Below are 72,089 nucleotides of genomic sequence, written 5' to 3'. Positions count from 1 at the left end.
TAGTGCTATTGGTCGATAGTTAGCTGGGTCAGAGCCGTCTCTTCCCGGTTTAGGTATCGGTATAACTGTGGCTTTCCTCCAGCTGTTTGGGAAAGCGCCTGTTTGCCACACACAGTTATAGACCCCTAGCAGGACTGCCAATGAGGGTTCGGGAAGGTGCTTGAGGAACTGGTAATGGATTTCGTCTTCTCCAGGCGCTGTGTCATGTGACTTGTCCAGCGATTCCCTCAGTTCCTCAAGAGAGAACGGTTTGTTGTAGTCTTCATTGTTCTCTGACCTGAAATCAATGGGGTGTCTTTCCTCCCTGGTTTTGACTTTTTGGAACTCTGGCGTGTAGTGTGCAGTGGATGATTTTTCTGCTATTGAGGATGCAAGGCAGTCAGCTATTTCTCTGGGGGACGTGACAGTTCGTCCTTGGTTTTTCAAATGCCCTATTGCATTTGATTATTTCCCTTTGATTCGCCTTACTGCCTTCCAAACCGCTCTAGCAGAGGTTTTGGCATCCAGACTGCCGACAAAACTTCTCCAGGAATTCCTTTTGGCTGACCGTATGGTTTGTCTAGCCTTTGCTCTAGCTATCCTGAATAGCTTTAGGTTTTCCTGGGAAGGATTCTTTATAAATGCAGCCAGTCGTTTTTTCCTATCATCAATAGCACTTTTGCAAGCTCTATCAAACCATGGTTTGCTAGGCCGTTTTGGATTTGCAGAGGTTAGGGGTACAACTTTCCTGGCTATACTTAGTAGCTTGCTAGCAAAGGTATCAGCTGGGTTCTGTTCATGGAGGATATTTTCTGTGATATCCTCGGAGCATTTTTTTTTGAATTGTTCCTAATCGGCCTTATTCAGTTTCCACCGCTGAGGTCGTCCCAATGAAGGGAGGTTGTTAGTAATGATGATTGGGAAGTGATCACTTCCCCGTAGATCATTGCTAACTGACCATTTAAAATCGTCCAGAAGTCCGGGGACGCATACGGTGAGGTCAATGCATGTGAGTGATCCAGTTCCTGGGTGCAAGTAGGTCGGTGATGCATCATTAAGTATGCATAAATCATGTTGGAGGAAGATATCCTCCAGCATACGACCTCTTGTGTCGGTATTGTTGGATCCCCACATGGTGTTATGGGCATTGAAATCCCCAAGGATTAAATAAGGTCCTCAATGTCTGTTCGGTTTAATGGAGCGCCTGGTGGTAGGTACAGGCTGCAGCAAGTGATAACCTTGTGAAGGGTTATCCTAGCTGCTACGGCCTGTAGTGTGGTTTGTAGTTCTACCCTCTCATGGGGGATGCTATCCTTTACAAGGATACAGACTCCACCTGATGCTCTCTCTGCATCCTCAACATTCTTGCTATAAGCACGGTAGCTTCGGAAGCTGATGCAATCTTTCAGAAATGTTTCCTGTAAGCAGACAGCTACAGGAGTCTCAGAGTCCATCAGTAGCTGCATTTCCTCGTAATTGGCCTTGAGGCCTCTACGGTAATAGGCGATATTATGCCGCCCATGCCTGATCCGGTTCTTTCTGTGGTCCTACCGTAGACCATAGGCTCATAAACCGACCCTCCAAAGCTGTACCATCGCAAATTAATATTAAGCCGAAAAAAAAATATTTAGTTTTTACGGTTCCTTATTATTGCTGTAATAGAGGCAACGCCATATTGTTATGATGTTCTGGAGAGGAAGTAAAGAAAAAAATGTCACTGAACTATATATCGTTTGGAGCACTATATTATAGTTTAGGATTAGGTTTAGTAGGATCAAAATAAAAGGTTTACTGCTAGGTTTAGGGTTAGGTTTAGAATAAGAATTAGGTATAGAATTAGGGTTAGGTTTAGAATTAGGTTTAGGGTTAGTATTTAGGTTTAGGTTTAGTACTAGGTTTAGGGAATTAAGTTTAGGGTTAGGTTTAGTATTTAGGTTTAGGGATATGGTTAGTGCTAGGTTTAGGGTTAGGTTTAGTATTTAGGTTTAGGGTTAGTGCTAGGTTTAGGGTTAGGTTTAGTGCTAGGTTTAGGTTTAGATTTAACTAAACCTATTCTAAACCTAACCCTAATCCTAAAACTAACCCTAATTCTAAACCTAACCCCAAACCCCTAAAGCTAGCTGTAAACCTAACCCTAATTCTAAACCTAATCTTAAACCTAGCACTAAACCTAACCCTAAACCTAATTCTAACCCTAACCCTAATTCTATAATCTAACCCTAACCCTAATTCTAAACCTAATAATCCTAAACCTAAACCTAACCCTAATTGTAACCCTAACCCTAATTCTAAACCTAATCCTAACCCTAAACCTAATTCTAACCCTAATTCTAAACCTAATCCTAAACCTAAACCTATTCTAAACCTAACCCTAATCCTAAAACTAACCCTAATTCTAAACCTAACCCCAAACCCCTAAAGCTAGCTGTAAACCTAACCCTAATTCTAAACCTAATCTTAAACCTAGCACTAAACCTAACCCTAAACCTAATTCTAACCCTAACCCTAATTCTATAATCTAACCCTAACCCTAATTCTAAACCTAATAATCCTAATCCTAAACCTAAACCTAACCCTAATTCTAACCCTAACCCTAATTCTAAACCTAATCCTAACCCTAAACCTAATTCTAACCCTAATTCTAAACCTAATCCTAAACCTAACCCTAAACCTAATTCCAACCCTAACCCTAACCCTAACCCTAACCCTAACCCTAACCCTAACCCTAACCCTAACCCTCTAACCCTAACCCTAACCCTAACTCTAAACCTAACCCTAATCCTAAAACTAACCCTAATTCTAAACCTAACCCCAAACCCCTAAAGCTAGCTGTAAACCTAACCCTAATTCTAAACCTAATCTTAAACCTAGCACTAAACCTAACCCTAAACCTAATTCTAACCCTAACCCTAATTCTATAATCTAACCCTAACCCTAATTCTAAACCTAATAATCCTAATCCTAAACCTAAACCTAACCCTAATTCTAACCCTAACCCTAATTCTAAACCTAATCCTAACCCTAAACCTAATTCTAACCCTAATTCTAAACCTAATCCTAAACCTAACCCTAAACCTAATTCCAACCCTAACCCTAAAGCTAGCACTAAATCTAAATTTTGATCATACTAAATTCCATCAAAATAATATATAGTTCAGTGATACTTGCTCTTAGTTTATTGTTTTTTAAACTTCTGGGATGGAGAGTTACATCCTCTTAAGAACGTAGTAAACAAAATGGCGTATTTTTCATTACAACAATGATAAAAGAACTTGAAAACTAAATATTTTTTTTTCGGCTTAATATTAATTTGCGATGGTACAGCTTTGGATGGTAGGTTTAGGAGCTTATTGTCTACAGTAAGACCACAGAAAGAACCGGATCAGGCGTGGGCGGCATAATATCGCCTATTACCGCCTCTACAATTCCACTGTACAATTCTGGAATCCATGGCTTATTCTAGATGACCTACTTGGAGCTATTTGGCCTTGGGAGGCCCCCGGAGGGGTTTCCCTTTATTCCAGTGACCTTGGTATTTTTATTCTTGGGTTTGGATGGAGAGGAGGACAACCCCCTTTTGGGGGGAAGTCTTTCTCTCTGGAGAGGGGAGATCCCTCTGGTTAGAGCGGAGGTCATTTCCTCCTCTCTCGCCTCGGGCATCCTCTCCGCTTTGATTTCTCCCCTTAGGGAGTTGGTCAACCTCTAATTCGGTAGAGGTTGGGGTGTCTGGCTGGGTTCTCTGAGGAAAACCTGTGTCAGACATGATGTCTCCGGGTTCTCCCTGAGTATTGGTTTTGACATGCTGCTCAGTCTCCATGCTCTCATCAGCGAGCACAGAGAACCTGTTCTTTAGCATGACAACAGGGCTTTCTTGTTTCTTCAGAGGTGTGTTCTTTGGCGGTGTTTTCTTCTGAGTTGGAGGAGGAGGAGGGGGTGGTGGGGTTAATGTGTCCGTCTGTGTGGCTATCTTAGCAACAGCCTGGACGTAGGTCTTTGTCAAGCCGAATTGGCCCTTGGGTAGGGCCAGTACAGCCGATTTCGCCTGGCTGAAGGTACATCCATTTCTTGCCTTGTACTCCTGCACGGCAACCTCCTGTTTTCACACAGGGCAGTCCTTGGAGTAGGCTGAGTGGCCAGCTTGACAGTTTGGGCACTTGAACTGGGCTGTGCAGCCCTAGTCCTCATGACCCTCTCCAGCACATCTGGCACACACAGTGTTCCTCTTGCAGACTGCCGCGCCGTGTCCATATCCCTGGCACTTGAAGCACCTCATGGGGTTAGGTATGTAGGGCCTCACTGGAACTCGTAGGTATCCTTCCTTCACATACTCTGGCGGTGTCCTAGTTCCGAATGTGAGGATAATAGTGGCGGTTTTGACCTCCTCACCCTCCATGCGCCTGGTAATGCGCCGGGCATGGGTGACTCCTTCAATGCCCTCCACTATTTCCTTCTCGGAACATTCCAGTAGGTCCCTAGAGCTGATTACACCTCTGCTGGTGTTCAGACTCTTGTGTGGCATTTTTCCACTTGGAGATCACAGAGTCTTCGGCATCTTAAAAGCCCATCAGAGTGTGTCTTGCTGTCTACTTCTACAAGGAGTTCCATTGATTTGTGTAGCTTAGACACACTCTTGGGCTCTCCCACTACTGACTTGAGTCCCTTATAGATAATAAAAGGGCTCAACTTTGTCAGGCTTTTTCCCTCCTCTGTGCACCTAACCACCAGAAATGATGGCCAGGTGGCACAGCTTTTTGGGACCTCCTCTTTTTTATCATCAATTCGACGTTTCTTGCCCAGACATAGGTCTGGGGCAAGTAGTTTTGTGTGTGTTTTTTTGTCCATATATATTTTTGTTAATTCGGCACCTGTGCTCCCCACCCGCCATCGAGTCCAACAAGGGGACGGGCCATTCGGATGTCCAGAATGAGCCCGCCAGGGTTACACAGGTGCTATACTCTGTCAGCTGCTACATCGGACATGTGTCCGATACAGCAGCTCCCTGATTGACCCTCCAGCCACCGCTCTCCAGCATAGGTCAACGACCTATGCTGGTAGCTCGGCATGACCAGCCGGTTGACCCAGAGCGGGCCATCTGGGTCTCAGGTCTAGGGGAACTTGGAGCCAAAGTATTGTGTTGTTGTGGTTTATCCTCAGATAGCCACCACTCAAACACCAGGATCTCTTTATCCCCCTTATCCGTCGCAGTCCACGGCAAACGGACTGGTCTAGGACGTAGTGAGAATTTAAAGTTAAGGAGACAGTGTGATGATCAATGAAGGCAGACTTAGGAAAAGAGGAGGCAGACACAATGATAGAAAAGAAGTAGGGCACTTTTGAGCTCCAAAAGTGCTAAGGAAAGAGGAGCGCAGTTTAACGTCATGTCTCGGGACGCTATCCCATCAGGTTACATAATCAAATGAAAAATATTGACAATGGTAACATGGTCAAATGAAAAAATATTGACAATGGTTACGTGGTCAAATGAAGAAATATTGACAATGTTCTTTAAAATAAATCAATGCAAGTGAAATATATCTATAATAAATATTTATGTTGTTTCAATGGTTTGTGTACGAAAATAATGGCAATGCTTTGACTAAATCATGAAAGTCAAGAAAATATATTCTTTAATGATGATTTATGAGGAACATATTTAAATCATCAAAGTCATAAGCATATTAAAGCGTGAAGGTCGTTATCATGATATTCATTTGGCTCATATGTCTTACTGTGAGCTCAAGTTGCTTTAACATATGTATAAGTTACAATCTTCTCTCAAAAAATTAGTTCACATTACACAATATCAAGTATATTACTTTGAGCCATCAATATTGCTCCAATATTCGTCATGAATCAAGTACAAAGTTCTTTCAAAATCAAGTATATTACTTCGAGCCATTAATAGTGCTCCAATGGTTTTCTCATATGAAATACAATCTCTTCAAAAAATCAGTGTCTTCACACATCATCAAATATATTACTTCACGAGCCATCAATAATGCTCCAATAATTTTCTCATATTAAATACAATCTTCTCCTCAAAAAATCAGTGATGACATCACACTTTATATATATTACTTCATGAGCCATCAATAATGCTCCAATAAATTTCTCATATTAAATACAATCTTCTCCTCAAAAAATTCGGTGTCTACATCACACATCATCAAATATATTACTTCACGAGCCATCAATAATGCTCCAATAATTTTCTCATATTAAATACAATCTTCTCAAAAAATCAGTGTCTACGACACACATCAAATGTATTGCTTCACGAGCCATAAATAATGCTCTAATAGGTCTTACTAATTAAATACAATATTCTTTTTTTTTTTAAATCATTCTTTGCATTACATATCAAGTATATCTTTTCAAGCCATGAATTAAGCTCAAATAGTCTTCAAAACTGATATGTGAAAAATAAATTCATCATTGAAGATCAATGTCACAATCATATCTATTGTGACAAGTCAAAAACTCGCTGTCAGAGTCACTCAAATTTATCACAGCATTAATCATTATTTTTCGTTATTTATTTATTTTATTTTAATTATTTCCCCACCCTACCCCCAAATTCTTCACCCGCGCCACCTTTTCCGCTCCAGGCTAGACTTAGTTGACCACATTGGAGATAGCTAGAACACGTCTTTCGATTTATCTTCCCTTGACCGGGGCAAAGATACACACTGACTCTTTGATCTCATCGGCAGTCACAGTGGACACCACCTTGTGTGGAATGCAAGTCACTCCTCCCCCCCCCTTTCTCCTACGTCTCTCTTTGATCTAGGAGATTACTCGAGTCAAAGCGCCTCTCGACGCTCCCATCTTAAGTCTAATTCACCCACGTGTAAGATAATTCTTAGCCTAGGACATTTCCTGTTTCCGCCCACATTCTCCAGGCCTGTATATAAGGTAAATTAAATCAGACCAGACTCTCTTTCATTTCTCATTCGAGCTGAGCTATCGAGTCTGGACTGTTTCATTTATTCTTTCTCCTAGAGGAATACCTGGTGGTAAGCCGAACTTAATCACAAGTTCTATCTTAATTACTTTTGTGCTATTTCCACTGGATATTATCATGTGTATTTTGCTTAGTTCATTTATATTTAATTAGTGCATTGTGTATTTCTCACTGGCGTAAGTAGAAAACATGAACATGGCTAATGTATATTTTATGTATTGCATTAATCTATTAATGCTACGTTGCTCTATTGATCATTGATGCATCCATGTATATATTTGTACATCTTATTTTATTTCCTTTATCTCGGTTGACAGCCTTGATAATTTTACTATCGCACTAATACTGCGCTTAGAAAGGAAATATGAGTTATCTCCCCTGTATTGAATTATCTCCCCTGTAGCCATTTCACTCTAACGAGAGTTGCGCCGCTTGAACGGACACCCTCTCCATTCAAGCGCGCTCCATTGTTCTCGATCGACGGTCATATGTAAACATACCGTCAGGGTCGCTGACCACCGCCCAATTCAACCCCCCCTTTCTTTCTCTATCCACCTGTGTTGTTTATTTGAGATTATTATTTCCCCTTCTATGTACATTTTTATATTATTATGCCCCCCTTTATGTACATTTCTATATTGCTTTTATCAGCCATCTGTTTTCCAAATCCCATTTGTCATCATCTCCCCATTGTGCTCTAAAGCAGTTTCACCAATCTGACGAATGCACCTCAGTCGAGGGCATCGATAAGATGCATGAGAGACATGTCCTAACTTGTCTTTATTTATCCGCAGCCTCCCTCAGGTGTCTGACTATTTATCGGATTACTTACCTGCCTATTTATGTGCTTAGTGCTATTTAGCACTGCACTTGCCTACTGAGATCTACTCAACTCTACTACTTGGCGCTATCGGCATTGCCCGCCTATTCGACAGCCCACCTGTCAACCTATTAGGTGCGACGTCCCTATAGACTCAGGTCTGTGCGAGACGTCATAGCTACGCCAACCCTCTGCAACTCACTGGATATATCCTGTCAACTACGCTGCCCACGGCAGATCAGCTCTGCCCGCAGTAACCTTGTGCCCACGGTAGCCGGCCACCCGCCCTACTGTGCCCACTACAGATACTAGAGCTTGGGATTGAGACTCCACAAGAACTATATCACCGGCGTCCCTCTATCCGCTAGAGCGCCACCTCCAGCTGCAGAACCTCAAGCCAGGACACAGCCAGCTGCGACATCAACAGGACAACCAGCTAAGTTAGAGAACAAAGTGACATGCTCTCTTATTAGGTGCAAGAGTGATGATCAAATCTAGTATTCACTAGAGATAGATGCAAACCCTCCCCCTTTTTATTATTATCTGTAAATATTTATGTAAATAAATATTATTCATATTAACTTTTGTATCTATCTTTCATTGCTTGTTTCGTTGCGTGCCTGCTCCCGATTCATATGCTGATAGGTTGGTGTGTGATAGCTTTAAAAATAATCATCCCCTAGACATTAAACGCGCCAAACACACATCACATTTCCCCACCTGTCACATCTATACAATTTACAAAGATTATGTACATTTGAAAAAAATGTAAAATATAGTTCAATAAATAGTGTCACTTACTCATGTTCCAATATGACTGAGTTCTGTTCAAATGGACTCATGAAAAAATAATTTACATATTTTCAAAAATTTGGACACATATGACCTTTTAAAGTGTCATGTGTACTAATACAATCAAAGTTATATGTAGAATATGGCATCAACAGATTCAATAAATTACACTTGTATTGGCTAATGAGTCCTTAACGGTGCTAGTGTTATGTGAAATAGTGTGATAATTATAGTTGTTGACTTATGTGAACAATGTCATTGTTTTCTAATGCGTCATTGGCATGAACAGTGTATCTTGACAAATAATCAGCAATTGCATTCTCATGACCTGGTATACTCTCTATATTGAATTTGTAATCTAACAGAGTTAACATCCATCTGTTTATTCGATTGTTTGCTGACCTTTTGGACTTTGTAGCTATCAAAGGTTTGTGGTCAGTTTTGATTGTAAAAAATTTCCCAAGTAAATACCTCTTTAGTTTAACTACTGCCCACACTATGGCCAGGCATTCTTTTTCTATTACCGAGTACCTTATTTCTGTCTCAGTTAGTGATCTGGTGATGGGTTTAAGTAGTGAATTTACTCGTTGAAACAGACAGGCTCCTATCCCTGTATCAGATGCGTCTGTGTATAGAATAAAGTTTTGGCTCATGTCAGGAGTAGTTAACTCTAGCTTCTTAGTGAATATCTCTTTAAGTCTATCTAGTGCTTTCCTACTGTTGTCATCTAGATTAATTTTATTTCCCCTATACTTTTTCTTAGTTAGTTCTACTAAAGGTTGTACAATGCTAGAATACTTTGGTACGAATCTCCTATAGAAATTGCACAGGCCTAAAATTGATTTGACATCCTTTTTTGACTTGGGTTCTTTAATCCTAGCTATCTTGGTGATATTTGCTGATGTTGGTGTGATGGTATTATGTGCTACATTGTACCCTAAAAATTCTATTTTATTCTGGCCTATGTTTAACTTGCTGGGTGCTAGTGTCATGTTATGTGATCTGAGTCTTAGCAATACTGTTTCAAGTGTCTCTAGGTGTTCCGCCCAGCTATTAGTGTAGATACAGATATCATCTACGTACGACAGCACATGTGGGATGCCTTGTAGCAGCTTGCCCATGCATTTCTGGAAAGTGGCTGTGCTATTGACTAGGCCGAAGGGCAGCACGTTCCATATGTACAGTCCTTCTATGCCTGGTAAAGTACACTGGAAAGCTGTGTAATGTTTTGAACAATCGTCCATTTTGATCTGCAGGAATCCCCGGTTCAGATCCATTGTTGTAAAAATGGATGCTTTGCTGAGTGTGGTAAGGATGTTATCTGGATTAGGCAGAGGTTCGGCATCAATAACAGTGCAACTATTCAGCTCCCTGTAGTCGCAACAAACACGCACACCACCTGTCTTCTTCTTGACTATAACCATTGGAGAGGCGTAGGGGCTGTATTCATATCTTTCGATCTTGCCTGTCTCTATTAGATCATTCATCTCTTTTCTCACTTGTTCTTCGTATGCCAGAGGTATCTCGTAGGCTTTGTTCTTTTTTGGCAGGTTTGTGCATAGTTTAATCCTATGTGTGATGATGTCTGTTGTACCCAGCTTGTCAGTGATGACATCCTGAAATTTAGTGGTGAAGTTATCCAAGCTCATTTTATACTGTTTGTCTTCGTCGTATATGGCACAAATTAGGTTATTAACGGGGTTCCCTTGTGTTTCTATGTCATCTTGGGTTACAATTTCTACTAGCATACTGTTTACTTCCACATGATCTCTTTGTTCGAATTTTGTTAGTTTGTCTACACTCAGAAGCTTTTCTTTGTCGTCTTTCTTGACTTTGTATGTTTTCTTTCCAGTCCTCTCAACGACAGTGTATGGACCATCAGATTTCAATTTGCTACCTATACCTTCCACCTTTGCGAAAACCAAGTCTCCTGCCTGGAACTGTTTTAATTTTCTGTTCCTATTTTTGATTTCTCTATGTCTGTCTAGGTTACGTTGCATATTTATTTCTGCTGTTTTTAGAGCGTGTCTAAGGTTCTCCTTTGTTTCAACTATCCACGGGTGTGATGTTTTCCTGTCGCTTAGGTTCAGCATATTTTCAGCCCATAGTTGGAGTGGACCTTTTGGTATTGTTCCGAAGACTAGCTCGTAAGGCGAGAATCCTATAGTTTCATGCCGTGTTGTTCTGTAGGCCGATGTGATATATTCCAGGACTTCATCACAGTTGTCCATACTCTCATTTGGCAGCTTTCTGACCATTTCTTTCATTGTTTTATTCCAGCGCTCTATGCAACCATTAGACTGTGGATTGTAGACCGTGCTGTGTATCAACCTTATGTTGCACATTTCGGCAAAGGCCTTGTTCAATGGAGATGTGAAGTTGGAGGCATTGTCGGATAACAACTTGTTTGGGAACGAAAATCTTAAAAAGAGGTGTCGAAGTGTTGAGCAAATAGTGTCTGCGCTGATGTCTTTCAGGGGGTACACTTCTGCCCATCTGGTGTACATGTCAATGACAGTGAGGATGTATCTGTTTCCCTTGCTGCTAATGTTCAATGGGCCAACTATGTCTATCGCAATCTTGTCCCAGAAATGTCTTGATGCATCTGACTTTTGTAGTGGTGCTTTGGTTGCGGTCCTTTGTTGTGCACATTTCGTGCAACTGTCGATGTGGTGTTGTACATCTTTTTTCATCTTGGGCCAGAAGAATCTATCAATGATCCTGTCATATGTTTTTCTTTTTCCCATGTGACCAGCCAAGGGGTCATCATGTGCCATTGCTAATATTTTTCCTTTCAATACTTGTGGGATGATAATTTGTAGTTTGCTCTGCTTCCTTATGGTGTTATGGCGTTTTCTTTCAGGAAAGTGAAAACGTTGTCTGTAACATGCAATAGTACACTATCAATTAAAAACATGTCAATAATTTCGTCTGGTCTCGTCATATCACAGTTGGAGAGTTCAAGCCACTTTAAGATATTTTGCTTAATTTCAAAAATAATTCTGTTGTAATCTCCGTTCTTTTGCAATCTGATGTCTCGAAAGAGTTTTCTGTAGTGGTCCTCGGATTTGCCAAAGTGTTCGAGGAGTCTGTTTTTCACAGCCTTGTAGTCAGTCTTTTGTTCAGGTGTCAGGGTGGCTATTATGTTCAGCGGTTCACCTGCGAGATTGGCGAGTAGGTGCTTAGCCATATCTCTGGGAGACATGTCATACGTTGAGGCTATGTGCTCGAATTGCACGATGTAGTTTTCAAGAGTTTCATTTTTCTCATTGAACTTATGGAACTTCGAGACGTATGGTTTGGCTTGCTGTGTCAGTGGTTGTAATATGTTCGGATTCACTTTTGCAGCTTCCAGTTAAGCTAACTCAACTTTTCCCTCTATTTCTTTCATTTCTTTCTGATGCGCTCTTTCTGCCGCACGTTCATCTCGTTCCGCTACTTCACGTTCTTTCTTCTTTAATTCATCCAATTCTCTTTCGATAAACTCTCTTTTCTTTTCACCCTTCAATTCCATTTCTCTGGCTAACTCCAAGATTTTATCATAGGTAGACATTGTTGATAGATATGGGCTTAGGCTTCAAGTGTGTATAATGTCAGTAAATATTAAATAATCTTCAACGTGTATAAAGTCAACAAATATATAGGATTCCAATCTGTATGTAGTATTAACTGTGTAGTGAGTGCTTAGTTATTAAAATACCAATAATAATGTCTCACTTTGCATGTATCTTTGTTATTTAAATAATAGATGGCCAATAAATGTGTTAAGTTTGTAATCAATGTGTGCCAGGTACAATGCACTTCATAATCAATAGTGACAAATATTGTGTCAAAAAATGTATCCACAAAATAATCAAGTTCAAGAAATGTATCAAAATAAAGTAGACCTTGTTGTTAATTTGTGCTAGATGTAATGTACAAATTAGTCAATAGTAACAAGTGTTACACAAAAAGTGATCATAGTATGAGAAATGTATCAATACGAAATAAGTACAAGAGCTGAAAAAATAAAGCTCTAATTCAAATAATAGCATATATATACACAATATTTCAAATATGCGATTATAACATGTTATATGTGCAGTGAAAAAAATGAAATGAAAAAAAATTAAATTAATAAGAGAATAAAGAGATAAATTAAAGGATAGGTGACGAACGCAAAAACAATATAGATAACAATTCAGTCTGCTGTAAAAGAAATCAATAAATAGAAGACTTTGACAGGAGAATCACAGATATGTAAATACAAGACTTACACAAACAAACAATATGAATACGAAGAGAAATTACACTACGATTGTACAAACATAACTATATACGACTAAACAAAAAATTTCCAAATGATCTAGAAGTCCCTACCGAACAAGGCTGGTCTACTCGGACCTTATTAGGACTAGGAGAACAAAAAGAAAATCCCTAAAGATCCCTATCAGATGAAGTGAAATGGAACGGAACAAATAAATTGTGCCGCTTCAGTCTCAAAACATAAGACAGACCCACGCCGACCGCCCTTGAAAGTAACAAATATAGAAAATGAAAATCAATTTAATATGGTTCCAAGAGTTATCAATCACTAACTCTATATATAATCAACTTCAATTACTGCTATACCACAGCAAAATCAATGTACTTTATTAATCATATGAATATATTCAATCCTTAATTATAACTTACAGACTTTCTTTTGTAGACTGATATAGATTAATCCTCTCTTGTAGCTTGTCAAATACAAATACAGCTTCAGTAATAATCCATGGGTAAGGTAACTAAGTAATCCGATCGAGAATACACATCAATGTGAGCATCAAAGTAGTAGTAAAATAATCCAGTCATATGCCATAAGATGGCTCAAATGCTCAAGTAATGCCAAAAAATATTTCCGCTTGACCTTTACAATTAACACAAGTCCAACAGGTAATCCAAATAATCCAATAAGATAATCCAAGAGGTAAGTGTAGTAATGCAGGAACGTGTTATTTCTTCGGCGTACAACGATGACCAGGAGAGCGCCAATAGGTACAAGTTAGTCCAAATTCAACGTCAAAGATCAATAATCCAAAAGTACTTGAACATTCGTATAAATAATCCAACAGTACTTAAGTGGAAAACTTCCGCTTAGATAATCCAAATATGTAAAGTCTCTGAAAAATTAGAATGACCATAAGTGAACAGAGGTCTAAATGGAGGACCTTCTGTATAGCAATGTAAGGTGAAACCTGGACAATGCAAGAGTGTGTCAAGAGTTGGTGACGAGCGCTCACGTAGAAACGATGTATCAGCTGTCTTCGAGCGACGCCTTGAGTTTTTCACCCACACAAATGCATCAGCTGTCTTCGAGCGACGCCTTGAGTTTTTCACCCACACAAATGTATCAGCTGTCTTCGGTTTCTGCCGATGGTGATGTCACGCCGTGCTAAATCTCAAGATGTCGACAATAGTGGAGAAATAAGCATTGACCAGGTTTAAAATATACAAGCTATTGATGTTAAGTTCAAATTGGTCAATGATAAAATGGACTCTAGTAAATACGGGTCAGGTCAACTGGTGAAAAAGTGCAGGCTCAGGTTAGTTCAATGATGATCTACTTGAATACTTGTGACTGGTTTCGCTTGAGTGGTGTTTGAGTTTTGAGTCCGTGCGTGTCTAGAACACAACATACTGGCTACCAAAAATGTCAATGAACGTTGAATGGTGTAATACTGAGTTCTTGTTTCCTGAGGTGCTCTTGACACGTGACAAGACAAATAGTACAAACTGACCTAAGTACGTCTCAGCAGACAAACATGAAGTTTATTTTACTACAATAATAATACACTGCACTCCTTGTTAGTGCTACAAGTCAAGAAATAATAAACAATCCTATCCGCATAACAGCGGTATCAAAAGTATCCAATATATGTTAGTTACAAATCACGTCCGCATCTCAGCGGGTAACACTGTGTAGAAATATAGATTAACTAATACATGTCTCAAAAGACCACTGACAACGACTGCCCACAAGTTACTTTCTAACTGAAATTACTACAGACTTTTCTAAGTCGCTACTGTCCATCCCGGACTAAAATATTACTTGACCACTCGGTCCAAAGAATAACACTTGACTTCTCTAACTTGACTTCACTTGTCTGCTTGACTTGACTGACTGACCTCTAAGTCTAACTTTATACATCAGGAATTCCACGTGTCTTTTAAACTCTTAACATGACGTGAACTTTAGATCATGCAATGTCAACTAAGACTGTGACACCCACTGATGCAATGGACCATCAATGCCGTAATATTTTAATTTTTTAAGCAAACTTTGGTGGTTAACTTTGTCAAAAGCCTTGGAAAAATCTAGTAAGATAGCATCTATTTGTTAACTATTATCTAAACCTTTTGAAAAATCATCAATTAGTCCTATTAGTTGTGTTTCACATGATCTATATTTCCTAAAGCCATGATGGTATGGGGTAAGGACATTATGTTTGTCTAACTGGTTTATGATGTTACTACATATTATGTGTTCTAGGATTTTACATGTGATGCTGGTAAGTGATACTTGTCTGTAGTTTCCTGGGTCAGATTTTTCTCCTTTTTTAAATAGGAATGTGACATTAGCTTCTTTCCAGTCCTTTGGTACTCTGCCCTGGTTAAGCGATGCCTGAAAGAGTATTTTGAACACTGGGGCTAGCTCATTGCTTAGTTATTTGCGTAATCTAGCTGGAATACCATCAGGTCCAGACGCTTTATTTTGTTTGGTGTTGGCTAATAGTTTTTGGATTCCATTTTCTTGTACTACTATATCTTCTATGTTGTCTACTTGGTTCAAATTCAGTAATATGTCTTTGTCTCCTGGGGCTGAGAATGCTGATGCAAAGTATTTGTTTAGGACGTTTGCTTTAGTTTCATTATCATTATCTATTATGTTATGTTCATCTTTTAATGGCGCTATGCCTGTTGTTTCTATTTTCTTAGACTTAATGTATGACCATAGGTTTTTGTTGTTATCTTTACATATTACATTGTTTATGTATTCACTCTGCAGCTGTCTGCTTACTTTTTGGGTTAGGTGTTTAATTTTTATATACTTTTTGTAAACTCTTTCTGCCATAGTTTCTTTAAATTTTCTATATAGGTTTTTCTTTCTGTTAACAAAGCTTCTTTAGTCTATTATTAAACCAGCATTTATTTATTTTGTTTCATGCGTATTTAGTTGGTATATGATTTTCTATAATGCTTTTAAGTTGATTTTTAATGAAATTGCAGAGGTCATCGACTGGTTGGTTAATGTCTTTTTCTAATAAGAATGTTTGTTGAAAGTTTAATGCAGCTTGGTGTAGTTGTGTTAGGTTACATTTATTCCAAAATAAGATTTTTCGTATGGGTTTTGTATTGGCTAATGCATTTATCTGACTGTGTATTTTTATGATCTCATGGTCTGATAGACCAGGGATAGTATCATAATCAACTACTAATCCAGGTCTGTTGGTTAAGAAGAGATCTAATGTGTTGTTAAATCTAGTTGGCTTTTTAATGATTTGATCTAAACTTTGGTTGTGTAAAGTTTCTATGAAAAGCTCATTTATGTCCTTAAACTTTTGGTGTTTATCTATGGTTAGTGTTTTCCAATTTATATCAGGTAGGTTGAAATCACCCATAATCCAAAAAAAACTGCATTTTTATTTGTCTCTTTAACTGATTACATAGTTCCTGCATGTATTCTAAACTAGAATTTGGTGGTCTGTAAATACTGCCTATTATTATGGATTAGGAATTACTAAAGACTTTTAAAGAATGCTATATTTAGATACTTTCATTTTAATAAGTAGACTTTTATTTTATTTACCTCTGACTGCTGAACCTGTAGTATTATTCCTCTGTTTAATAACTTATATTCTTATAATCTAGATTATATAATTCAATATTTGATAAGATTATTAGATCTCAAACTTTCCCTTAAAGTATAAAAATGCATAGGTAAAAATGTGAGTGATGCTTAACTCTCTACTACCACTAACTAATAGTCAACTCCATCCCATTAGAACATATCAAAGTTGAGTCTGTTTTAAACGTTCTGTAGAACATTTGGATTCAATACAATTGCATGCGTAAGTGATCCAAAGATATTTGTCTAGGGAATCAAAAAACTCAGTATTATCTAAATACGCTCAGCCTTCTTCTCTGTTATTATGGCAATACAGAACGACAAAATCGCTAAATAGAAACTAGAAGCGGCGATAGGAATATGAGGAGACTATGGCCAATAATCTACATGGAACCTAACCAAAACCATCAAGGTCTTACGATATTGACATGCCTAATTCTTTATTATGAAACTAGCGACCCACGGCGTAGCATACTCCGTTATTTTGCAGTGCCGGCCTTAGGCCAATTTAACCTATGCGACCGCAGTGCGCCCCACACTTTCAAAGGACCCGGGCTAATTCTTGGTGTAAATTATCAAATTAAACCATTTTATAACTTATTACAGCCTCCTGAGTTACCAATAGCTCCTGGAAATCTCCTGAAATTGCAAAATATACGAAAAAGTCATGGAAATATCCGGAAATTATTGAAATCTTTTTAAAACTCAAAAAAAAATTAAAAATCCTGAAATATATAGACAAAAAATTGTCATTTTGTTGTGCCATTCAAAATGGTAAACACCAATCCTACACACGATGAAAAAAAAACGGCATTATGCAATACCCTTAATTGTGGAATCTGGCGGAAGTAGCTTCTCGCGCCGCAAACTAATGAAGAATTAGTTGATGTCAACAATTCTCGAAGATAGATTGAAACATTTAGTAATTCTTGCTATTGAGCGTGATCTATGTAGGAAATAGAATTTTAACGATGTACTGTATGACTTCGCTACACGAAAGGGTCGTAAAGTAATTCTGTACGTAGTAAAGAATGAATATAAATGCAAAGACGAATGTATTTTCTAATATATATATATATAAATAAACTCTTAATTTTCACTTAATCCGTATCCCTACCCAAACTGGGCCCCTATGCGTATTCCGTTTCAAAGTCTGCTATTTTGTGACGGGTGAATACTACTTGTTCTCCTCCACCCTCTCTTTTTTTTTTCGTAATTTCCGTCCGACTTACAGAAATAAAAGAGTGATTCTTCCTTTACTTTTCTTCTTCTCGTCCAAACTCTTGAGCCATGAAGAGAATTATATATAGATAGATAGATACTGACTTTCTTTACGGAGACTAGTTTTGATTCCAAAACACTAACTTCATTTTCGGAAACTTTGAGTCTATCCCTGTACGGAAGGCAATAGTTTGTAAAGTATTTCTCAGCATTTTCCAATGGTCTAGGTTGCTGCAGGAAAAAATAATATATATTGCTGTAACTCTGCCTACAGCGAGCCCAAAGAACCTCAACGAAAGTGATAGATAAAAACAGCAATTTAATAATAGACTAATAGTCGGATAACAATTACACATTCGAATAATAACAACACTTGTTTACATCAGCCATCTTTTGACTCCCACACTTATTTCCTGTCTCTGTCCCGTGTCTCATGTTGCGCAGTCTCACACCTAATGACAACGTGCAATGTAGAGTCATAACACTGCCCCCTCGTTAAAACTGTTCGTCTCGAACAAAGTTTGCCCCGCCATGATAAAGATGAAGCCGATCCACGTGAACAACCTTGAAGCTAGACTGTGGAGTCTTCTGAATTCGGTAGACCACATCGTTGATCCTTTTAACGACACGATATGGACCTTCCCAGTCTCTTTGGAGTTTTGGGGATCTACCTTTTCTTCTCTGGGGGTTATATAGCCATACCAGATCGCCTTCCTGAAACCCCGAGGCATTTGCACGTCTATCGTATCGAGTCTTCATTAGATCGCAGTTATTCTTCATTGTCCCACGAGCCAGAGAATGTGTTTCCTCCAGACGCCGTCTAAGATCGTTGACATACTCAGAAGCAGTGACTGGTGTGTCTCTCGGAAGTCCAAATAGCAGATCACTTGGCAACCGAAGTTCCCGGCCGAACAACATCTTTGCAGGGGTATATGAAGTAGAGCAATGGATGGAACTCCTGTAGGACATCAGGAACACTGGAATGTATGCATCCCAGTTGTCTTGTCGATCATCGGTGACCTTCGACAAGTATTGTTCTAAGGTACGATTGAACCGCTCTACCATTCCGTCTGACTGCGGGTGTAGTGGTGTAGTGCGAGTTTTATTGATGCCAAGCACCCGGCACATTTCCTGAAATACTCTAGATTCAAAGTTCCTGCCTTGATCGGAGCGTAGCTCCATAGGGACACCAAATCGACTAATCCAGTTCTCTACAAGCGTTTCTGCTACCGTTGTTGCTTCTTGGTTCGGTATCGCATACGCCTCCGGCCATTTAGTGAAGTAATCAATAGCTACCAATATGTACTTATTTCCTCGTCTAGTTTCAGGAAATGGCCCTGCCACATCGATTGCAATCCTTTCAAACGGAACTTCGACTATGTATTGTTGCATTCGTCCCCTTGTTTTGCGTGAAGGGCCCTTTGCGGCTGTACAGATGTCGCAGCCCTGGCACCATTCCTCTACATCCTCCCTATATCTGAACCAGTAGAATCTTTGGCGAACCTTATCGAGGGTCTTATTAACGCCCAGATGAGATCCACTGGTAACGTTGTGAATTTCCTGCAGCACCTCAGACACTCTGCTTTTTGGTAATATAAGCTGAAAACGCCTCGATGTGCCGTCAACGGATTCCCAGACCCTTCTTAGGACACCATTAAGGATGGTTATTGAGTCCCATTGAGCCCAGTACACTTTCGTGGCAGCCCCTATTTCAGAGATGTGCTGCCACTCGGGCCGTTGTCCATTCTCCTTCCATAGCAGAAAGGAGCCAGATCATTATCTTCCAACTGGTCCTCTCTAATTTTTTCATCTGACCAGGACCCGGTAACATCTACTCCTAGACGACGACACTCCGTTTCTTTTTCTTCTGCCTTCACGCAGTGCCTGCACTGCATTTCGCATGGTCTTCGAGACAATGCATCGGCATTCTGGTGAATCAGTCCCTTCCTGTGTTCAGTCTCAAATTCATAATTCTGCAACCGTTCAACCCATCTCGCCACCTGTCCCTCTGGATTCTTGAAAGATAGTAGCCATTTCAAGGCTGCGTGGTCAGTTCTCAGTTTAAACCTTTGTCCATAGAGATATTTATGAAAATGTTTAATTGAATCAACTACAGCCAACAATTCACGTCTCGTAACACAATAATTCCTTTCAGACTTTGACAACCTTCTACTAAAGTAAGCTACGACCTTTTCGTTCCCATCAATGCTCTGCGATAGCACAGCACCGATCCCCGTACCGCTTGCGTCCGTATCCAGAATGAATGGTGTACCCGCTAGTGGGTATGCTAACATCGGCGACGAAAGGAGAGCCTCTTATAACTTTTCAAACGCCTCCTGGCATTCTATTGTCCATATAAACCGTTTTTTCTGTTCTGTCAGTTGGTGAAGGACTCCTGCAATCCTAGAGAAGCCTGAAACAAAGCGTCGGTAATAAGTACAAAGACCCAGAAAACTTTTCAGTTCTTGTACACTTCCAGGGACAGGCCCTTGCCTAACCTCTTCACTTTTGTCCGGATCCGTGCTTATACCCTCGCTTGATACAACATGGCCCAAATATTTTACTTTCCTCTTGAATAGGTCACACTTCTTGGGATGGAGCTTCATACCCGCACTTCGAATCCTCTGAAACACTTCTCTCAAATTGTTCAGATGTTCATCAAATGTTCTTCCGAGCACGATAATGTCATCAAGATATACTAGGCAAGTATTCCAGTTAAGACCTTTTAAAACTTGATCCATCAATCTCTCAAAAGTAGCTGGTGCATTGCATAGGCCAAATGGCATCACCTTAAATTGCCACAAGCCACTTCCAGCTGAAAAGGCCGTTTTCTCTTTATCAATGGGATGCATCCCTATCTGCCAATATCCGCTCTTGAGGTCTAGAGTAGAGAATATTCGTGATCCGGCGAGCGTGTCCAATGTGTCATCAATGCGGGGAAGAGGATAACTATCTTTCTGCGTGACATTATTTAATGCCCGGTAATCAACACAAAACCGCAAAGTCCCATCTTTCTTTTTAACCAATACAACCGGTGAACACCACGGGCTGTTGGATGGCTCGATGACCCCTTGTTGTTTCATGCGTTCGAGCATATCGAGGGCCTCTTGCTGTTTAGCCAACGGTAGACGACGCGGTGGTTGTCGAATGGGTCTGGCACTTCCCGTATCAATACGGTGTTGTACAAGGTTTGTCCTCCCGCAATCATCCTCGTCACAGGGCATAATGTCCATAAATTCAAAAATTAATTGCTCAGCTTTGTTATATTCTTCCATCGAAAGATTTTCTTCCATTTTGGTAAGAATTTTGTGTATCTGTGCGCTCTCCTTCGCTACCGTGTTTGTCGATCCCTCTGCGTCCCGACATTGTGTGATCAGATCCACGGAGTAACAGTCCGCTATGACACTGCCCGCTCGTAACTTATTTTCCTGCGAGTAAAGATTCATGACTCTCACAGGGACCTTTCTATCACCAACACTGACCACCAACGTCTTTCCTACAGCCAGACTATTTTCTGTTCCTGTCGCTGTTTCTACGAGTTTTGTACTAATGGTTTTGCAATGTCCTTCAACCTTTCCCCATAATATACATTCCGATTGTGCTGGTATGGTCGTATCTTCTACCAACAAAATTCTTCTCGCTTGACCGTATCCCTTATCCTCCTCAAGTAGTGGAATCTCCGCGTTAGCATATTGTACAGTGCCATTAGCCATGTTTAAAGACAGCCCGAATGCTTGCATAAAATCCAAGCCGAGGATACACTAGTCAGTCACGTTTGCGATCAGGAACTCATGACAAAATGGTTGGGTTTGAATTTCAAAGTTAAGTTTGACCTGCCCCAACACTGGTATTAGTTCGCCACTGGCTGTTTTCAGTGTATAACTGTCTGCTTCCGTTATTTCCTGATCTCCAATGTAATCGGGTCTAATTATCGACCGAGATGCTCCGGTGTCCAAAAGAAAAGCGCAACACCCGCGGCCGATCTTTCCTTGTACCTTTAAACTTCTGTTTCTTCCCAACACAGTGACAGAAATAACCATTTTTGGAGCCTCTTTATACCGCGCTGCCTGTCTCCGCTCCGTAAAACCGGCAGACATTAGTTTTTCCCGGTTGCCGTTCTGTCTTTCTTGTGATTGGCGTCCACGACCCCGAAACCCTCTGGTACAATCCCTTTGCATATGACCAGGGGTGTTGCAGTTCCAGCAGCGAAGAAGTGTTCTATTTTGTCTGAAATAGGGTCGCCGTTCGTCTCTAGTCTCGTCCACCACCCTTCTGACCAGTGCAAGATCCTCCTCCTGGGGTCGTCTTTCGTCTATAGCCTCCCCTACCAGTCTTCGTACCAGCTGTATAGGATCCTCCTCCCGAGCATCTATCGTCCGGCTGTGCTGTGTGGCCCTCGCTGAATCTCTTGCCGCCTCATAGGACAGAGCATAGATAAGGGCTTCGCTTACTTTCCGTTTTCCGCTGATTCGGATGGCTTTTTTAAGTTCTGCATCTCGCACTCCATCTATGAAGGCATCTGTAACAATAACATCCAAAAATTCTGGTGTTGCCAATGGGTAAGCCAGACGGGCAAGACGCTCAATGTCTGCCGCTAATTCCTGTAGTGTCTCTCCACATTTCTGCAGTCGGCTTTTTAATTGTATTCTAAACACTTCCTGTAAGTGCTCGTCGCCGTATCGCAGTTCCATTGTATTGACCATTGCATCGAAGTCCGTCTCGTCCTTCATTGTCTGTAACAATTCGGCTGCCTTGCCTCTGAGTGCCAACACCAGACCAGTTGCTTTCTCTGCCTTAGTGTTCCATCTATTGACTTTGGCCGCCGCTTCAAACTGCAATCGGTACACTGACCAAGAAACAGAGCCGTCAAACACCGGCGGTTTAGTCTTCCCCGTCATTTCAGTCACCGTGGCTCCCGCATCTTGTTTTTTCTCTAGCTCCGCCTTCATTTCATTTCGTAATACTTGAATTTGCGAATCGACATCCTCTACCATCCGCGACCGGAGCTCAGTTACCTCATCTCTTAATTGTTGTTTGTAATCGTCCATATCCTTTTTCAATCCAAACACAACGGATTCTATAGAGCTAAGTTTATTACCTAATTCATTTTTAAGTTCATCCTTCACCAATTTCAGGTCTTCCTTTATTTGCTCTTTCATCGATTTCCATATCTCCGCCGTATCGGGTTCTATTTCAAATAAATAGGTGTCAGGATCCTGTTCATCATCTATGATGCTTTGCTTCAGACGCTCCATGAGCGCCTCTTTGTTGCCGCTTACCTTCAGCTCTCTGCATCTGAGTTCTCGTCTAAGTTCTATCAATGAAAGCTGACCAAGTGTTTTTGTTGACGCCATCCCGTATCTTTCTCACGTTGGCCTACCAAAACTTACGTTGGGTTATCCGAGAAAAAAATGTTGTAACAGTCGTGTATAAAGACCTTGTTCCCACTTTCGTTGAGAATCCCACTTCTGACACCAATTGCTGTAACTCTGCCTACAGCGAGCCCAAAGAACCTCAACGAAAGTGATAGATAAAAACAGCAATTTAATAATAGACTAATAGTCGGATAACAATTACACATTCGAATAATAGCAACACTTGTTTACATCAGCCATCTTTTGACTCCCACACTTATTTCCTGTCTCTGTCCCGTGTCTCATGGTGCGCAGTCTCACACCTAATGACAACGTGCAATGTAGAGTCATAACAATATGTTAGACATTAATAGCCTAAAGTTTTAGTAAAAGAAGTTAGAAAAGTTATATTTCTATGAAAGAGGTTACGAAAGCTATATCTAATATATAAAGCAGAAAGTAAGGCGTATGTATGTATATATGTCTCGCATAGAGATCAAAACCATTTGATTCATCTTGATAAGACTTGGCATCATGGGCGTAGCCAGGATTTTTTTCGGGGGTGGGGAGGTTTGGGGGGATTTTTCCGCCCCCTCCCCCGCGAAATTTTTTTTATATGTATGTATGTGTGTGTGTACATAATTTTTATTACATTCTAACCCTTCATCCTTTCGGAAGATGTATATTGTGCGCTATAATAGGTTCTTCGTGGAGTTAGTGGAAAAATTGTAGACTCCCCGTCATTGCCAGCAGAACAATGTATTGAATAAAAGGGGTACAGTCTTCGTCGTCTATCTCAGTCGTCCTTCCTACTTGTCCGTTGATTCTATATTTCTGTTCTTACTTTTTAATGATTCGTCACGTCCCTGCGGAAAAACCCAATTAAACCCAAACTTCTACGCATCTTTCTATTGTGTCATTACACCACTCAAATAGTTAGGGTGGGGAGGGTAGTAGTTTCAATCACACCCCACCAATCCGAATCGGCTAATTATCAGAAGCGTGCCACACAATATTTAAAAAAAATGATTTAAATATTAATAAGTAGCTTTTATTATATAAATATTTAACTAATTTTGTTAACAAACATGATTTCTGCACAAAAATTGGACGTCCCCTCCCAACTCGAAATGTTAAGGTTTGGGGGGGGGGGAAATGTACTATTGCCCCCCCCCCCCAATCAATGATCTATGTACTAGAAGGGGAGCGACGTAACATTAAAATTGATTAAAATATGACAACCACAAAGCACAATGGGAAGCACTAGAACTAGCAGCTAGCACATCTTCTAAGTACCCCGCACAGTCAGATTTTCTTTCTAAACGATGCGAAAAGTTCTCCAAAGCTTGGAAAACTCTGATTCCTCTATATGAAACTACTCAAGACAGAACTTATAAAGCACTAAAAACACTACAACAGCTAAAAAAAAACTGTTATTCAGAGTTGATATATGCTTTGTAAAAACTGGTTAACTTATAAATAATTAGCATATACTATTACGATAAGTAAATAATTTGTATACACTAAGTGTGATTTCTCTACTCAAGTTCACCAATCCTCCCCTCCCCCAAACGGATCGGACGAGTGGAGGGGATGATCGCCCTTCCAGCTCCGTGCCCTAAATCCGCCAGTGCCAGTCCCCTAAATCCGCCAGAATGGCTGCCTGGTCGTGCGGTTTGCGCGCTGGACTGTCAGTCAGATTTATTGATGGTCCAGGGTTCAAACCCTGCCCGCTCCCATCCCCCATCGTCCTGTGGGAGGTTTGAACTAGGAAGTAATTATCTTCAACTCTGAAGGAACATCCGAAACATGTAAAAAATTTTACAAACAAGTGCCTGAATAGAGGAAAAAAAGAAAACACCATTTACCCCCAGCAGGTGACTCAAAAAAAAAAAAAAAAGTTACTAAGACTGTTTGTGTGGAAACACAAACTCAAAATAGGCCCCCGAAGTGGTCCACCCAGGCAGGTAAAAGGGCAGGTTTCAATATTTTCAATAACTTTTCTAGCTTATAAGATCTAAACGTGGCGAACGGACGGACGGACAGACCACACAAAACTAATAGCGTCTATTTCCCTTTCAGGGGCCGCTAAAAATATTTGCATAGCTTGAAATTATAGCAATGCCATAATTTGTCCTCAATATGTATCTAGATTTGTCCAGTTCTCGTGGAAACATTATTGAACGAAGAGAGAGCGATCTGTCGAGGTTCATTGGTTCACCTATTTATGTTTACTTAACAAATCTGTTGATATGATTTCAGTTTTGTGAATCGATCGGATATGAAAATAACTTTTATTAATTGAAGTATTCGAAGTCTCTATTCTGGGCTTTGTTCTGGGCTTTATTCATTTCATTGTCTTGTTGTTTCAATGGGAAAACTAAGGATCTGACTGCTGAAGATAACTCAATCTAGTGAAACAAAAATTGACTAAATGGAAAGAGTATCGTAAAGATTTTAACGTTCGCACATTGCCCACCACTATAATAGGCATACAATATTTATTTCTACTGTGTATTTAAATGTATAGTCGAGCATGTGAGATGGAAATCTGAACTGACCAATCATCCCTTTCGATCTGACATGTTTATGTTCCCATTGTCAGACTCGATTGTCAATCTACAGTAAGATAGAGGTCAGGGGAGTGAAGCGAGAGGTTTGGCAAGGGCACATAATATAGTTAAAAGGTTCAATGTTCAACGTTTTGACGAGAAAGAGAATTGGTCTTCGATTACTTAGAGTATTATGTCCAGGCGTAGTAAGCAAGAAATGTATAGGACTATAATGTAAAACAATAGTCTCCAGCAGTGTTACAGTTTCTTTCGTCAGCACAGGATGTTTTGTACAACAGTCTCGACTCTTCTAGATACGTAGATAGATAGCTAGATAGACAGATAGAAGGAAAGAAAGAAAAGAATGGAAAGGAAAAGGGAAAAGTCGCTATTGGTTTTATGTGGTCTGTATGTAAGTCTATCCGTATAAATCGAAAAAAAAAAGGGGGAAAGATTTTGAAAATCCTTATCATATTTTTGATCTTCTGAGAGTGAACACTTGTTTTTACAATACCTCTATTCAAGTCAAAATTGTATGGAACCTTGAACCAGGAACCTGGATCTCAAAAACGGCTTTAACGATTTTCCTAGAAATTTAACAGTTGATGTATAGCTCTGAGAAAAGAATTACTAGCTCGTTATCACATGGAGAAAAACTAAAGTTTGACCATTATAATTTTTTCGAAGTAAAAATAAAGAAATATAAATTTAGCTTGAGAACTACACTTAGAACTACACTTAGATCTAGAGCCAACATGGGTTTTGAAATGACTATCGCGTTCTTGAAAGGACTATCAAGTTCGGGAATTTCCGAATGTGAGACATTATTGATTCAAGATTTTAATAAATTAATGTTCAGGACAATTTTCCAAATTGTCTTCTAAGTCTAGATTTAAAGTCCTTACTCCTATCATTGGAATTATTCAAAAAAAATAGTTCTCTCTCTCTCTTTCCTTCTCTCTCTCTCTCTCTCTCTCTCTCTCTCACAATTAGTTTTTATTAATTGTTTTCGTTTACATAAGAAAAAGAATATACACCAATATTTTAATCTTATTGGGATACGTTTTTTTCTCCACGACTCCAGTAGTTCTTCTATTGTAAAAAATAGTTCATTTCAAAGTAACATTTTATTGTTGCCTATTCAAAGTTGTGCAACATTTATAGCTCTATATATATATTGAAGCTCATATACTCTTCAAGTCATAATCGTTTTAACATGTGGCCAAAATCATTAACAACTCTGCCAGAACTACGCAAGAAAGCAAAAACACTCCAAATACCTCGACATGAACAAGAAACATGGGCTGAACAACGATTCCACTCAGAAATAGAAAAAGAAAGGAGAAAGCTACGAAAGATGAAAGAAGAACTAGGTGGTTACGAATATCAAATAAATGCAATTAAACGCAACATAGAAGATTATGACGAAAGAATTAGACTATGGGATATTATGGAAGATTTTCACAACGCAAGAATGATGAGAATTGAATCAGAAGAAGATTTATATGACTTTTGAAATGAGACAGAAGAAATAGAAAAGAAAAATGAAGACACAAAGTCACAATACACGAAAGATGACGAAAGTTTCCCCGGGACAGACATTGTGTGAAGGCGCGAATTGAAAGACCAGGAAATTGATCCTCTCGCGTCCCTTTGTCTTCTTGCCCAGGTGGTCAGCGAATGTGAAGGGGAGATGACCAGAGCTTGACCAGAGCAAGGGAGATAACATCTTGACACTGGCTAGCGCTAGTCGACCAGTGAAATGTGGCTCGAGGCGTTTGAGCTGAATGAGCTCTTTGAACTGACCAGCCGCTCCAAGGGGGTGGGGTCGGCAGGGGAGAGAGTTACCTGATGTGGGGGAGGGGAGGTCCAGTCCACCTTCGTCCACGTTAGTCCAGTGAATAGAAGGGGGTGGGGGGCAACAGATGTCCGCCAAGATAGACAAAGGGAGTGTACTCTTGTCAAGAATTTAATGTGGCACGTGTTAAAATAGGGAAGATAAAATGCGACATCGATGCCAAATGGGTGGTGGCTGTGTTTTTTAGCGCTTGATGGGCTAAATTAGTAAAATTGATTATTAAAGTGTTTAAATAAATTAATTAAATGCTTTGACCTGAGTGATATCTTGAGTGAGCCAAAACGGGTCGTCACAATCCTCCCGACGAAAGATAAGTCTTTGCTAAAAGACCTATAAAGTGCTCACGTGGGTATCACTCAAGTTATGTCAACTGTCGGTCGTAGCATTTAAGAAAAAATTTTCCCAGGAGTTAAGAGATTGCCAAGGTCCAGAGGAGAGTCCGTCCTAAAGAGCCCGCTTTTCGCCTAAGTTCTGTCCGCAGGTGGATTGTCACGTGGGAGGGACAATTTTGAGGATCTGAGGAAATAGGCCGGGTGATAGTACTGGGTACATCTCCCTCTTGTGGCAGATTGGTAAGTGAGATGGGTGTTATGGCGAAGTGCCCAATGCGTGTACGTTCCGTAGTGAGTCGCTTCTTCTTAAGTGCAATTACTCGGCTTACCTCTAGTTTTCCTGACACGGTCAATGTCAGGGAAGAGTGGCCTTATTGTGGGTGTGGAGCCGTAATGAGGCTGATTTTCACAAGAGCAGGCGTCTGCTTTTCTTTCTGACTTCCGGGCAGGGTCAATGCCAGGGAAGTGGTTTGATACCCGCGGAGAAGTGGTTAATTGAACCCTCACGAGTGTATGTATTTTGCTTAACTCGTGACCTCCTAGCACCTAGCTGCCACCTTTCTGTTTTGTCATTTTACCGACAGGCAGAGAAAGATATGGTTTGTAGACAACTCCTAAAGGTACGTACCTGGAGCCTAGAATGAAATCATACACTGGCGAGTCCATGACAACTGCATCAATGGTGCCATGCACACACTTACATTCTACGTGGACACTAGCGATAAGATAAATCTTCGGAGGAATGCCACGGTCATGAGATTGGACCGTCGCCGTTCCACCGGTGAGATCCGTGGGTCGACTAGTGCATGGCTGATGACAGAGCTCACCGCACATCCGGAATCAAATAATACCTGGACAGGAGATCCGTTAACCAGAAAGGTCTCTACTCCAGAGGGAGATGAGATGGGGTGAGGTGATTCCGGTTGGACTCAGCGCAGATATGACGTAGTATTCCTCCTCTTCATCATCGAGCTGCGAGGGCTGACTAGGTGCAGAGGGTTTGAGGAGCTCAGTCATGGCTGACAAAGTACGTGGGGCCTGCTGCTATTCATTAGGTCTGTTGTCACGCGTGCGTTCCAGTCACGGTGATGGTTATTGGTCTGGCTGTTGTGCAAAACTGGTCATTGGATTGGTGCTTTGTGGTGTTGAGGTTTAGCGGGAGAAGTGGGTTGGCTGGTAGGAGTGGGTTGCCAAGAAGAAGTGGGTTTGTCAGTGAGCTTGTCCTCTGGTTTGTCTGAGGCTTTACCTTTGATGTCTTTGCTGGCAGTCAAGTATCTGTCTGCAGCTGATGCTATGTCGGCGGGTGCAGAGGCTTGCTGTTCCCTAACAAAGACTTTAACATCATTCGGCATGCACTCTAGTAGCTGTTCAGAGAGTATGAGGCTCACTAGGCCGTCAAAGGTCTCTGGCAGTTCACTGAGAGTGTGTCATCTTCTTAGGTATTTGTCCAACCTGTCGCAGAGATTTCCATAAGTCTCTCTGCGCTCGAGGCGGGATGCCCTAAACTTTCTGTGGTACGACTCAGCGGTCAGTGGAGTTTGTTGTAGGCCTCACATGCTTTGCCTCTGAGACATTGGGACAGCCGGAAGCATCACTTATCCTCTGGCAAACCATAGTAGCGTGCGACCTCTTCGAAGCAAACAAGATAAACTTCTATGCTTTCGCTTTTGTCGTCAAAGTGCTCCATCGGCATGTGGGGTAGGCCGTTTGAGGAGCCTTGAATGAAGACAGGGCTAGCCGGGCAAGACTCGGAGGAAGCCTGAGGGGCGGCCTTGTTCTCTTTTTCCGCGGCTATCCTTTCTCTCTCAGTTATCTATTTCTCTTTTTCCCGCTCAGTGATTTCTTTTTCTTTTGCTATAGCTATCTCTATTTCCCATCTCTCCCTTTCCATAGCTATTTCATGCTCCCTGGCTAGTCTCCTTTCTTCCTTTTCCTCTCTATCTCTTTCCTTAGCTTCTCTTTCAAGGGCATCAAGTCGTGCCCTCACATACTCTCTCTGCTCTGCCTCATCCTTATATAGGGCGGCCGCGATGTCTCTGAATTCAGCTATTTTCTGTTTTATGTCAGAACCCGCTTTGGAGCGTGTGCCACTGGCCATGGTGACGAAGGGTGGGTGAGGAAGAAGACGAAGTTGAAATTCGGGTGAGAGATGGGATAGAGAAAGGAGCTGCTGAAAGCAAATGTTTAAGCGTTATAGGAAAGGTGGTATCAGCCTGGTTTGGTGCTTAAGAACCTGTAAATTAAGTACAATTACTCAAATGCAAAATAAGAAAAAAACAAATTTTAGCTCTAAATAACACTCTTGATGACTTGTGCTCCAACAATGATGATAGTTAAAATAATGGGGAGTTGCCTGCTGTGCCTGCAGTATTACAAGGGTTGTTTACATCCCGGACGGGCCCTCCATTTTGTGACAAGGTGGATTAAGAGTTGGCCATTTAGGGTGTCTAGGGTGTTTTATAGTTTGAGGACCCACACTTGCACAAATTATACACAGGCTTAGCGTTAAAAATGCAGGCAACAAATGGTATATATGTATAAATATGTACAGGTTTATTGTACAAAGGCAAAATAAGGAATGAATAATTAATAGACTGGGATGGGATCTAGTGTATTTACATATATAGGTATATCATCATTAGATGCTAGGAACCAAGTGGTCTGAGGGTTAGGGTTAGGGAGAAGGGGAGATGACCAGAGCTTGACCAGAGCAAGGGAGATAACATCTTGACACTGGCTAGCGCTAGTCAACCAGTGAAATGTGGTTCGAGGCGTTTGAGCTGAATGGACTCTTTGAAGTGACCAGCCGCTCCAAGGGGGTAAGGTCTGAAGGGGAGAGCGTTACTTGATGTTGGGGAGGGGAGGTCCAGTCCACCAGGGGCGGACTGGATGTCCAAATCGGCCCAGGAATTTCTAAACAGTACGGCCCATAAATTGTATATTATATGACTCCAATTATAGGCCTATCTGTTCTCAAAATCATTATGTTATTTTTTTTATAATGCATCAATAACAGTATGCATGCTCTATATCTTTAAAAGAAATATAGCTCTTATGTGAGCAGGTCAGGCAGGCGCGAGTGGGAGAGACCTATTCTCTGCTCAACATTAAAATTTACCAACAGTAGGCAGATGTTTGCGCTACTGGGTGGGCTCAATCTGTGCACCTCGGTATGGTGACCAAGGGGCTAGAGTAGCCTAAGTAACCAGACAACTAACTATACTAACTTAACTAAATGAAAACAAGATAACAAACTTTAGTTTACGATAAATAAAACAAAAAGAAACTTTATTTACATACAAAAATAAATCAATAATAAAATATAATATATACACTAACTTGACTAACCACTACTAATGAACCCATCAACTAACTAAAACCCTCTCTAAATCTACACCACTACTAACACTAACAAACTAACCAAACCAACTATCTAACTAAATCACTACAACTACTATACTAGACCTAGATCTACACAAACACACTACAATAAACTAGTCTAGATCTACAATATCCTACTACTACAACCAATCCATAACTAAAACAAGAACATAATATATAACTTATAACTAAGTTTACTAGATAAGCCACTAAGGCTACACTACAAAAACAAAATAACACTAGCTTCCCTAGAATTAGATTTTAAATCTAGAATAGATCTACAGAAACAATAACAAAACTATCAATAGCAGAAACAAAATAACACTAGATTCCCTAGAATTAGAATAGATCTACAACAGCAGTTATAAGCAGCAGTATTTCAGCAGAGTAATTGCAGCAGCTAAAAGCAGCAGTAGTAATAGCCTGCAAAACATAAATGCAAAACTATAGTATATTCTATTAGGACTGATGGACGCCGCCATCTTTAATACAGCATGTTGCCAACTATTATGACAAATAGTCCAAGTAGAAAATAAAATAACTACCTTACACATAGTGTGACATAGATCTAGTAAAAAAATATATAATATTTCTACACTTACAGGCCGTCCCAGGTACAGAATAAAAATATAATTAGACGACAGACCACAAAGATCTTCAGCTGTCACACAGACAGATATGGTACTGACCACTGGTCAAATGTACACTCAACTGTTTTTAGACAGCATGTAGTACGTCCCTTTTATACTATCCCGCACTAACCTATATAAATATGCGGAAGTACAATTATAAAAATAGCTCTAACCTATACAACAAAAATACATTTAAAAAATAGCTAAAATGGCATATAAAACTACCTCTGGGAGCGCAAGCTCACACTTATGTTGCTTTTTAATCGCTATGTTTGTAGGCCCTAAAAAGTTGAAGCCTACTAAAAGCACTGTCTACGGATGTAGGCTATTACTTTTTTTTTTAATGTCTTAGATTCATTTAGTATTACACTGTAGTCTGTAAAAGATGTTATTAACATGAAACTCATATAGCCCCTTATAGGGCCTATATGAGAATATTAAAAAACCTACCGGTCAATTTGAGTACCGCCCCCCCGGGCATTTGCCCAAATGCCCATATAGTCAGTCCGCCCCTGCAGTCTACCTTCGTCCACGTTGGTCTAGTGAATAGAAGGGGGGGGGATAACGGATGTCCGCCAAGAAAAACTAAGGCAGTGTACTCTTGTCAAGAGAATAATTTGGCACGTGTCAAGATAGGGAAGGTAAAATGCGACATCGATGCCAAAGGGGGTGGGGTTGGATTGGAGGGGTGGTGGCTGTGTTTTTAGCGCTTGATGGGCTAAATTAGTAAAATTGATGATTAAAGTGTTTAAATAAATTAATTAAATGTTTTGACATGAGTGATACCTTGAGTGAGCCAAAACGGGTCGTCACAAGGCTAATGGAGAATGAATTTTGGATTTAAGTTTTGTTATTTAATTATTATGTTACTTAATAAATTCACATCATAATGTCGTGCGTCCATCAACCAATGTGACTGATCCTTTTAATCATCTATAAAATGAAGGCTTGTGTTTTTGTGTATTTGTCATTATTTACTTTATTTAGCTGACATTTGTGTGTACTTGTCAATACTTGTCATTATTTACTTTATTTAGCTGACATTTGTGTGTACTTGTCAATACTTGTCATTATTTACTTTATTTAGCTGACCTATGTGTGTACTTGTCAATACTTGTCATTATTTACTTTATTTAGCTGACATTTGTGTGTACTTGTCAATACTTGTCATTATTTACTTTATTTAGCTGACCTATGTGTGTACTTGTCAATACTTGTCATTATTTACTTTATTTAGCTGACATTTGTGTGTACTTGTCAATACTTGTCATTATTTACTTTATTTAGTTGACATTTTTTGCGTGTGCATGTGTAGGCCATGTGTATTTTGCGGAATATTATTCTTTTCAATAATATTATGCTTTCATACACATTAGTGAGTGCATGACCAAAAAACAGAAAGCGTCATTCTACAAAGCCAAAAAGAATACGCTAACAATGTAGTCAGAGACACTGTTAACCATGTCATAGAAAGCATTGACAAGCTGATTAAGACTGCTATTGGCAGAGAAGTGAGTGAGGCGGGAAAGGTTTTAATTGCAGATTGACCCCCCTCCCCCAAGATAATAACATGCAAAGAACAAAGCTCTTTTGTGGTTGCATATGTTCATAATGTTATGATGACTTAAAACTGCTGGCTATTGGCTTAGTTTACAATAATGTATCAACTAATGTAAGATTGAAAGAACTTTATGGAAGTTCTTATAAAATGCAATTTGGTGTTCAAAAAAAATATAAGTCGAGGTTCAACGCTTCTTTGCACATATTTTGAACCACGTGTTAGGCCTAACAGACACAACAAGCATCACAATTCCTTGCTCATTACTCTTCGGATTACTTAATTACTTTGCCGTTGTCATGAGATTCCAGGCTATTTGTGGGTCGAACATATATTAATATTGTTACGAATCTCACTATCCAGGCTCTCTGCAAACTGCACCATACACCACCAACTTAAAGAACTTGACAAGTCAGGGCTCCAAAATAACGTAAAGGTTTAATGTCCATAAATAACAGCCAATACTGTACAATTGGCAGCACGTAGAACAGTACAAATAGCTCTGCGATAACAAATATCTCTCCGATAGCACCGTTCCGCCGTATCAAGTCTTGCACTGGCCTCTCCGTCTCGTTCCGGGCTTGCACTGGGTTCAACAGTTCAGGACTGACTTCACACACTAGGCTCGTTGTGTCGGACTCGATCACAGACCAAGATCAAGACGCCGTTCGTCTCAACTGTACTTGACAGTACTCCGCACTGAACCGTCGTAATGCTCCGTACAGAACCACACCGTTGAACTGTGCTGTAGTCGACCGTGTTCTGAACTCCTGTCGTGAACCCGCTTTCTGAACCTTCCTGTATTGAGCCCCTTTTCTCGACCGTCTTGACTGCGACACCTCCGCTCTTATATAGGGTCCCTACTGGCCTTCTCGAACCGGGCAGAACGCCCCTCGACGTTTCTAGGTGGTCAGATGACTACAACTCTCGTGACGCTAATGAGCTCTGTTCACGACGCCGATCCTACTCGAACCTTCATGTTGTTAACTCGTCTCGGCCGATCGTCGTAACTCGTCACGGTTGACCGCTCGTCTAGCGCTGGCCTGGGGCGATTTGCGTCGGCTGACTACACTCACACCACTACCCCTCTCTGTGCCACCACCAGGTTTATAACACTGCCCCCTCCTTAGATCTGTCCGTCCCGGGCAGATCCAGCTTCACCATAGTACGGGTGGAGTCGATTGATGTGGACGACCTTCCGCTGGGAGCTGTGGCTTCCTTGTATCCGGCAAACGTCATCTGTGATCCTTTTAACTACATGGTAAGGGCCTTCCCAATCTCTTTGATGCTTATAGGACCTTCCGTTTCTTCTCCGGGGGTTGTATAGCCAGACCAAGTCGTTCTTACGGAACCTCGAGGCATTGACCCTATCGTCGTTCCTTGTCTTCATTTGGTCACTGCTGCTGTTGATGTTTTTGAGGGCTAAATTATGAGCTTCCTTCATTCGGAAAATGGGGGCTACATTTTCATCTTTTCGCTGAGCATCTTGGCTTTTCTCGTCTGACCGCGGCTCGGGAGCTTGCACCTCAAGACGACGACAATCGATGATCACCCCCGATTCTTCAGCCTTCCTGCAGGGTTTGTATACTTTCTCAGATCTGTGTTGGTTCACTTCTTGTCGAGAAGACCGTTTTGCACAGTTTCGTTGTAGGTGGCCTAACCCTCCACAGTTCCAGCATCGTTTTCTCACTCCACGTTGACCTTGGGGTATCTGGATGGTTCTACGTTTCTCTAGGGCCTCGTTCGTTTTTCTCAGTTCCTTGCGACCTTTATCTTTAACCTCCAGCCTCTGGTCCTGGGAAATGTTCTCGAACTCGTCTTTAGCAGCTTGGTATAAGAGAGCGTACACAAGGGCTTCACTGGCTTTGTGCTTGCCACTAACTCTGATGGCCTTCTTCAGTTCGTGGTCTCGAAGTGCATCGGCAAACGCATCAGTAATGATTATTTCCAGGAGGTCTTGCGTGGCTGTTGGGTAACCCAAATGGGCGAGGCGTGCAATGTCTGCCTCCAACTCCCGTAGGGTTTCATTTGATTGCTGTCGGCGGGTCTTCAATTTGACTCGATACAATTCTGGCAGATACTCGTCGCCGTAACGGAGCTCCATCGTCTTGACGAGAGCAGCGTAGTCTTGTGGGTTTGGAATGGACTGCAGCAGTTCGGAGGCCTTTCCTCTTAGGGCCAATATAAGGGCTGTTGCTTTCTCCTCATCGCTGTTCCATTGGTTGACTTTGGCCGCGGCGTCAAATTGTAGCTTGTAGACGGACCAGGACACGGATCCATCAAACACAGGAGGCTTTACCTTCATGAAAGCTTCGGGTACGATCGACATCACATTTGCTTTCTGCATCTTGGTAAAATCCCTGTAAACTTGCGTCTTTATTTCTTCGATCTTTTTCTCAACAGCGTAGACCCTCTGGTTCATCTGTTCTTCTATGGTTGTGATTCTCTCCTCCACAGCATGTATGCGTTGGTTCATTGCCAATAACTCAGTTTTGATTCCCGAGTCCATGGCGTCTATCTTGCAATTGGTGTTTTCCAGCCCCGAGTTCATAGCTGCCATCTGCTCCTGTTTGCTACTGGCGATTTGTCCCTGCATAGCTGCCATCTGTTCCTGTATGGTACTGGTGATCTGTTGCTGCATTCTACTGGTGAGCTGTTCCAGCAAATCCGGTTCGACTTCAAAAAGGTATGTGTCCGGATCTTCTTCTTCTTCCAACATGTCTTCTCGGAGGCGTGCTTGTAAAGTTTCCTTGTTACCATATACCTTCAGCCTTCGTCCACGGAGTTCTTCCTTCAGTTCTCTAAATTCAAGTTCGTACAGCAGTTTCAGACGAGCCATAGTAGATCCGATCCAATCCGATTCCGATCCGATCCGATCCGATCCCACTTCTGACACCAGTTGTTACGAATCTCACTATCCAGGCTCTCTGCAAACTGCACCATACACCACCAACTTAAAGAACTTGACAAGTCAGGGCTCCAAAATAACGTAAAGGTTTAATGTCCATAAATAACAGCCAATACTGTACAATTGGCAGCACGTAGAACAGTACAAATAGCTCTGCGATAACAAATATCTCTCCGATAGCACCGTTCCGCCGTATCAAGTCTTGCACTGGCCTCTCCGTCTCGTTCCGGGCTTGCACTGGGTTCAACAGTTCAGGACTGACTTCACACACTAGGCTCGTTGTGTCGGACTCGATCACAGACCAAGATCAAGACGCCGTTCGTCTCAACTGTACTTGACAGTACTCCGCACTGAACCGTCGTAATGCTCCGTACAGAACCACACCGTTGAACTGTGCTGTAGTCGACCGTGTTCTGAACTCCTGTCGTGAACCCGCTTTCTGAACCTTCCTGTATTGAGCCCCTTTTCTCGACCGTCTTGACTGCGACACCTCCGCTCTTATATAGGGTCCCTACTGGCCTTCTCGAACCGGGCAGAACGCCCCTCGACGTTTCTAGGTGGTCAGATGACTACAACTCTCGTGACGCTAATGAGCTCTGTTCACGACGCCGATCCTACTCGAACCTTCATGTTGTTAACTCGTCTCGGCCGATCGTCGTAACTCGTCACGGTTGACCGCTCGTCTAGCGCTGGCCTGGGGCGATTTGCGTCGGCTGACTACACTCACACCACTACCCCTCTCTGTGCCACCACCAGGTTTATAACAATATGTTAATGACAGAGACGATTTTGACACCCAGTCCGCCCCGCCGTCGCCGGCCTAACAATACAATCATATCGGCAATGCTTTTGTCCTGTACTCGTCTATTTCGTATGACGGGATGTAACATTGTGGTTCTAGTTTCTGCTGTTCGTGCTGAATATATTGAGACCTTTCTTTTTACTTGCTTGGATAGACCATTTCGGGGGCGCTACTTGGTAATCTTGTTGATTACTTGTTTTTCTGCCATATTTGGCCAGTTTGTCAGCTTTCTCATTTCTCTCTATTTGTATGTGTGCTGGGATTCATCTATGGAACAGTTTTCTTGCTTTTATTGTTGGGGTTTTATATGGCGCCCGGGTGGAAACGATCGTAGGAGGAAACGGTTTGGCCAAAAGGTAGCAAAACAAGACTCCCGTGGGGGTGCGAGAGCATCCTTATTGCGCTGTGTGGGGTTTCAAAAAAAAACTCCCATAACCTTTTCACAATCCATGCGCCGTTCCATAAGGGGATGTTACATAAATGGTTGTCCCGCACGGTTAGCCTGGTATAGAAAAGGAAAATGGCGGGGGTCCCGGTGTACGCAGCCTCTGGCCGCGAGTCTGACCCCGCCAGACAGAACGTGTACACTGTTCTCTTTCAGGCCGGTGAGAGGGAGCTCTTGTTCGCTTTTGCTGGCCTAGAGTTCCAAGATCCGATGGCTCAACTCTACCTGATAGTTTCAAGAAGAAGAATATGGGCCCAAGATATTTTAAAGATATGGTTGTTATGGTAATGGATTTGTAACAAACAGTAGGCCTATTCACCGTTTCCTTGAGCTCTCTTTGATTGTGGTCAATCAATCTAACTATGTCTTTAATATAATCTCTGATAGAAGGAAAAGATCTTACGTCTACTTCTTCATTTGGCTTTGTGACATCTCATATTATTCATATGGCCTTGCCTCATAGGCGTAGCTAGCCATGTGCGGGTGGTGCGGGCCTCATCGACATCTTGGCTACAACATATGACATGCTATTTGTGGGCCGATTTTTATGGTAATGCCCTGGCCGGTTTCGATACCCAGTCCGCCCCTGTAGTCTACTACGCAAGACGACGAGATGGCAGCGGGCAGGGCATGGAACTCGGGAGTCCGGGACCCAGAAGACGACCAAATGACAGTCCAATGCGCATGCCGCACGACCAGGCAGCCACCAATCTTATTACATCGTAAATATAGTTTTCTTGACATATAAAGTTAAATTATTTGAAGCACACCTAAACATTGATGGGCCCTCTCGACGTAGGTCTACGTTTTCGGTAGGCCTAATCCGTAGATTATCAAGAGTCAATGAAGGATCTTTATCATTCGTCAGTGCTGAGAAGTGAAAAAAAAATCTAGATCACGATCTAGAGTTTTAGATTCCATAAGCCTATAGTTTCATAAAATACTTTGCGTATCAATGTCAGTGCTGAGAAGTGAAAAAAAAATCTAGATCAAGATCTAGAGTTTTAGATTCCATAAGCCTATAGTTTCATAAAATACTTTGCGTATCAATGTCAGTGCTGAGAAGTGAAAAAAAAATCTAGATCAAGATCTAGAGTTTTAGATTCCATAAGCCTATAGTTTCATAAAATACTTTGCGTATCAATGTCAGTGCTGAGAAGTGAAAAAAAAATCTAGATCAAGATCTAGAGTTTTAGATTCCATAAGCCTATAGTTTCATAAAATACTTTGCGTATCAATGTCAGTGCCGAGAAGTGAAAAAAAAATCTAGATCAAGATCTAGAGTTTTAGATTCCATAAGCCTATAGTTTCATAAAATACTTTGCGTATCAATGTCAGTGCTGAGAAGTGAAAAAAAAATCTAGATCAAGATCTAGAGTTTTAGATTCCATAAGCCTATAGTTTCATCATGGAACTATACTAATGGAACACCAGCTTCGAGATTTTATGATCAGAGTGCCGTCGCGCATCTTTTTCGCGCACCATACCATTTTGAAAAATCGATGAGCATGCCAAAGAAGAAATTTACTCCGAGAGCCACTTGGATTGACCTTCATTGAGAGTAAAACTTCCCCACACTATATTTTATTAGATCTGTAAAAACTTTATCCATTTTCTGACTATCTGATAAAATAGATACAATTTCCCTGAATAATGGATCGTCACAAAAGATTTTTTTTTAAGGCCACTTCGTTAAAATAGGTGTTTCCAGTACTTTCTCATTTGGGTATTTTACACAAAATCTGGAATTTTTTTTTATGTACATGTCATTATTATCATCTGTCCCGCGCAACCAAACCATGCACTTTTCCCGGTCACCAATGTTCTTAACAAGATATCAAGAGAGAGAGGCTGGTCCATTATTTGCATAGTCCAGCCAGCTTTTTTTTTTTGACAACCTTTTTTCGTTCTCTCTCATGAAGGATATGTTTTGAAAATTAGTCTTACAAAATACAATTCCAAACCAACTCATGCAGTTATCGTCTTTTCACAGTATTGAGGAGTCATCCTTTTTGCTAGCCAGAGTGTTAATTGGCAAAAGTGAAAAATTCATTTGTTTAATTTTTTAAAGTAAATATTCATAACTATATCTTTTATATAATAATATATTTTTAAAATAATAATCTTTTATATCGACATGCTTTAATAGATCTAATAAATGATTAACTCGGACCTACCAATATGGGTATATAAATACTTAAATCTGGGTATTTAAAATTTCGAATGCGAATTTTTTAAAAACCGAACTTATATATAGATCTAGATCTCTTGTATAATATCTATAATAATATAGATCTACAACACCTAGACTAAAGTTAAAGACTAAGGTTAGATTTATTTAACGTTTAAAAAAAAATCAATAGATCTAATATAGACAGTCATGAGATCCACTCTATTTTATCTAGATCTAGATCATACATGAGATCAATATTAATATTTATAGATCTAGTCAAGAGTCTAGATCTATCGATCATCTGATCTGGTCTGTCTATACTATAGGCACTATAGTTATAGCTATACTTATACACTTTTACAGTATATGAGTATACTGTATACTCATACGAGTCATACTGGCTATACTATAGTATAGACACTATAGTTAATACTTTTTAATAGTAGATCTATCTATAATCTATCAATTCTATCTAAATCTAGAGACTTCACATCACATTCACACGATTATTGATACAGACAGTGAATGAAACGAATGCAGTGGTTTTACTGATTATACTTATAGTGACGATACTACTTATAGATATAGTGGAACGTAAACTCAAAGGTTTAATACAATACGGTATGAGTCTATGAGTTAGTATATGGATCTAATTATTTTGTTACTTTGTATGTGACAGTATGTCAATGTCTCAATTAAAATAATTAATATCATCAGCCATATATATCACTTTAAATATTTAAAAAGTAGACATAGATTTTTATTATATTATAAATAGATAGATTAGATCTACATATAATTTTACAAACTTTAGAAATGATTGATTTTATTTTTAATTGATAAGCCTTCTAGACTAGATCTAGCATCTCTAGCTAGACTCTAACATGTAGATTGTAGATCTTTGAATTGGATCGATATTCACCTTCCTAAATTGTCTCTAAAGTCTGTAGCTGATTTGAGAGGCCCAACGAGGCAAGACGAGTCTATTAGTACTCTGTCTCTTGATCTATCTAGTAGGCCTACTAAGCTAGTGCATTAGCCATAGTGTAGTCAAATCTTGACAACTAGTCTTCTAGATCTAAGCTTCTAGAATAATTAGATCTAGATCCAGTTTAGATTTAGAATATAAAAGTTTTTACTACCTAAAATACTAAATCTACTGATCTAAATTCTAGATATATAGATCCAGTTCAGATTAGGAATATAAAAATATTCACTAGCTAAAATTCTAAATCTACTGATCTATACTTAATATGTTAGATATTATATGACATCTACAAAAATTATTATTAAGATATAATTATAGATTCTAGACTAGTTATATATGTACATAAAATATATAAATAAAAGATAAAATTTATGCAGGCCTAGGTCCCATAAATTTATAATTGATCCAGATCTATCAGTAAAAGTTACCTTCGATTGGCAGTTTTACCCAATCTAATCTATACAAGACAATTTATAATCCATGCCTTGCCTACACCCCATATATATTAAATAATAATAGTTTCCATTCCATGCCATGCCCAGACCCATGAGTTCATGAAATAATAAATGATGTGGTGTCAAGTTGGATCTATCCCCTGAAATTCAGTACTTTAATATAAAACTCACATATCTAGTTAATTATTTGCTATGACACTCTGATAAACTTGGACTTGTGTGATACATATATGTTTCTTATCAGATTTAATTAATGAAGTTTTGGTGCATTTTAACCAGTAATAAGGTGTATTTTTCCTGGCAACATTTCTATTCTAGTCTGTGATAAATTATAAATAAAAAAAAATGTTTGTAATGTTTCAGTTATTAACAAGTAGAACCATGCCAACCAGTTCTGATGATGTACCAGAATGCCTCAAGGATCATACTTATACTATTTCTACTCTCTGGGCAGACATTGATAATATTGGCATCCATTCAATATTTAATGTAAGTACTACTATACAATTTTTATTTTAGTTATCTAATAGATGTGTTATGAATTGTGTGATTTTCATGGTCAAGCAACATCCAAATATCTGGGATGGAATTTAACATTTTTCTCTAGTTTTTTTTTTTTATTTATAACACTCTTAAGCACATTCATCTTTCATGAATGCCTAATATACCTTGGCTGTTGTGCAGGCCATTCCTTTACAATAAACTGTTAGATGAAATTAGGCAAAATTGTCTGATAATTTGTATGTTTGATACAACGTTTTCAATTTAATAATATTATTATTTAATGTTAATGTTTTCAAAAGAAATTAACCAATATGCCTAATTGTATAATTACAGTTATGTTTGGAAATGCAAGAAAAAGGCATGCATTCCTGAGGAGTCAATGATTGGTTGCACCTCTTAAAGGTAAGGTACTGCAATTTTTCCCTATGTACTTTTCTCATAAGCTGAAGTACTTGTATTTTTGAAAAACTAGTTTTCCATGAAAATGTAAATCATAATATATGTTATAGTTGCTTTTAGATTAGTTCAATGTGCATCAAATTAACTGAACATCTGCCTTCACCTATAGTAATAATTCATAACTATTAAGGTCTACACATTAACGCAGTAGCTCCTTTTAGGTACAGACTATTTTTAGAATGGTAAAATTATATAACTATACTTAATAACATATATACGTTAAGCATGGTCAACACGTCTCACATATTTTTTTATTTTTTTTTTAAATCCTTTTATTTATTTTTATAACTAGATAACTTTCTGTTATGAGAAAAGATGAGATTCTTGGACTCCTGCATAGCACCACCAGAAAGGAAAATCCCATCATCAATGTTGCAAAATAAAAGTCTTGGACCAATTTTAAGATATATATATTATACTGTAAGCTGTATACATATTTATGTATATCCTGTCATTCAGCCAACAGGTTTGGATTTAGTATTTCTTTAAATCTGTTTGATATTGTACTTGAAAACTATTAATCTGAGCCCCATTAAAACAAGAGGGAGTGCAGTGGATGAGTGGTAAGGGAAATTTTACTTTTTTAAAATTAAAGTAAGAATCTAACAAAAGTAAACATATAAAATATGGTGCATTCTCCTTAAAACTAAAACCTGGTGCAAAGGTTTAAAATGTTGGCAAAAAAAAAGCAACATCAATTAAATATTCTTAATTCCCTTTGCAAAACTTACTGAGAAGAACATGCATGTTGTTCCCTCATAAGTTTCTTGACAAAGGAAATCTTGTTTATATTAGATTTGAATTATGCAAATTAAGAAAAAAATTATAATCATTATTTCAAATGGTTGTATCTAAACCTTATGAATTATTTTTCAGTTATAAGTATATTGAAATGAATGGATAATCATGAAATTGTTAAATAATTGCTGCTATCATTCCATTGACTAAAGAACCATAATTTTTTTTTAAAATTAATTTCAAAATGATTTTTTTCAAGCAGAGTTCACATAGGTCTTGAGTGAAATTTTTCTTATTTTTTTACTAATGCTTCAATTTTATTGTATCATTAGTTTTTTTATTTTTATTACCCAGAATATTTTTAAAATGAGTACACTATTTTCATGTAATAATGTAACTTGGTATTCACACATCAAAATACGCTATAATCTTTAGGCCATATAGATTTGTATAAATATAAATTAACTTGCTTAAATACATTGTAAATGTATATTGTTTGGATAAGAATAAAGTTTTTCTGTAGACAATTATTGTTCAAGATTTGTTGATGCTCCTGCTTAATAAATTATATATACAGGTCATTAGTTTTAACACACTACTGACACAAGAAAAACTGGTCGCCCTCACTTCCATTACATAGATGTAATAAAACGTGACCTCAAATCAGTAAACATCAATACTGACAATTGGGAAGACATAGCTTTAGACCGCAACAGATGGAGAGAGACAGTGACCAAGAAAGCTATGGACAGTGAAAGTACATGGGTCTCAGCTCAGGAAGAAAAACGTACAATCCGAAAAACGGCCAGGTCCTCTACCACCGAAGCAAAAGCCACCTTAACCTGTGCTATCTGTGGACGGGAGTGTCTCTCCAAAATAGGGCTCCACAGCCACATGAGGAAGTGTGCTCTGAGATGAAACCTTAGTCTTTCTACGACTGAAGGAGGCCAATAATGATGATGATGATACAGGTCATTAGTTTTAACACGTCTGATAATAAATGACAGTACAAGTTATTGAATGAAAATGTGTCATTATTTCAGCTGCTTTAGGCCTACATCAATGTGAGGTACCAGTACTTTGATTGTGTCATATAACAATTTAAAGCAACATTTTGAAATGAATAGTGTGTAGAATTGACAGTAAATACATTTAAGTGATGGGCTGTGATCTGCATGAATTGAGAGCTGATCATGTATTGAATTTGTGTTTTTGATCTTTACTTCAAGTAAATGTTAATGAACAATTAATTTTTAATGAATAAATAATTTAAAAATAAATACAAAGAAACCATAAACATCTACTTTATTTTAATAATTTTTTTTCATCAGAACAGAATTTCCAACTTTGCATTCTTAAAATAAAATATAATTTATTTAGAGTAGAGTCAGAACACAAAATCATAGTTTTGAAATTAAGTAAATTAAGCTAAGTTGTGATCTCTTATAAACACAATTTAATTTTTATTTTTCATCAAATTGCAGGAACTAGTACATGTACTTAGGCATATTTGACAATAAAAAAACCTTAGTCAATGAAACAGTAATACTAGTAAATGAGATAAAAGTAAACTAAATATTATCAATGCTATTGAAGCCACACTTGTTTCTTTTTATCTTGTTTGGTGGACTGCAATTAAAGTTGCTATTAATTTTACTGATCGTCTTAGCTGAAATGCCAGTGTCGTCTCTTTGAATCCTAAGCTTATTTTCTTGGTTACTGGAAGTCCAGATGTTTGGAGTTTCATTTTAAACACCTATACTTTCCGAAATGGCCTTCCGATAGGCAAAACCTATTTGCCTAACATGTCATATGCACATAAAGAGGTACCACAGAAATGCTTTAATAAAGACAAGCTTAGACGCCAACTTGCTTTAACTGACATAGAATAAGAGAGCACCTGGTTGCATACAGCTTCAGAACGAGACAGCTGGAGGTCACTTACAAAGGTGTGGTATACACCAATGAAAATTAATTGCCGAGGGTAGACGGCAAAAAGAAAAAAACAACTGATTCTACCACAGGTGGACAATGGTTATGCCTGTGCTCAGTGTGGCATAATATGTAGGTCACAGCTGGGGCTGAGTAGCCACTGGAAACATAGCATTCCTCATAAGTCTTCGGAATCAAAGACAAGCCTATCATTTTTGTAGAATAGTTTGTAGCTTCTGTAAATGCATGAAATGCCGTCACAAGTCTGTTCCACTAGGTACTTGCGTTTATCTAAATATCATTGATATATCGTAACAAAACTAGAATCTCTGCAACTGGTTTACAAGTCAGAAGTCATCTATAACACTTGCCATTTAAAAAAAAAAACAATTTAGATTACTGATTAGTCAAATTAGTGACTGATTATTCGATTCATTTAGGCCTATAATTTTTTTTATGTGAATATATATAATATAATGATCCTTTACACTTTGTGACTTTACTAGTAGATCTATACTTTGGAGTAGACTTGTTTGTTGAGCTAAAGTCGGAAGTACACATTGAATTTTACTAGTAATCATCTAGTCAAATGTACATCTAGTGATCTACTAGATCTAGTCAATCTAGAGTAGATGTAGAGTTTACTAGAGTCTAGTAGTAGAGAGAGTAGGCCTATCTGTCATATCGTGATCAGTAGGTGGCTGAAGTTTTATAAATCTATTCCATGACAAAAACCCTGGCTAGAATTAGATCTACTGGTCTAGACATCTAGATCTAACTAGAATTAAACTAGAAAACTGAATTAGAGAAGTAGCTTTCTGGATCTAGAACTAGAATCTATATATTACTAATATTAGATCTAGTTGCGTCAAACGCTTAATTTTTGGTTGTTGTTTTTAATAAATGCACATAAAATACATTGTATTTTGGCAATAAAAATACCCAGTTGGTAGTCAAGTAATTCTAATAATTATATATAATTAATGAATGACTCTATCAGTATTTGTTTTAGATCTATCAGATTCATATGACTTATTATTTATACTTATTTTATATCATTCGTCCAAGAAAATCTAGCTATAGATCTGTTTCATTTTAGATTAGGCTATAGTTTTTTTTTTGTTTTTTTGTCATTTTATTTAGGCTGCAATATTATCAAGATTAACTTTTTCTTTGTTTCCTATGCCTATAGCCTAGTCCTTTCGATAATAAAAAAAAAAACGATTAGAAATGCGTAGCTTGGAGTGTCAAAACTGTATTAGGCCTCCTATTTTTATTTCGTGCAATTTAGTATATCGTAACAAATACGCATTTAGCGGAACGGTAGACAGGTCTTCATCCAGATTTAGTGTAAATAAACCAAACACAGAAACACTGAAAGATTGTATTTTCGGAATTTAGATTCTATTTTTTGGAAAATAAGTGGCATTTTATAGGGTGATCGAAAAAAATAACTTTTGTGACGATCTCTTATTCAGGGAAATTGTACCTATTTTATCGGATAGTCAGAAAATGGATAAAGTTTTTACAGATCTAATAAAATATAGTGTGGGGAAGTTTTACTCTCAATGAAGGTCAATCCAAGTGGCTCTCGGAGTAAATTTCTTCTTTGGCATCCTCATCGATTTTTCAAAATGGTATGGTGCGCGAAAAAAGATGCGCGACGGCACTTCGACTCTCTTTGTCTTTGTAAAAAACTCGAAGCTGGTGTTCCATTAGTATAGTTCCATGGTTTCATAAAATACTTTGCGTATCAATGTCAGTGCTGAGAAGTGAAAAAAAAATCTAGATCAAGATCTAGAGTTTTAGATTCCATAAGCCTATAGTTTCATAAAATACTTTGCCTATCAATAGGATGTATTCTGTACACCGGATACACTAAAAGCCTCCCCTCCCCCCTTTCACTGTTGTTTTTTTTACTGCTGGCACTTAGAATATAGATCTATATGTAATTTAGCATAGTTTTGGAACTCTCTATAGACTTTCTAGGCTAAAATTGACTATCTACTAGACTCTAGTACTAGTCTAGATCAAGCTGTTAACCAAATATGACAACAAGTGCTTCCGAGATTTTAAGTCATTTTCAAGAATACTTAAATGCGGAACATGATCTTAGAGAGGTTATCACTTTTGAATATAATAATTAGAATCTAGACTCTAGATTATAGAATCATAGATCTAGAAGAGCCTAACTTATTAGCCTAAGTAAGAGGACTTAGTTAGACTAGATTCTCAGTGTACTCAGTCTCAGTAGATTCTAAAATTCTAGATCTACTACTAGAATAGATCTAGTACTAGAATTCTAAGAATAAATAGACTAGAGTCAGAGTAGAGTCTCGTTTATGCTATTCGGACGCCTAGATCTATTGGCATTGGCTATATTACTATATATTATATATAGGCCAAAATTTCAAAGTTTTTACTTGACAGCCCATTAAATAAACCGGGCATTATTTGATAATGGTTTGACAAAAATATGATTCATGTATGTAATGGACTATAGTATAGAAATATCTAGATTATATTATAGTCATTATAGAATAGTAAGGCCCTACTAGATAAGGGATAGATCTAGAGTCTTAATCTAGAGTAGTAGCCTACTATGATAAGTAAGTAACTATACTATAAGTCAAACTATAGTCTATAGATATTAACAAATTTTAATAATGAATAACATGCAAAAAAAACAACAACATCTGACCCGTCCAACACCTATCTACTTTAAATGCCTTTCTGTTAAAAAAAATAGGGCACTGTAGTCATAGGAATAGGAGGAAATAGATGAGATGAGCCATTGTCAAATTACCATTGGAGGGAGGCAACCAACAATCTAAATTTTGCATGCACTGTAGTACAAAAGTGACAATCCAATCAAATACACCCCTAGCTAAACTGTGACCAAACGTTAAATGAGATTTGTGGGAAATATCCTATGTCAACTTGATGGAAGTTTGCTGAAGACAACAATATTAATATTTAGGCAGAAATAAGTAATTGAAGTAAGGCTATTTTTGTATAACATGGTGCTGGATCTTCTTGGAAGATATAAAAATCATGTACATGATGTCACTGATGGCCAATGTCAGTGGAAACAGGTTGCTGCCCTTGGTGCATAACATTGCTGATGGTCTAAGTAAGTAGAACACAAGTACAAATGTATTCAGCTAAAAACTAAACTAATGAGCTGATTGAAGTACATTGACAAAACATCAGGTTATATTTTACAGAGAAGAAACTGAACTGGCTAAAGTAAAGTGTCTAAACTGACTGAACAAAACCACTAGATCATAAGTTTTTTCTTTTGCAACATATAAATTGAAATGTATCTATTCATCATATTTACTACATGTTTACTATTACATATTTACTACATTTGTGAATTGTGTATCAGAACATTATAACAATAGTTAACAAAATATACAGAGTTTCACTGAAGTTTTACATTATCTGTGAAGGTAAAATGTTTTTAAAAAAATCATGACTTTAAAAGTACTAAATGTTTATTTTCAAAGTCCCTTCCAAGGATGTTGTCTAACAAATCTTCAAATTATTCTTTTGAAAAGGCTTTTCTATAAAATATTTGATTGTCAGAGCTCTAATGTGTAACTGACTATTATGGGTAAATTTATATTGTAATTGCTAAAAGAAAATTGATGGATCTCAGGAAAAGAAGACTAATGAGCATTTTTACTCTAAAATAATGATCAGATCAAGGAGCAGCAGCATTTGTAAACTTTGTTAAGATCCAAAAAGGACTATTTGATCTAAGATTATTAATTCAAAAAAATGTACCACAATGGTGATGTCTCAGCCCCTTCCATAAAAATACACGTACCCTTTATACAACTATTCACTGTTAATAGTAAAGAAATAGTGGAGCCTATATTACTAAGGGAGGGGAATTATTATTAATTTTTTGATTTTCAAAACATTTATGCAAATGTCTTTTTTTCTAAAATAATGTTTTTAAAATATTTGTATATAAATTAAGTGTTTTCTGTCATACAAGCTACTTATATTTTAGATTAAATGTTACTTAAAGAAAGAATGCATTTAGTGTATATATAAGTCAAATAAAATTTAAAACATCAATTACTAGCAGTGTTTTATGTTATAAAGGTAGAGTGCAATGTACCACACACATGTAGACATATAGCCATAGCAAAAATTTTCTTCCTTGAGGGCCTTGAATGAGAGATTGGCCCTTTACAAAACTATGAATTATATAATCATTTAATAACTTCAGTTAGGCCAATTTTACATTTAATCATATCTTGAGATTATCATTTAATTGAATACATGTGTATGTTAATAATGTAATTATAATAGCTAATAAATCTCTGTACCCTGTGGTATAGTGTCATCAGTTGGCTTAACGTTACTCAACTCTAATAGGTACCAGACTTTAGTTGGGGAAAGTAAAGGCGGTTGGTCATTGTGCTTGCCACATGACACCCTGCTCGTTAACTGTTGTCCAAAGAAACTGATGATCTTAACATCATCTGCCCTTTAGATTGCAAGGTCTGAAAGGGAAACTTTATTATACTTTTCTAGTATCTGCAACCCTTTTGATGTGTACACTTCTCTTCTTTTTGTATTGGCAGAGACTTTGAGTTTGTATTTCCACACAAACTATCTTTGTAATCTTGTTTTGAATAAGAATATATTTGCATTGTATTAAAAGCTGATGAAAAATGATCGTGCATATGTGTTAAGTGTGTGTAGGTGTTTATAGACAGAATTTAATATCTATATCTTCACCTTTTCCCCTGATGGTGATGTTTTTGTATGGTGAAATTTACTATTATCTAGGAAGGGTAGTAACTCTTCAATTGTGAAGGAACACTGAAATGGTAAGAAGGAAGAAATCAGTACATCATATTCTTTGTATTTTTTAAACTTTATAGAACTGAACATTTTATTTTGAAACCAGTATCAACATTTGTGAAGTCTGTAGAGAAGACTTAGCCTGTTAGTAGACCACATACTACTGTGTCTTTCTCAAGCTGGTGTCTTTTTAATAGCATATCACTCTTAGGATAATAAAAAAAAAAATTTCCCCTTTCAGCGATTTTATTATAAAACAGTAACACATGGACCAGTGTTCAATTGTGATAACAAAATTATATTTATTTATTTTATTTTAAGTAGTATTGATTCATACTTTCTATATCATAAAATTAGCTAGGCATATTTGTTTGGAATGATCCTACCTCACACTATAAGTTGAATCTATTAGTATTTTTCTTGTTTAAGGGGTGACTGAGAGTCATCTTTTTAAACATGAGCTTATCAATTTTAAATAATTTTTAGTTGACGTAAACAGTTTTTTAAAACTAAACAAAAAAAGACAGAAAATTAAAGAAAATATTTTAACCTTGTATAGATATCTAGAGATGAAAATGAAAATCAGACTTCAACAGAAATACAAAATTTACTTCTTTTAACAATATTTTAATTTTTAATAAAATTTTTATTTTATTTTGAACATGACCTATTTGAGTAAGGCATGATGTATCCTTGTCCGCATATAAATGACATACTTGCTAAAATTTCAAAATCAAATTCTTATTTATGCTTCATGTATAGGCCTATGTGTTATTTGATTATTTTTCAAACGCTTGGCTTATAGTTATAATACTGGCTTTCTAAAGAAGTTCAACTGTCTTATGTGTAAAGAGAAAGAGATAAGCACCATATTGTATCATGTCAGATTAGCAGCTTAAGGAAACCTTTCAAATATTTTTTTCTATTTTTTTTTTAGGAGATAAGAATAGTTGTGAGAGATTTGGAACAAACAGTTCGAGAAATACAAACCTCACTTCAACCAATACACCAACCTGCTCAAACTGCCAATTGTAAGTTGTATGTAAACATTGGATACAATGAGCTTAATCTTGATGCTTTGTTTTGTTGTGCATTATAGTTCATTTTCTTAAATACAGTAATGTAACTGAGTTGATTTTCTGCATGCGTCCAGTGTGTGTGTTTCATGTCCAGTGTGTGTATGTGTATAGTACTTCATCAGTGTTATGTGAGACGTGCTGAATTCATTCACTGTTTACTGTAGTCTAATTTTGTCGAATAAAGCCATGTTATTGGTATACTAGTATTTGTTGTTTCATTACAATTTATTCGACAAAATTATGTATCTGGATTACGTGTTGGATTTCTTAATCTACAATGGATAAATTACTCAGACCGAAAGAGTTGGACATTGATCCAAATGTTCCTCTGGCCTCAGAAAAATGGACTCACTGGTTTGACACATTTCAGAATTTTCTTTCGTCCATCAAGGATATTAACAAAGACTTTAAACTAATGTTGTTGAAAAATCACTATCAGCTACAGTTTATATGTTCATCAGTGATGTATCGTCCTATTCGATGGCCATAGTCACATTCAAGACTACTTATATTAAGGTAAAGAATGACATTTTTGCTAGATATTAGGTTGCTACATGTAAACAGCAGCCAGGCCAAACGGTAGAGTCCTTTATGCTAAAGTTGCGAAGCCTGGCCCGCGACTGTGACTTTGAAGAAGTAACTGCAGAACAGCACAGAGACTTTTGCATTAGAGACATCTTTATAACTAGTCTGCTATCCAGCATTATTAGACAGCGGTTACTGGAAAAGACGTCTCTTGTTCTACAAAGCGTTTATGACGAAGTTAGAGTGTTAGAAACAGCCACCAATGCATGTGCAGGCTTACAATTCAACAAACGAAATCTCTTGTGGAGCAATGAAAATGCCAACTCGCTCCCATCTAGAAACATCCATTTCTAATGAAGACCAGGAATTGAATGCCATTAAGTCGCTATGCTACTTCTGTGGTAGGAGGAGACACTCTAGGACTGAATGCCCTGCTCGAAATGCATTATGTCATCAGTGCGGTAAAAAGGGACACTTCCAAACTTTTTGTAAATCAAGTAAAACAACAGCCACCATAGCTGCCAGCAAAATATCACTGACCAGTGTGATAACTCCAAGTACCTTGTCATCAACGCATTTCTTTGGGCTTATACAGTTTACGGCCCAAGTGAATGTCAACAGATTGTTGCTGCAAGCTCTCATAGACACTGGCAGCTGTGAAAACTACAATCAGAAGCCATCATCAAGAGAAAAAAATTGCCAGTACACCCTTCTACAAACAGAATATTCATGGCCACTACACATCTTTCTGAAAAGACACTAGGACATACATTTGCCTATGTACAGTACAAGGGAAAAGGTCAAACTTTCTATACTTGCAAGATTATGTTCAGATGTAATACTTGGCATAGACTTTATAAGTCTTTATCAGGAATTGACCATACTGTATGGGGGAAAACGCAATCCCTTACAAATCTGTAGTCTTAAAGCAGTACGAGTTGAAACACCTAGCCTATTCAGTAATCTAACTTCTGACTGCAGACCGGTGGCTACTAAGTCCCGAAAGCACTCAATAGGTGATAACAAATTTATTGAGTCTGAAGTTAGAAAACTCCTCTCGGACTAAATCATTGAACCCTCAAAGTCTTCCTGAGAGCACAGGTGCTAGTGACAACAAACGAGAGACATAAAAGAAGATGGTCATTGATTACAGTCAAACAATAAATCGCTTCGCCCTGAGTCGATGAACTGGTAGAACGGATATCCAACTATTCCGTTTTTAGTACTCTAGACCTCAAATGTGCCAACCATCAAATACCAATCACGACTGAGGGGCTGTTTACTGCATTTGAGACATGTGGCAAACTCTGTCAGTTCTGTCGCATCCCTTTCGGTGTTACCAACGGAGTTGCATGCTTTCAGAGAACAATAAATCAAATTATTGAGAATGAAAAGTTGCAGGACACTTTTGCATATGTGGACAATGTAACAGTATGTGGTCATGATAAAGAGTCGCACGATGAGAATCTGCTAAGATTTTAGATGCTTCTAGAAAGTATGGGATCATATTTAATGAAGACAAAAGTATAACCACTGACAAAGTTTGCCTATTGGAATATGAAATTTCTAAAGGCCTACTCAAATCAGACCCTGACAGATTGCAGGCTTTAAGAAACCTTCCCCCTCCTTATGATATGCCCTCACAAAAACGAATCGTGGGCATGTTGGCATACTACTCACAGTGGATCCCAAATTTTTCTAACAAAATGAATGTTTTGGCAAATAACACATTGTTCCCTCTTTCAGAAACAGTAAAGACAGCCCTTAAAGAATTAAAGCAGGAGCTGGAGAAAGCTACCATCTTCACCACTATACTCGACCTCTGATGGTTGAAACTGACGTTTCGGATGTGGCTATAGCTGTCACCCTCAACCAGGATGGCCGCCCTGTGACGTTCTTTTCAAGATTCCCGTTTGCATAGGCCCTGTTCTGATATGTCGGCTTCAACAGTAATTAGATGTCTAGATAATTTATTTGGACTATTCGGAATGCCTGACTCTGATAGAGGTACCTCATTCATGTCAAGAGAGGTTCAGGAATTTTTACACGAGAGAGGGGTGGCCACAAGTAGGACGACCCCTTATAATCCCAGAGGAAGCTCTCAAGTAGAACGGCTAAACGGCTCATAATGGAAAGCTAAATCCTGGCATTAAAAACTCAAGGACTCCCGGTTTCCAAATGGGAGCAGGTGTTAAACCAAGCCCTGCACTCTCTTCGTTCTCTGCTCTGTACCGCTACAAACGAGACACCGCACGAGAGAAAATTCAAGTTCTATCACAGATCCACCTTCGGCAAATCACTCCTGACATGGTTAACACAACCAGGAAAAGTGTTGTTAAAAAAGGGAGTCTGTGCATCAAAATATGACGATGGTACAATAGCTGTGGACTTAATCATATGCAACCCACAGCATGCCATTGTAAGACTTCCTGATGGAATAGAAGAAACAGTATCAATGCGACATTTGGCCCCTGCTCCAAGAGAGGGAGAATAAGAGGTGTATCAACATATGGAATAAGAAGACCTTGAGCCGGAGACAAACCCTATCACACAGATGCAGGTGCCTACTGACCATGTGACTATGGAACCAATGACTGCTCCTAACACATATTTACAACAAGGGGAAAATGGACATCAAGAAGAAGTAAATGCAGGGTCTGAGTCTCCAGTTAGAGAGCCGCTGATGTCACCAATTCAAAGCGACGGCAGTATTGGTCCTTGTATATATAACCTAAGACCAAGAACAAGCAGACTTAATTATAAGGTCTAACATTTATTTATTTATTTTTCCATATCACAAGTTCTAACTCAGTATTTATATGCATAATATAACACTTAGGGACTGATAATTTTATAGTGTATAACGTGTTTGTTTATAGTTATACAATGCTTTTCAATAGAGTAACTCTGTAAGTATTTTGTAGGGATACTTGGCCTCATATATCGTTGTCCATTCACTATTATTTACATGTTTATGTTCCTATAACTTTTAGGGGGGGTTGATTGTAGTGTAACTCAGTTGATTTTCTGCGTGCGTCCAGTGTGTCAGAAGGTCATGTCCAGTGTGTGTGTTTCATGTCCAGTGTGTGTGTTTCATGTCCAGTGTGTGTGTATGAATAGTACTTCATCAGTGTTATGTGGACTTGCTGAATTCATTCACTGTTTACTGTAGTCTAATTTATACTAGTATTTGTTTTTTCATTACAAATACCATTATGTGTGTTTTAATATAATTAAGATCATTTTTAAACATTTGCAGATTAAACTTGAAAATTGTTTTTCAGACTTAAGCTTTTGTGAAAATGCTTTATCCATGTTTCACAAAATTCAAGAACATTACAAACAACTCTCCAGCAAAATTCCACTAAACCAGTATTATAGGTATTTAACTTTTAAAAGTTGATATGTTTAAAGGATTTTTAAAAAAAGAGAAATGCTTTAGCTTAAACTGGATTGGGTGTGAAAATGTAAAAATATTGCATATCCAATTCTTAGTTGCCTATCTGCTATATCTAATTACTATCCTGGGTTAACAATTAACTCTCATTTGTAATTCTGTTTTTAAGCCTAAGTCCATGTGAAGCCAACATTACTCTTTGGCCATAATCACTGTGTTTATAGTTTCTTTTTCTACCCATGTCATCTACTTAGTTAGGTATTAAAAGATGAGCACATCTTTTTAGCTGCGAAGAAATTGGACCATGTCAGTTGTGCAAAATGTAGAAAGGCAGAAACAAGCAGCACACTGTATTTAAGCTTACTGCTACAGCTTTTTTAGGGGCATGATGGCTGAGTGGTTAACCTCTTGGGTTCCCAACCTTGGGGTCCTGGGTTTGAATCTCAGTGAAGACAGGCATTTTGAATTTCAAGATTTTTAGGACGCCCCTGAGTCCATCCAACTCTAATGGGTACCTGACTTTAGTTGGGGTGGCCACATGAAATCCTGCTCCTTAACTGTGGGCCTAAGAAACAGATGACCTTAACATCATCTGCTGTACAGATCGCAAGGTCTGAAAGGGGATCTTTACTTTATAAAAGGAGGCACAGTGGCTGAGCGGTAAAGTGCTTCTGAACCAGGGGTCCTGGGCTCGAATCCTGATGAAGACTGGGATTTTAATTTTGGGACTTAGGTGCCTCTGAGTCCATCCAGCTTTAATGGGTACCTGACATTAGTTGGGGAAAAGTTAAGGCGGTTGGTCATTTTGCTGGCCACATGACACCCTTGTTAACCTTAGGCCACAGAAACAGATGATCATCTGCCCTTTACATCACTAGGTCTCCTTAGGGGAACTTTACTTTTACTACAGCTTTTACTGAAGAGTTGTTGTAAGAAGACAAAGCTGACAGTTCATTGCTTGGCCTGATTAAAATTTTCCTCCATTATTTACCTATTTCTTTAGCTTATTTTTATACAAGTGTCAATTTGTAACACATTTTGCTTTTAGCCTTGTAAATATTTTAAAACATTTTATCTGATCCACTGGAGAGAAATTCCTTTATTGTAGAGCTACTGTTTTAATTTGTGTAGGTTTAATGATCATTGGAGGTTTGTCACTCAACGTGTGGTCTACATGTGCGCACTCATTATTTATTTAAAAGAAGAAAGATTAGTTTCAAGAGAAGAAGTTGCAGACATGATTGGAGGTAATTATTGTCAAGTATTTCTAACATTGTCCTATGCTCACGTTTTTAGGTAGCCAATTGCAGGAGAAACTTAAAGATATACATCTAAATAGTTTTTTTGGTAAAAGTTTTAATTAATTTTTTTATAGACTTTATTTATTTTTTAACTTTTATATAGAAATATTTGATTGAATTTTATTCTTCTTATTTTTTTACATTTTCAATAATTTAAACAACATTGTTTTCAGTGGGTATTTTTGTGTTTCATTTTTTAAAGCTAAAACAGTTTTAAAAATTTAAATCTGTTATTCATTATTCAGTTCAAGTAAATCGAGAAGATGGCTTTCACATTGATTTAGATGATTACCTCATGGGAATTCTCAATCTTACTAATGAACTGGTAAGTAGAAATATCAAATCTAGATGGTCTCATTATGTCAAACCTGTTAGTGCACAATTGTTGATGCTTGTCATTTTTCAACAATGGTTGGTAAAATTAAAATAACAGATAACTAATGGTAAAAATTGGTAAAATTAAAACAACAAATAACTAATGTTGTTTTTTATTGATTCATAAAGCATCAGTGGCATAGCTAGGGTGGGAGGAGGAGGGGGGAGAATTTGAAGATCCCCCCGGGGCCCCTAAATGAGTGCCAGAAATTTGTTTTAAATAAATTAAATATTACGTCACTGTCATGTAATATTGCTTTTCACGTTGTAGTATAATTTAGTGACCCTGTTCTATGTACTCCACACAGATTATTAACACTTTCCGTGTGGGGTTACTCTCAATTTCAAGGAGTAGCTTCTATAGCGCAGACTAGTGCAGTGTTACTCTCAGGAAGTAACTTGGTATTTAGGGTAGTTTATTTCATCATTCTTATCATTTAAAAAGAAACCTGATAAGAGCACTGAAAACAAAGGAGACTGAACTTTTTGAAGAAAAGTATCACTATTCAGATGATTCATACAAACTACAGCAGTCGAAGAAGTGAAAATGTCTCTTGCTGAAGAGACTCCAGGGGAATACCTTTTACCACAGTCAGAGAAAGCATCTGAAGTAAGTGATGATGTCAAGTGATGGTCTTCCAAAATCACATTCTCCAGAAGTGGAAGAAGCTGTAATTAAGTACAAAGACTTCGGATATATCAATCCTGGAATGTTATCTGAGGAACTGCGAGCAAAAATTGTGCTAAAGTGTCGCTTATTTTTCCAAAACAAAGATGAACGATATTTGTTTCCAGTAGAGTTAAACCCAAAATAAATCACAAAGTTTGCCATCATAGTTCACTAGAAAGCTTCCAACAGAAGAAATTTACTCTTTCTTTTGTTTTGCATGGGTACTGTTTTCTGGGGCATCAGAAAAGACATCTAGTGCATTGAGCAAACCTGGAGTTGGTCTCACCAAATGGAAGAAACCTGAGAGACTGAAAGAACTTGAAGAAGGAGTCCATTACATAAGCTTTTTTGAAGAGGAAGTTAGAAGAAGAAAAGCTTAAGGCAGAACTAGATGAACTGTCACATATGTTTAATGCGCAAATTTTGAAAAATCAGCAGTATTAAAGAGAAATTGTGAAGCGTGTAGCAGCAGCTACTAAGTGCTTAGCAAAAACAAACTTAAGCTTACGTGGTCACAAAGAAAAACTGAATTCACCCAATCCTAGCATCTTTGAAATTTCTTGCAGAATTTGATGCAGTTAACTCTTTCTCTCCAAATTGACCATGCCATCTGTGTTATATAAAGGAGCATGCAATCCCTTTTAATTTTATACCAAATAAAATCAAATCTGAAAACTAGGAAGTGAACTACAAATGAGCAAAATGTATAATTCCGTCTGGTCATGGAAATAATTACAGGAGAGAAGGAGTTAAGAAACACCACTTACATAGAAGAAACACCACTTACATAGGATTCAAAATGAGTTCATAAACTTTATGGGCAATAATTTCAATTGTTGGGAAAGTCAAGCAAGTTTGTTACTGTTCTCTGATGCTTGATTCCACCCCAGATGTTTCTCATCAAGAACAGGTATCTCTAATAGTTCGTTACTTGGATGTTGATAATTTCGAAATAAAAGAGTCATTCATTGATTACTTTGAAAGTTTGAAACCTGATGGGCGACATTATGAAGAACTTGTTCTGAAAACTCTTAAAGACATTGGATTGGACTTTGATCTGTGCTAAGGTGAAACCTATGATAACGCAGCCACATTGAGTGGCTGTCTATCAGGCCTGCAGAAACTTCTCTTAGACATAAATCGAAAGGCAACATTACTGAACTGTGATAATCACTCTCTGAACCTGGCAGCTCTTCACTCTGTTGAGATAGATCCAGCATTTGTCACCTTTTTTTGGAACTGTACAAGAATCGTTCAATTTTTTTTCCAATTCACCCCAGAGATGGGCAAAACTGAAATAAGCTGGAGCTGGGAGTCTAAAAAAGGAGAGTAATACAAGGTGGTCCACAAGAGAAGAAGCTATGTCGGCAGTTTCCTTGCATCTCGACGAAATCATCAAGCTCTTGAAGAAACTTCCTGAATCAACAACTTTGAGAATGGACACTAGAAGCAGTGCACAGAATCTTCTTCATGCAATGGAAAATTAAGAATTTTTTGCTTATCTGGAATTCTGGTCTAATCTCTTGGGCCCAATTAATATAGTTAAGAAGAAACTACAAAAAAGTCTAGACTGCACATTCAGGAAGCTGCTGAAGAAATTAAAACCCTTTCAAGCTTTCTGCAAAATGATGGGAAACGGACGAAATTGATCATCCAATCCATCGAGAATGCAAAAGAAGGTAGTGAATGCTAAGGATTTCCTGATATCAAAACAACCAGAAGAAAGAAAAGACTTGATGGGGAGTTGAGTTCTGATTTAGGACTGTCAATAGAACTGCAATTCAAATGTGTTGTGACAGAAGTGCTGGACAGACTTCATATGGAGATGAAGGACAGAAACCAAAGGCTGGAAAACCATGTGGACACCTTTGGGTTTCCCCTTGAACCAAAACACCTCTTGGAGTCTTTGGATGATGACACGCTGATGAAAAACTGTGTTACTTTTTCCTGTCTGATGAAATACAAGCAAATTGCTTGTTAAATGATGTCATTGATGCACGAACACTTTTCATTAACAAACCAGAATCACCAATTGACATATTGTGGAAGCTGGCTTCATGTTGTAATGATGTGTGCTCAAACCTTGCACCAAACCGAATACTGCTAACTCATGCAGCTTCCATTGCACCATGTGAGAGATCATTCTCAAAGCTCAAGTTAATAAAAAACTGTCTCAGAAGCACAATGACGAAAGAAAGGCTTAGCATCGCTTTAATGTCAGTGGAATCACAAATACTGACAGTATTGATGTAGGTGTCTTTGCTGCACAGAAAGCACAACATGAAGTGATATGAATTGAGATTTGTCACTTGTTCATTATTTCGCCAATAAACAACAGTATTATTCATTAAAAGATGCTTAATGATTATTTCTTGTTAATTTTACTGATATACTGTAACAATTTGAATGTAGGCTTATATATTTATTAAGTACATTATCTCTTGTCATGATGTCGAATGTCAAAATGCAAGGGGCCCCCAAAGAGGTCAATCCCCCCGGGCCCCCAAATCCCTAGCTACGCCCCTGTATAAATTTACCATATTCATTTGTGGAATGTTTTAAGTTTCTGGTACATTGTTTGTTAAACATTACTTAAGTGGTTGGTTTCTATTTAAGTCTTCTTATGCCAATCAGTAATAGTGTATATTCTAAAAAGTATATGGTTATAAGTATTGTAAAGTAATATTAGCCTATCACAACCAAAGGAGTGCCAACAGTAGGGCTATCCTGGGCCATCATGTTCCAAAAGTAACCAAACTTGAAGACTTACACCTCTATTTAACTCTTTCTCTCCGTAATTTTTTTTCTCATTCCGATAGTATTATTCATTTTGCTCATTTGTATTTCACTATCCTTTTATGATTAAACTTCAATAACTTATTTGTTTGTTATCAGAAAATGTTACTTTTGATATCGAATTATAGGAGAATGCATGCTCTTTTTACACAAATTAAAGTTAATAAATCCAAAAACCAATTTAGTTTAATGGGAGTCAAATCAACGTTGGCATCGTCAATTAGGAGAGAAAGAGTTAATATTGCTTGTGGGTTTTCCTGTTTCCTAGAAGGATGTTCAGCTTAACAGCTTTTCACCACTTTGCTTCATGATTTTAACGATGATGGACGAAGAATTTCTAGGGTGGGGTATCTAACCTCCCTGACCAGCCCTCTTCCTTCTTTACCCTAACTTTGGATGTCAGAGTGCTTTTTGTTGTCCTATGGTGGAGTTTTAAAATATTATTAGGATGCCAGACATTTTTTTACATTTCCTTTTTTTTTTTGTATGTATGTCTTTGTCAAAACCATTAAATGCCTTATTACATAGTGATTCATTTGTATTCTACATTATTATATTTATAGGTAATTTAAAACTTCTAGTCATGTGTGGACTGCTTCAGTCACACTTAAGAAGAGTCTAAAAATATGTTGACAATTGGCTTTTGTTAAACTTAGAATGATTTCTCTTGTGTAATCATAGATATTTTTTCTAAATGGCTGAAATTTATTTTAAAATGTCAACTTTTCTAAGCTGTATCATAAAATTTCAAGTTGTAGAAATTTGTGTTAGTCTATGTTTAAGCTATTTTAAACTATAATAAGCGTTTTCTTTCAGAATTCCTGTGGAGTCAAAGCAATAAGAATGTTTTTTCACCTTCTGCTACACCATACATTGGTGAAGAAACAAGTAAAATATTTGAAACATACTGTTTTACAAAGACTATTCCTACTTTATGAAGCTGATGACTTTTTGAAAGAATATTTACTTTGCTCTTATTAACTACCAGTACATCGCAGGTCAGATCTGGCTTGTAGGGCAAATTTAAGGGCGTCCTTGTAATCTATCTCTTCTAGATATGAATACTATCGGCTCTTTAGTATAATTTTGTTTTCAGTCTCGTCTAGCTATGAATGCAGTCACTGCTGGAGACTACTCTCGACCACTGAGAATTTCACAGTTTATTGGAGAGCTGGATGCAGGTTTCAGGTTAGTGGCTTTGTTTTACTTTATTACATTAAGCATAGTTGACAATATTTACTCACTGACTGGAACCTTAAATCCATTCTGGGATTGACAGGACATTGCATGCAACTTAAGCTCTCCTCTATTTCTTAATATGAGGTACTACTAGCATGCTCTTTCAGTTTTCCAGCCAGCTTGTTCCTGCTTGTAGTCACCCTACTTATAGTCTTCCTTGAAAATAATCTTGATCAAGGGCTCAGTATCCTTAATGCTATTTTGTGACAAGCATGTTTATATGTCTAGTGGTTGAATAGCTCATGTGTTAGTGTGTGTTTAGGTGGCATAGAGACTAGAGGTGAATATAGAGCCAGACATTTTAGTTGGGGAGAGTTTGTTTTTTTTGTTGGAGATTATAACTACTATTATTATTTGCTTTTCTATAACACATCTTTCATTCTTATAGCATGCTCAGTGTGCTATGGTCCAATCTCTTTTGTGGAACAGTGGGGAAAGGGTATTCTGGGAGAAGGTTTCATTGCTCCCTTTAGGCACTTAGCAAAGAACTCTGCTCCAGTCTGGATTTGAACTCAAGCCCCCTTCTTAGGTGGCCAATTTTGTGAATAAAGTGATCTATTCCAAAAAGACTTTTATTAGTTGTTAAGCTGCTTATTTGTGGTGATCTGTACCATTTAAAGCCCTCACATGTAGCAATAAAAAATATGTTCTTTTCTCTGTGTGACATGTTATGGGATGTCAAACTTTTGAGTTCTACTGGTTGTCTCTCTTTATTAACCCAAAGAATTGTATGTCATATAACATTAATGCTCTATCTATTAAGAACTCTTTGAGCTTACTGTATGATTTTTCTAGCCCAGTAGCGTCAAACCATTTATCAAATTTCGTCAGTTTGTTTAAAAAAACTTAAAATTCTGTATTTCTTTAGCCTGTCTTTGTTTATGATTCATAAGGTTGTATCAGCACCTGTATCCATCTTCCATGAAGTCAAAAAATTCCAGTAGTTTTGTTTTTTTTCACCATTATTTTGTTATCCTTCATGTCTGATTCCATCAGGTTCTAACATACATCTAGTCCCTTATTGATGATGTGCCCTAAGAAATGAATTAGCTCTTCTTGACCTCTGTCTTACTTGATCTGGTTGTCAACCCATACAGTCTAAATGATAGCGGTAGAGATATAAGTCCCTCAACATGCCAACTGTTGTGAAATAAACAGATGTCATCTAAATATGCTCTGACATCATGACATCCTGGAAGTACTCAGCCAGTCTGTTTTTTAAAGGTATTAAGTTGCATTCATGTGGCCACAATTCATATAATAAAATTGGTAACGTCATGCAGTGTGTTTCTGTGATTACAAAGAGAATTAGATGAATTATAGAAATGGAAATCAAATTGGAGCATGTCTTTCCAGTCCACCCAGAAAAATGTCAGTTATTAAGAGTAACAAAAAAGCTAAAACAAATTAATTCCACTTCTCTTATTCATGGTAAACCAGTAACACAAACTAAAAACGCAAAATACCTAAGTGTTTTAATAAATGAAAAACTGTCATGGAATCCCCATATTGATGAAACTATCAAAAAATCAAATAAAGCATTAGGGTTTATTAAAAGAAATTTCTATAAATCAAATAAGAACATAAAACTAAAATGTTATTGATGAAACTATCAAAAAATCAAATAAAGCATTAGGGTTTATTAAAAGAAATTTCTATAAATCAAATAAGAACATAAAACTAAAATGTTATTTAACCTTGGTTAGGCCAATAATAGAATATGCATCCTCTGTTTGGGACACCCCCCCCCCCCAAATCAAGAAAACATTAAGAAACTGGAACAGACATAAAATAGAGCACTGAGATTCATAACAAACGAATATTCACACTTGACTAGAGTAACTCCTTTAGTTAAATCACTAAATTTAGAAAGCCTTCAGGATAGAAGACTTCAAAGTAAAGTAGCAATTATACATAAAACACTGAACCATAATCTTCAAATACAAAAACAAAATTTAATAAAATACTCAGAAAGACACAAAAATAAAGGCTCATCCCATATGCTAGGACAAATTTGTTCAAATACTCCTTCTTCCCTAGTGCTATTAGAGCATGGAATGGGTTTCCTGAGCTAGCCAGGAAACCAGTGACTTGGCAGAATTTAAGTCATTGGTTAATATGCTTGACTGAATGCATGACGCGTAAGATGTAATCATCTTCTTTTTTGAAGTAACATCTGTATTATATAAGATACGATAAGATGGGTATCTGTTCTATGAGACAAATCTAACTTGGTAACTGGCAAGTACTAACTTATCAAACAAATGTTTGGGATTCAGCATTGCCTCAGCTCTGGCACGTGTTCAGATGTTTTGTTACTTTGATATGTAAGTTATATCCCTTTGTCATGTGAATAGTCTTGCACGTGTTATGAACTGAATGGTTAAGTCTTCGTTGAATGTGCAAGAGAGTGAGTTAGTGAGGTCTTACTCCCGGTCCAGGAAGGTTGGACGTTGCTTCCTGGACTGGTGTTATGTATATATTGTAATGTTTCTCCTACTATCCAGGCTCTCTTCAAACTGCACCACACGACACAACAAACTTGAAGAACCTCACAACTCAGGGCTCCAAAGTATCAGTAACAGTTTAATTTCAAATACATCACAATTGGCAACAACATTACACTAACTGTCCAAAAACCTAGCCTTGCTCCGCCTGACTTCACACACTGTGTTCTTTCTAACTTCGCCTCGTACTGATCACATTGCGAGGTAACGTGAAGTGTCTTGACTCAAACACACCCGCTGGCCTTCTCAAACTGGATGGAACGTTGCTTGACCACTCCAGTTGATCACTTTCACTGTGACTTGCGTGCATAATATTTACAACACTGGTCCTTGCCAAACTGGCGTGTACTGTCACTCTTCACGGTTGACCGCTCGTCTTGCGCTGGACTGGGGTGATTTGGGTAAGCTAAAAACACACAGCACTACCCCCATCTGTCTCACCACCAGGTTTATAACAATATATTTCATAAGAGTTGATGGACTAGTGTTTTGTGTATTAAATATTTATTGAGAGTCGATGTCATTGTGTGCATATTGGATTAAAGTATTATTTATATTTCCATAGTTGGAGTTGAAGTGTATCAAGTAATAATTGTTCGTAGTAGTAATATTTAAGTAACCCCCTAATGAGCCCAGTCAAGCCAAGCAAGAACAGAACCCTGACATTCTTCTTTCTTATTATAGTTCTTTTAATGATTGTAATGATTCCATCTTTAAACAGTTCATTTATTTCCTTTTGCCCTGTATAGCTCCTCCTTCATGATACTATGGACTCGAAGACTGTATAAAGCCGGCCGCATACATGGCATGGGTAGATTTGGTCAGTTGCAGATAGACCTTCTTCTTATCTCAGCTTTTTGTTGGTTCATCGCTCTTCTTGCTTCAAATCTCGAGACTCCGATACTCACAGCTTCACGCCATGAGGAGAGATCGAGAGCTTGTGCTTCCAAGCTGTGAAAGTCAATATCACGTTCCTTGAAGGAGCTCTTGAGAGTGTCTTTATAGCACTTGATTTGACCTCCCTGGGAGCGCTTTCCTGCACACAACTCCCTGTACAGAAGTCGTTTGGGAAGGCGATTGTCTGGCATGCGGACAACATGTTCGCCCATCGAAGTTGGGAGCTTTTCACTGTCGCATTGATACTGTTCATGTTGGACAGCTCAATACCTCTATGATGTATATGAACATAACTTCAATCAGTTTTGTTGCTGCTGATTTGATGTCATTTTTGATTGTTGTTGTCTTTCCCTTTATTCTGTGTTAAAATGCCTTTAAAATATTTTTATAACTGTAGTGCAAAGCAGATAGGAGAAGCTGTATCTCCAACCACGTGACACATTAACCCACACTAGCAGATCCAGAACTTTTGAGGGAGGGGGGACGATTTTTTTTGTAAACCCTAACCCTATGTATAAACGCATATATATATATATATATATATATATATATATATATATATATATATATATATATATATATATATATATATATATATATCAACAAACAGAGAATAACAAAAAGTGGTCATATTACAACTATAGCAGTGTTTCTCAAACTTCCGCTCTTCTCTTGTCAGCTAGGGAGTCTTAGCGCTGTAAGACACACACACACACTCCGCTGGCGGGGTTCGGGGCAAAGCGCCAAATGTCAACTTGCGTTCTTCACTGCCAGAAGTGCATTCTCCTAACATCTACAGCTCTTTATTCATCCTATTTAAAAAACGCATGTCAAATTTAATAAAATAAAGTACGTGGGGGCAATGGCCGATACTGAGTGAGAGTAACAATTGAGATACAAATAGTGTAAGTATCTCTTTATTACATGTGTTTATCGTAATATTATCTTCATGTTTATCGAGACCTCTTGTACATGGCTTTTTTGGTCAGAATAAGATGCCAACAGAACTATGGTTAAAGGCTCTTAAGATATTCGACTGTTTTGAGGCGGGCAAAATGTCTATTCTTTTTAAATAATCCTTTCATTTTTAAAATTATCCTGTAAATTTATAGGCCCTAAGTACATTGCTAATACAACAGATGTGTTTCATGAAAAGAAAAGATACTATACAGATTTAGATTAAGGCTTTGAGGGTCGCGGCTAAAAAAAAAATATCTTTGAAAAAAATAATATTTAAAAAAAAACAACTCATGTATAAGTTAATAATTTTGTTCAACATGCTTGTTTGTAACTTTGTTTTACTAGAGAACTATAATACAAAGCTCTGAACAAAACAAAATGCAAAAGATGGAGAAGAAATCAGGTAGACCAAGTAGATTCTAATCTATTTTTTTATATTTTCTTACATTTTAGGATTGAAGTGTAACATTGTGAGTTATAGTTCAAAATTTAATTATACAATAAATGAATGTCATACAGCATGGGCGTAGCCGGGGGGGGGGGGGGGGGGGGTTCTTGGGGTTCAACCCCCCCCCCGAAGGGGGGAGTCGAAATTTAATGACTGATTTTTTGCTTTGATTTTGTTTAGTTTAGGTGAGTTTTTAATTCTAAACCATCACTTGCCCCAGCACAACCAAAGGGGTTTTGAGTTTAAAACCCCCTAACAGGGGGTTCTGAGTTTAAAACCGCCTACCAGGGGGGTTCGAGTTTAAAATCCCCTACCAGGGGGTTCGAGTTTATAACCCCTACCAGAGGGGTTCGAGTTTAAAAACCCCTACCTGGGGTTTTTGCAGTTAACTCCCCCTCTTCTATAAAACAAAACAAAAAAAATGCAAACGAAAATCCACTAATTCCAAGAGCACAGTTAAGGAAGATTTTGATTTTAAAACCCCCTCTAAAATTTACGATAAACCCCCTCTTCAATATAAAAAAAAAAAGCTAATTATACACTCAAAATGTTATGAGCGTAGCTAAATGGGTTTTGACTCAGATTTGAGTTTAAACCCCACTTCAGCGGGGTTTGAAGGTAAAAAATACCTCTTTAATAATAAAAACAAGCAAATTATGCATTCAAAATGTTATGAGTGTAGTTAAAGGGGTTTTGAGTTTAAACTCCCCTCCAGTGGAGTTTGAAGCTAAAAAGTACCTCTTCAATATAAATAAAAGCAAATTACTCACTCTAAAATCTACGAGCATAGCCAAAGGGGTTTTGAGTTTAATACCTCTTCAATATAAAAAAAAAAGCAAATTACACACTAAAATTATTTGAGCGTAGCCAATCCAATCGGGGGTTTTGAGTTTAAACCCCTATTCTACAGATGGCTTTTTTTTGAGTTTAAGATCGCCCTACAGAGCATTTTGAGGTGGAAAACCCCCAACAGATGATTTTGACGATAAAAATTCTTTTCGATATAAAATCTAAAGCAAACTACAGTCACTTAATTCCAAGAGCGTATTCAAGAGAGGTTACACATTTTTACCAGTGGCAGGGCTCCATTAATAAACTGCAGTGAATAGTCATCTGCCGAAATTGAAAAACACAAAATGTGGCTCAACAAAGATGGCTAAGACAGATTTTAGGAGTCAGTTATAGAGATCGGGTCTAAATCAAAGAATTTTAAATCATATGCCGAACTGGGATTCGAACCCTTAGTAAGGTTGTGACAGAGCGTCGCATGAGGTTTTGCGGGACATGTTCTCCGACAAAATGAATTACGCAAAATAAGAGAAGCGGAAACAGCTTGCCGGAAAATGCGCCGAACGGCGCGAGAGGGTCTAAGTCAGTAAGAATAGCACATTAGGTTTTTGAAATAAAACTTTTTTAATAGCAAGATAATGCACTGTAGATACCTCAGAATATGCATTTTGTTGGCTTTCAATACCAGAAATAGTGCTCAGCGGCGGGCCCCGCGCTGGGGGAGCGCTGCTAGCTCCCCCATACCCCCTTGCTAGCAAAGGCAGGGAGTCTACAAGTTTTCCACTAATTCCAGGAAGAATCTATTCTAGGGCACATTAAACGTCTTCCGAAAGGGTCAGAGTGTAATAATGATTAATTATGTACACACACACACATATTTATATATATATATATATATATAATTTTTTCCGCGGGGGGGGGGGGGGAGCGGGGGAATCCCCCCCCCCCCCCCCAAACCCCTCCCGAAAAAAAATCCTGGCTACGCCCATGTTATTTTGAGTAAAGGTTGGGAAAAGGTGACTATAAATAAATATTTGGTTTCAGAACTCATGTCAATTGTTACTTTTCTACTTAAAAATTTCTTATGAATTCTAAATTTACCAAAGCATATTCTTTCATAATTATTTTAAATGCATCCGCAATTACATAGACTCTATTGCCATATTTAACTATTCTGTTTTAAAACGTCATGTTTTTGTTGGGGCCGGTAATGTGGAAACGATTATTATGTAAGAGACAGTAATAGTTATCTTTCCTTTTTATAAATATTGCCAACGATGTCATTTTGGCATTAAAGAATATAGGTTGGAGCAACTCGATATAAGAATGTAATTTATAGCAAATATAAATTATATTAGTGACAGATTTTTGTAAAAGAAAATTGTAATTTCATAACTATAATGCAAAAGAAAAAGTATTGGTCTGCCCGGTGGGGAGCAGGTGATTACATCTATCGCCCCTACAACCTGGTACAACCCTCTTTCATTTTGTATTTACTAATGATTTAACTCTTTCTCTCCGTAATTATTTACCACATTCTGGTGGAATCAACGTTGGTATCGTCTGTTAGGAGAGAAGGAGTTAATTTGAGATAGAGTGTGGTGTGACATAATATACAAATGGGTTCAAGTATCAATAAGTAGCTTATATAAGATAAGATAATTTTATTGATCCAATCAAATGGAAATTCAGTTTGACTACAATTGACAACCTCAGCGTAACTACTTTACAAAAACAATATGGATGAAAAATTCGAACAACATTCACTCACGAAACACATACACATTCACAACCAGCGCTTTATGAATTGGACTTCTATGTACTTCTCTCGATGACGACAGCTGATCTTGTAACACTCTTACCGAAAGTGGGATGAAGAAGTTTTTAAATGTTTCTTTTTAGTCCTAATGGAAAGGAGACTACCACTTCATTCAGATCTTATGTAACAGTGGTTTTATGGGTGCAGGTTATCTTTAAGAATCGTGAGTGTTTTGGAAAGGCATTTTTCTTGAAAAAGCTCTTCAAGAGATGGTAGCTGTATTATAAAGATATTCAACTAATTTTGTTCACACACTATGATTTCTGCTTAAAAATTGGGCTCCTCCCCCCCCCCCCAAGTCTATAGTGGGGAGGGCTGTAAATGCAATTGGCCCCTCCCCCACCGCCACACTAGCAGGCAATATACAAAAAGGGGAATGACATAATATGAAGATTAGGTACAATATATATCAATAAGTAGCTTTTATCATATAGATATGCAATTAATTATGTTAACAAACTGTATGGAATTCATTCATAAATTAATTGTGTGATTTCTCTACTAAAATTTGTATCTGACCCCCCCCCCGATCCGCTAGTGCATTAAGCCAGGTAGTGATGGTATGATCTTTACAGGTATAAATCACCTTTGATATGTTCATAGGATATGGACTGGTATTTTCTGTGAATATTCGAGCAGGCCTTGATGATCCCTGTATAAAATAAGACAGTTTGTCAGAATCAAGGGATTCAGTCCAGTACTGTTAATCCAGAGTGAAGCTATAAGAGTCCAGAGAGAGACCAGTACAGTATAGTATGGCAGTGCTGTTATGTACAGTGAAGCATTTGTAGTCAGTGCATTGTGTTGCCTATTGTACAGTATTGGCTGTCACTTTATTATTTACTAAAGTTATCAATAATGTACAGGTCAAGGTCATGTTTTGAAAAATAAACTTGTTTGTTTTTCACTGATGTATTTTGAGAACATAGAGTAATTGTGCAGAAAGGGTGTAGCAAGGCTGTAACCAACAATTGTTGACAAGTTAGTTTAAAACTAAGGGGGACATTAGGAAATGCTAAAAATAGCTGAAATGGTCCTAGCAAGGGTATCAACATATATTAGGGGAGAGTATACAAGTACAAGCATTGACTGTTTCGGAGCTCAGTAAATGTATAGAAATTAAATTGCATTGTTTACTTATGAATTGTGTTCATCATTTAAAGTGATTCCAAGTTCTAGAATAAATGCTTTGTATTTATTTCAAAAGTATTGCTGTTTGAGTTTATACTTTAAACTAGTATCTCCTGCATTATGATATTGTTTGAACTATCAGAAATCATTCTGACAAATAGACTCTATAAACATTTAATATTGTCTTGTTCATACAATCCCATTGTTACAAAAGTATTACATTATTTTGGATCCCGTGCTGTCAAGTTGTATGAGTTAGTTGACAGTTTGTTGTATTAGATAACAAATGCTGTTGGTTCACATTTTGAATCTGGCTGTTCATTGTTTTTCATAATATTTACTTCCTATTGAATTATCAGTTTCAGTTTTACTTACACTTGTAATTCTCAATAGGCTATGAGAAAAATAAAAAGGAATATAAAAATCATTTTTAAAAAACAATACTTATCTAAGGGAAAGAAATCTCTATAATGTAGAATTTATTGCCCTTATTCCACATGAAGCAAAATAATTAATTATCAATAATTAATTGGTTAATTCATGTTTTGTTAGGTATAATAAATAATAATTAAACTTTGATCTGAGAATGGGTGTGGAAGAAATGTGTTCAATTATCTGAGGAGACAAAACTCGAAATATTTAGCAATATCTATGATTACTGAAGGATTAAGTTCAAACAAAATAATTAATTACCAGTAATTAATTGACTAATTGGTTAATTTTCTTTTACTGATTCATCATTTGTCTAGGCCAATGAATAATTGTGAAAAGTTTCTTTTGATCTGGGTGTGGGAGAAAAAACAAACATTTGACCAGACAGAGAATGAGCTGGTATAAGCTTTGTTGTAAGAATAAACTTTGTTGTTGTTTTTTATATATTGCTTGTTTATTCTTGTTCTTATAATGATGTATACATTGTCTTTTTCAGGTTATTAAATTTAAAGAATGATGCATTGAGGAAAAAATTTGATGGCTTGAAATATGATGTGAAAAAATGTGAAGAAGTTGTTTATGATTTAACAATCAGAGGACTAGTCAACAAAGTTGTAGACAATGTAAATAAATCCTAATCTAAGAATGTGAGCAAAATGTTGGTTTTGAAGATGTTGGAATGAACTCATTCTGTTTATTCACATTAGCTGATTTTTAATATTTTAGCTCATTTGTAATCATCATTTTTGGATTGTACTAAAAAAAAAATAATAAATTCACTGTTAAAGAATATTTCTGTGGATTAGCATTTTTTTGTTTTTGTTTTTTTTTTACAAAGTTAAAATTTGCGTTTATATCTAATACATACCATTGTTAAAAAAAATAGCTTGAACATAGAAAACTACAAGAAATTTTCAAATAGAAAACAAAACTTTTCAGTAAACTTTATTATTGGGTTTATAGTGACACAAAAAAAAGAAATCATTTGCCAAACAGGCACTCTACCACTGAATGTTCATCGCATGAGGTGAGCAGGACATGTTCTTCTGCTAGTCTAATTGCTCCCTAGATTTAATTACCTCTAGGTACATTTTCTGTAGAGCATTAGAATCAAATCAGAGCAATTTCTTGCTATTTTCTTCAAAAGCTAATGTTTTGGATTTAAAATCTAGATTTAGTCTTTTAAATATTATTGCACAGTAATGTAAGTCAATGGTGCGATTTCAAACAATCATTTCACATAATTTATTTATTAGATAACAATTTCAGGAACAACTTTAAAGTTAATGAAATATAAACCCATATGAAGATTAATTTAGCAAAACAAACAAAAAATGCAAACGACAATCCCCCAAATTTCAGGAGCACAGTTAAGGAAGATTTTGATTTTTAACCCCCCTCCAAAATTTACGATAAACCCCCTCTTCAATATAAAAAAAGAAAATTACACACTCAAAACTCTACGAGCGTAGCCAAAAGGGTTTTGAGTTAACCCCCACTCCCTCATCAGTAGGGTTTGAAGGTAAAAAAATACCTCTTCAATACCTGGTATAAAAAAAAAAACAACTCAAAATGTTATGAGCGTAGCTAAATGGGTTTTGACTCAGTTTTGAATTTAAACCCCCCTTCAGCGGGGTTTGAAGCTAAAAATACCTCTTAAATATTAAAAACAAAGCAAATTATACACTCAACATGTTATGAGTGTATTGAAAGGGGTTTTGAGTTTAAATTCCCCTCCAGTGGAGTTTGAAGCTAAAATATTCCTCTTCAATATAAAAAAAGAAAATTACACACTCAGAAATCTATGAGCGTAGCAGAAGGGGTTTTGAGTTTAAACCCCCCGCAATCGGGGTTTGAAGCTAAAAATTACACCTTCAATGTAAGAAAAAAGCAAATTACGCACTCAAAATGCAATGAGCGTTGACAAAATGAATTTTGAGTTTAAACCCCCCTTCAGAGTGGTTTAATGATAAAAAAAATACCTCTTCAATATAAAAAAAAAATAAATTACACAATAAAATTATTTGAGCGTAGCCAAGACAATTGGGGGTTTTGAGTTTAAATCCTTTTAGAAGGCCTATAGATGGCTTATTTTTTAAGTTTAAAACCCCTCCAGATGGTTTTGAGTAAAAAATCCCCCTACAGAGCGTTTTGAGGTGGAAAACCTCTATCTTCAATATTAT

The 72,089-nt window shown here is 37.7% G+C and overlaps 1 protein-coding gene and 1 long non-coding RNA gene across 5 annotated transcripts; both read left to right on the top strand.

Moving 5' to 3' along the window:
- Positions 1–38,886: 38,886 nt before the first annotated feature.
- LOC129921701 (uncharacterized) lies at positions 38,887–43,309 on the top strand. Of its 2 annotated transcripts, none has more exons than XR_008773686.1 (4): positions 38,887–39,535; positions 41,445–41,570; positions 41,919–41,987; positions 42,337–43,309. It is a non-coding gene; the product is annotated as an uncharacterized LOC129921701 (long non-coding RNA). The 2 variants fall into 2 exon arrangements; XR_008773685.1 differs by lacking the exon at positions 38,887–39,535 and adding an exon at positions 39,996–40,259.
- Positions 43,310–46,644: 3,335 nt separating this feature from the next.
- LOC106053916 (translin-like) lies at positions 46,645–70,698 on the top strand. 3 transcript variants are annotated; one of them, XR_008773684.1, is made up of 8 exons: positions 46,645–46,834; positions 50,479–50,572; positions 54,430–54,526; positions 55,674–55,789; positions 56,089–56,168; positions 60,781–60,872; positions 61,920–62,147; positions 70,403–70,535. XR_008773684.1 is itself a non-coding variant. In XM_056004172.1 (8 exons), the coding sequence occupies exons 1-7, from the start codon at positions 46,763–46,765 to the stop codon at positions 65,640–65,642; spliced, it is 561 nt and encodes a 186-aa protein (XP_055860147.1). In that variant the 5' UTR covers positions 46,645–46,762; the 3' UTR covers positions 65,643–65,690; positions 70,403–70,530. The 3 variants fall into 3 exon arrangements, 2 of the variants coding, with proteins under 2 accessions (XP_055860147.1, XP_055860146.1); XM_056004172.1 differs by lacking the exon at positions 61,920–62,147 and adding an exon at positions 65,633–65,690 and having other exon boundaries at positions 70,403–70,530; XM_056004171.1 differs by lacking the exon at positions 61,920–62,147 and having other exon boundaries at positions 46,649–46,834; positions 70,403–70,698.
- The last annotated feature ends 1,391 nt before the right edge of the window (positions 70,699–72,089 follow it).

This window comes from Biomphalaria glabrata, chromosome 11 (genome assembly GCF_947242115.1).
Source record: "Biomphalaria glabrata chromosome 11, xgBioGlab47.1, whole genome shotgun sequence".
Classification (NCBI taxonomy): Eukaryota; Metazoa; Mollusca; class Gastropoda; family Planorbidae; genus Biomphalaria; species Biomphalaria glabrata.
Note: the sequence above shows the minus strand (reverse complement) of the source record. Positions and strands in the feature narration are given on the sequence as shown.

Coding starts and splice junctions, on each gene's coding strand:
- LOC106053916 (XM_056004171.1), top strand. CDS start 46,763: ATGACAACAAGTGCTTCCGAGATTTTAAGTCATTTTCAAGAATACTTA. Junction 54,527..55,673: donor CCACTAAACCAGTATTATAG/GTATTTAACTTT, acceptor TAATTTGTGTAG/GTTTAATGATCATTGGAGGT. Junction 55,790..56,088: donor AGTTGCAGACATGATTGGAG/GTAATTATTGTC, acceptor TTCATTATTCAG/TTCAAGTAAATCGAGAAGAT.